We start from the raw sequence: 72,089 nt of genomic DNA on the forward strand, positions 1-72,089 counted from the left end.
ACTAAATCAAAGAGAATAGAACAGTCTTAACCATTTGTTTATGTAAATCTAAATTCTCCAAAGTTCTTTAGCCTACCATTTTAATAATTCAATGTTTAATTTAGGCCTATCCAAATACCTAAAAATAGGCCCTCACCTTGTAGGAATTGCAATTTAGGCTTTCATTTTGGGTACTGGTGTCTTGCCGAATACTTTTACAACTCTATTTGTGTTTTATAGCTGTTGTGAACGGATCTGCTTGTCCGAAGCACCCTAACACAGGCGGGAGGCATAAAATGAATTGACCAGAGGCAGTGGTTGTGGTTCCTTTTCTTTTGTATCGTTTACTACATGGGTCTTCTTTCACCCGACAAAATAACTCCAGTACAGGGAACATCCAATGCTGACAACACCAGTGTAATGAAACAAATAAAAATGAACTAAGCCGTTGACCAAAATGCCAGTGGCCAAAAAGGGAACGCAACAAACGGCTACTCCTGTCTTAGGCTATCGCCTACACATAAGTTGCAGGGGGAACGCTTCTCTCTACCTAAAGCCTGCCTAGGTTAACGGAGAGACAGGGTGGCCAGTCACAGAAGCGTCCTCTGAGGTAGGCAAAATAACTAAATAAACGACATCCCCACCTATATAGAGGAAGACACAAAGCAATTAGTGGGCCCAGCTGTGTACTAATTGGCTTTCCAAAAAATACCTATCCCCCGAGGAGGGTGCTGTCATTTCATCTTCCTCTGCCTGGTCACTGAACTCTCACACTGTTTTTACTATAGGGATCCCCTTAAAAAGAGACCCTAGCTTATAGGCCTCTAAATATAGCTTCTAAATACATTTGAAACAAAATAGTTGATGATGCACGTGCAGTGGCTGATAGGGAAAACATATCTTGCAATAAGAATAGGCTATCTGGCAGAGTTACTCCACATCTAGAATTCCATTTGGCGAAAGGCTCGGCATGTGCATACTCAGCCTCACTGGCTCTCGTTCAGGCAAATTAGAAATAAGTGCACTCAGGCTATGCGGAAGGCTAAAGTGAGTTACTTTAAGACCTGGAGAATAAACCCTCCTCCTCACAGCTGCCACATGTCCCTTAATGTTGATGATGTGGTTGTTACTGACAAGGAGCGCATGGCTGAGCTCTTTAATCACCACTTAATTAAGTCAGGATTCATATTTGAGTCAACCATGCCTCCTTGCCCATCCAACATTTCCTCATCTCCCATCCTTTATTTAAAGGAGCAGATCAAGCTGATCCTAAATGTTAGAAGCTAATTTTATATTTTGCCCTGTTTACCGAAAGTGTTGGAAAAACTTGTCAATGCTCAACTGATTGGCTTTCTTGATGTCTGTAGTATTCTCTCCGGTATGCAATCTGGTTTCCGCTCAGGTTATGGATGTGTCACTGAAACCTTAAAGGTCCTAAATGATGTCACCATTGCCCTTGAATCTAAGCAATGTTGTGCTGCTATTTTTATTGACTTGGCTGCCAGGTTGTGTTGCTACTGTGTTGTTGTCATGTGTTGCTACCATGCTGTATTGTCATGTCTTGCTGCCATGCTATGTTGTTGTCTTAGGTCTCTCTTTATGTAGTGTTGTGGGGTCTCTTGTCATGATGTGTTTTGTCCTATATTTAAAAAATGTATCCCAGCCCCTGTCCCCGCAGGAGGCCTTTTGCCTTTTGCTAAGAATTTGTAATTAACTGACTTGCCTAGTTAAATAAAGGTTTAACAAATTGAAATAAAGTCTTCATCCTTCTCACACAAGTAATTTGCAGAAGGCCCAAGACTATACTCCGCCATCTACTGGTATATCATCGCTATTGAATGCAGTTCTAAAACAAGCTCTAGACTTTTATTTTGGAAATTAAACCGGAAGCTGCAGAGAAACTCTAAGTCTGGGCTAGAGTTGCTTGATTTACGAACTAACTTTGACTAGCTACGTTCGGTTCATGTCCTTTGCAGATTTTTTATTTATTTATTTATCTATTTTATTTCACCTTTATTTTACCAGGTAGGTAAGTTGAGAACAAGTTCTCATTTACTATTGCGACCTGGCCAAGATAAAGCAAAGCAGTTCGACACATACAACAACACAGAGTTACACATGGGGTAAAACAAACATACAGTCAATAATACAGTAGAAAAATAAGTATATATACAATGTGAGCAAGTGAGGTGAGATAAGGGAGGTAAAGGCAAAAAAAGGCCATGGTGGTGAAGTAAATACAATATCGCAAGTATGGTTGATTTGCAGTGGAAGAATGTGCAAAGATAGAAATAATGGGGTGCAAAGGAGCAAAATAAATAAATAAATAAATACAGGGAAAGAGGTAGTTGTTTGGGTTAAATTATAGATGGGCTATGTACAGGTGCAGTAATCTGTGAGCTGCTCTGACAGCTGGTGCTTAAAGCTAGTGAGGGAGATAAGTGTTTACAGTTTCAGAGATTTTTGTAGTTTGTTCCAGTCATTGGCAGCAGAGAACTGGAAGGAGAGGCGGCCAAAGGAAGAATTTGGTTTTGGGGGTGACCAGAGATATACCTGCTGGAGCGCGTGCTACAGGTGGGTGCTACTATGGTGCCCAGCGAGCTGAGATAAGGGGGGACTTTAACCAGCAGGGTTTTGTAGATGACCTGGAGCCAGTGGGTTTGGCTACGCGTATGAAGCGAGGGTCAGCCAACGAGAGCGTACAGGTCGCAGTGGTGGGTAGTGTATGGGGCTTTGGTGACAAAACGGATGGCACTGTGATAGACTGCATCCAAATTATTGATTAGGGTATTGGAGGCTATTTTGTAAATGACATCGCCGAAGTCGAGGATTGGTAGGATGGTCAGTTTTACAACGGTATGTTTGGCAGCATGAGTGAAAGATGCTTTGTTGCGAAATAGGAAGCCAATTCTAGATTTAATTTAGGATTGGAGATGTTTGATGTGAGTCTGGAAGAAGAGTTTACAGTCTATCCAGACACCTAGGTATTTGTAGTTGTCCACATATTCTAAGTCAGAGCCGTCCAGAGTAGTGATGTTGGACAGGCGGGCAGGTGCAGGCAGTGATCGGTTGAAGAGCATGCATTTAGTTTTACTTGTATTTAAGAGCAATTGGAGGCCACGGAAGGAGAGTTGTATGGCATTGAAGCTCGCTGATGCCACATTACTGACGAAAGTTTGTACATATAAAAAAAGATCTGTAACCGAGTAAAGGGAGACGTAAAATAATAATTTAAAGTGTTATTAAAATGTTAATTCATAGTCGTAACCTATGTTTACAGATCTAATTTAAAGTTGACCTTTCATGTTTCAAGCATGGCTTTTCTTACCATCCTAACCATTTACGTATGGATTGTCTTACGATCCTAATGATACCTCAACCTTTTGGCAGCTATCTCCTTCCATACTCATAGTTCCCAGTGGGAAATTACACTTGAATGACCCTCCAAATAGGTATTACAAGCAGTGGTGGAAAAAGTACCCAATTGTCATACATGAGTACAAGAGCAGCTCCCTTAATAGAAAATGACTGAAGTAAAGGTGAAAGTCACCCAGTAAAACGCTACTTGAGTAAAAGTCTGAAAGTATTTGGTTTTAAACATACTTAAGTATCAAAAGTAAATATAATTGCTAAAAAATACTTAAGGGAGTTATTCATAATAAAGGTTATATGGAGAAAATCGGACCTCTCTGAAATGAAAATGGGTGGCCCTCCCTTATTTACCTAAACCCTCTCTGAACGCTTAAAAAAACAAACAAGTGACCCTCCCCTATACCCAAAATAATCATTAAAACATGTGACCCCCCTATACCCAAAATAATCATTAAAACATGTGACCCCCCCTTTACCAAAATAATAATTAAAACATGTGGATAGGAGAGAACATGTCTACCATTTACCATAACTTCTTGGACAGACCAGAGCCTTGGATATGCAGTTTTAGAAACTGTTCTTTGTCCTGTAAGCATTACATGGGAATTTTGATAGCGCACAGGACTCCGGGCCAAACGGTTGTATATCTGCAGACCACTATGGACGAGAGTAGGGGTGGAAAGATCTCCTATAGTCAAAGCAAAAATAGCCTTTTATAAACATTTCATGCAAATCTACGCAATTTGACATATTAACAGATAATTTTTTTAATACCACACAAGTTACTGAATCTACAGGCTAAGAATGGACAGAGAGATAGGCATGTGTTCCTCTTATCATATGTCTCCAATGACATATCAATGTGTCTTGTTTGCAACGAACCTGTTTGCAAATAATAAAATATGAGACATTATTAGGAATCTGAGCACGGTACTGTACTTTCAAATATAAGGCCTACCTTTCCACCACAGACAGAGTAGGCCTACCAACGCAGAAAAATGTAAGCTTTAACTGCTGGCTACTCTTCTTCTATGGCTTAATCCAATGAGAGAAGGTCACTGTCACGAATATTACCGAAGGTGGCCCCCCTTCTTGTTCGGGTGGCGCTCGGCGGTCGTCGTCGCCGGTCTACTAGCTGCCACCGATCCTTTGTTCTGTGTTCGTTTAGTCTTGTCTAATTGGTAGCACCTGTTTCTTGTTTGGTTGTTTGGGTGGGGTTATTTAAGTTCGTTCAGCCCGCTTCTGTTTGTGCGGGCTTGTTCGTCTGTAGGTGTTAGAGTGATTATGTTTGTATTTCGGGTTTCTCGCTGTCCTTTATTTTCTTATTTTGTTACCAGTTTTGTTCTTGCTATTTTTCCTTGGACATTAAAGCGTGTTTTTCCCGCATCCTTTTTGCTCTCTGCGCCTGACTCCACACCCATTCACTCATTGTACGTTACAGAAGCCCGCACCATATTATGGAGTCAGCAGGAGCAGCGACCACCCCTCTTCCCACGATGGAGGAGAGAGTCCTTCATCACACGTCCATCCTCCATCGCCTCGGATCGGCGATGGATCAAATGATGGAGAGGATGGATCGTTGGGAGAGGAATGGCCTTCCTACTACCCCACCTACCCTCCCACCAGCAACTCTACCATCTCCCCCAGCGGGATCTGGTTCCAGCGCTCTGTGCATTACGCCTCCGAGGGAGTACGATGGAGCAGCGACGGGGTGCCAGGGATTCCTGCTTCAACTGGACCTCTACCTGGCCACCGTTCGGCCGGCTCCCTCAGACGAAGAGAGAGTGAATGTCCTCATCACTTGCCTTACGGGTAGAGCCCTAGAGTGGGCCAATGCTGTCTGGAACGGGCCCGACTCAGCGAAGGGCAACTACCCGGAGTTCACCCGCCGTTTCCGGGCCGTGTTCGATCACCCTCCGGAGGGTCGAGCGGCGGGTGAGAGGTTGTTCCATCTCAGGCAGGGGATGAGGAGCGCGCAGGACTTCGCGCTGGATTTCCGGACCTTGGCCGCTGGAGCAGGGTGGAACGACAGGGCCCTGATAGACCATTACCGGTGTAGCCTGAGAGAGGACATCTGCAGGGAGCTGGCTTGTCGGGACACTACACTTAGCCTGGATGAACTGATAGACCTGTCGATCCGGTTGGACCATCTGCTAGCTGCTCGCGGACGTTCTGAAAGGGTCCTGTCAGTTCTACCTCCTGACCCTTCCGCTCCTATTCCGATGGAGCTAGGAGGGGCCGCGTCTAGGGAGATCGGAAGAGGAGGCTCCTCCTGTACCAGCTGTGGCCGGAGAGGGCACACTTCAGGTCGGTGCTGAAGGAATTCATCTGGGAGTCGAGAGGGCAGGCAGAACACTCCTCGGTCACCCCAGGTGAGTAAGCACCACACTCTCCCAGAGTTTCCTGTTGGTCACATATTTTTATTAATTTGTTTCCTTAAATATTTTCCCTCTCTCAAGCATAAGGCACTAGTAGATTCAGGCGCAGCTGGGAACTTTACAGATCGCGGACTCGCTCAGAGGTTGGGGATTCCGTTAGTAAAAGTAGACCCCCCTTTTTCCGTGCACTCTCTAGATAGTCGACCATTAGGGTCAGGGCTGGTTAGGAAAGCCACAATTCCTTTGGAGATGATTACGCAGGGGAATCACAAGGAGCAAATTAGTCTGTTCCTTATCGATACACCTGCGCTTCCGGTGGTGCTGAGGATTCCCTGGCTGGCTATTCACAATCCTACGATTTCGTGGAAACAGGGAACTCTCCAGGGGTGGTCTGATGAGTGTTCAGGCAGGTGTGTAGGGGTTTCCATCGGTGCGACAACGGTGGAGAGTCCAGACCAGGTTTCCACCGTGCGCATTCCCGCTGAGTATGCCGATTTGGCTATCGCTTTCAGTAAATAGAAGGCGACCCAATTACCACCCCATCGACAGGGGGATTGCGTGATAAACCTCCAGGTAAACGCTGCACTCCCTAGGAGTCATGTGTATCCTTTATCCCAGGAGGAGACGTTGGCTATGGAAACATATATCACCGAAGCTCTGGGACAGGGGTACATTCGGCCCTCCATGTCACCCGTCTCCTCAAGTTTCTTTTTTGTGAAGAATATGGATGGTGGTCTGCGTCCTTGTATTGATTATCGAGGTCTAAATTCCATCACGGTGGGTTTTAGTTACCCACTACCTCTCATTGCTACGGCAGTGGAATCATTTCTCATTTCACGGAGCGCCGTTCTTCACGAAACTGGATCTCAGGAGTGCGTATAATCTGGTGCGTATTCGGGAGGGAGATGAGTGGAAAACTGCATTTAGCACTACATCTGGCCATTATGAGTACCTAGTCATGCCATACGGGTTAAAGAATGCTCCAGCTATATTTCAATCCTTCGTGGATGAAATTCTCAGAGACCTGCATGGGCAGGGTGTGGTGGTGTATATTGACGATATTTTGATCTACTCCACTACACGCACTGCGCATGTGTCTCTGGTGCGCAAGGTTCTTAGACGACTGCTGGAGAATGACCTGTGCGTGAAGGTGGAGAAATGTGAGTTTTCCAAACGATCCGTTTCCTTCCTGGGTTATCGCATTTCCAGCTCGGGGTTGGTAATGGAGGGTGACCGCGTCAAGGCCGTGCATAATTGGCCGACTCCAACCACGGTAAAGGAGGTGCAGCGGTTCTTGGGGTTTGCCAATTACTACCGGAGGTTTATTTGGGGTTTTGGTCAGGTAGCAGCTCCCATTACCTCCCTGCTGAAGGGGGGGCCGGTGCGTTTGCAGTGGTCAGCAGAGGTGGACGGAGCTTTTCGTAGGTTAAAGGCGCAGTTCACTGAGGCACCAGTGTTGGCGCATCCGGACCCTTCTTTGGCGTTCATAGTAGAGGTGGACGCATCCGAGGCTGGGGTTGGAGCGGTGCTTTCACAGCGCTCGGGTGTGCCACCGAAGCTCCGCCCCTGTGCCTTTTTTTCGAAGAAGCTCGGGCCAGCAGAGCGGAATTATGATGTGGGGGACAGGGAGTTGTTGGCTATGGTTGAGGCCCTGAAGGTGTGGAGACACTGGCTTGAGGGGGCTAAGCACCCTTTCCTTATCTGGACTGACCACCGTAACCTGGAGTATATCCGATCAGCTAGGAGACTGAATCCTCGTCAGACAAGGTGGGCCATGTTTTTCACCGGATTTCGTTTTACTATCTTGTATCGACCAGGTTCCCTCAACACTAAGGCCGACGCGCTGTCCCGACTCTATGACACTGAGGAACGGTCCATCGATCCTTCTCCCATCATTCCGGCAGCTAAGCTGGTGGCACCAGTAGTATGGGAGGTGGACGCGGACATCGAGCGGGCGCTAAGGGAGGAACCTGCGCCTCCACAGTGTCCGGAGGGTCATAGGTACGTGCCGCTCGCTGTTCGTGATCAATTGATTCGATGGGCTCATAGTCTACCCTCGTCGGGTCACCCAGGTATTTCTAGGACAGTGCGAGGTCTTAGGAGGAAGTACTGGTGGCCCACTTTGGAGAGGGATGTGCGATTCTATGTCTCCTCCTGTTCGGTGTGCGCCCAGAGTAAGGCTCCTAGGCACCTGCCACGAGGTAAATTACAACCCCTCCCCGTTCCACAACGGCCGTGGACCCATCTATCGGTGGATTTTCTTACTGACCTTCCCCCCTCTCAGGGTAACACTACGATCCTTGTCGTTGTGGATCAGTCCTGCCGTCTTATCCCATTACCCGGTCTCCCTATGGCCCTACGGACTGCGGAAGCTCTTTTCACCCATGTCTTCCGGCACTACGGGGTGCCCGAGGATATAGTTTCTGATCGGGGCCCCCAGTTTACCTCCCGTGTATGGAGGGCATTTATGGAACGTCTGGGGGTCTCGGTCAGCCTGACCTCAGGGTATCACCCGGAGAGTAATGGTCAGGTGGAGAGAGTGAACCAGGAGGTGGGTAGGTTTCTGCGGTCGTATTGCCAGGACCGGCCAGGGGAGTGGGCGAGATACATTCCCTGGGCAGAAATGGCCCAGAACTCACTAAGCCACTCCTCTACTAACATGTCACCATTTGAGTGCGTGTTGGGGTACCAGCCGGTCCTGGCACCATGGCATCAGAGCCAGACTGAGGCTCCTGCGGTGGAGGAGTGGGTGCAGCGCTCTAAGGATGCCAAGCGAGTGGACGGCAGAAGAAAAGCGCTGACCGTCACCGCAGTGAGGCCCCCGTGTTTGCACCAGGGGACAGGGTCTGGCTCTCGACCCGAAACCTGCCCCTCCGCTTGCCTTGCCGGAAGCTGGGTCCGCAGTGTATAGGGCCATTTAAAGTCCTGAGGAGAATAAACCGATTATTACTTCCTTCGAAACCTGCCTGGCCGGTGGTAATGGTCCCCCTCCGCCCCCTCTGGACATCGAGGGGTCCCCGGCGTACAAGATACGAGCTATTCTGGACTCTAGACGCCGGGTGAGGGGCTTGCAGTACCTCGTTGACTGGGAGGGGTACGGTCTGGAGGAGAGGTGCTGGGTCCCGGTGAGGGATATTCTGGATCCACCTATGTTGAGAGAGTTCAATCGCCTCCATCCGGATCGCCCGGCGCCTCGCCCCCGGGTCGTCCCCGAGGCCGGCGTCGGCGCGCTGCGGGAGCTGCGCGTCAGGGGGGGGTACTGTCACGAATATTACCGAAGGTGGCCCCCCTTCTTGTTCGGGTGGTGCTCAGCGGTCATCGTAGCCGGTCTACTAGCTGCCACCGATCCTTTGTTCTGTGTTCATTTAGTCTTGTCTAATTGGTATCACCTGTTTCTTGTTTGGTTGTTTGGGTGGGGTTATTTAAGTTCGTTCAGCCAGCTTCTGTTTGTGCGGGCTTGTTTGTCTGTAGGTGTTAGAGTGATTTATGTTTGTATTTCGGGTTTCTCGCTGTCCTTTATTTTCTTATTTTGTTACCAGTTTTGTTCTTGTTATTTTTCCTTGGACATTAAAGCGTGTTTTTCCCGCATCCTTTTTGCGCTCTGCGCCTGACTCCACACCCATTCACTCATTGTACGTTACAGTCACAAGTGTTTCCCTAAAAGCTGTCTGGGTTTAAACATCTATTGTACGGAAAGTGAATAGCTTAATCAAGTGATAGTGACAGAATTTGATTATTTCCCAAGCAGAGTACATTTCTTGTCTCCTTGGGTATAGAAGGTTGTAGCTCAGCCTCTGAATAACAACGATATCCCCATATGCATTGGAGTCATGTCTTTTACAGCTTGTTCCTAGCATAAAGCATCGCTGACCAAAGCGCTGCTATAGATCACTTTATATAATCGGTCTCAGGATGGAATATCCATTGCAGCGTGTAATGCAGCCTAGTTTTATTTAAACCATCTCAGCAGCCATCTTAGAAAAATAACTTTGCTCTGTGCTTCTCCGAGCATGCACTTCGTAGCTTATAGGCTATGGATAATTTGATTGAGACCACACTAAATAGCCTATAGGGACACTTGATATTGCGCGCCAAGCAGACAATCAGAGATGAGGGGCGGCATCGGGCACACACCAATCTATAGCCTTATAAGCAACTCATTCTAAAACAGTGAGAAATATAGACATTTAGTCAATTACAAATTACATGACCCTCCCCTGGACTAGATTTAAAAAACTAAATAAACCCCTTGACTGAAATTGATCAAGCATGACCCTCCACCATTTTCATTCAGCTTTGTGTCAATTATGTCAATTCCGATCCATCCCTCATTATCAAAAGTAAAAGTTTAAATCATTTCTAATTCCTTATTTTAAGCAAAACAGCCAGCACCATTTTCTTGTTATTTTTTATTTAAAGAAAGCCAGAAGCACAGTTCAACCCTCAGACATAATTAACAAATGTGTTTAGTGAGTCTGCAAGATCAGAGGCAGTAGGGATGACCATGGATGTTCTCTTAATAAGTGCTTGAATTAGATTATTTTCTGTCCTGCTAAGCATTATAAATATTAAAGTCAAGTACAGATAGACCAAAAAAAATAAACACCAGTCTCAACGTCAAAAGTGAAGAGGCGACTCCGGGATACTGGCCTTCTAGGCAGAGTTGCAAAGAAAAGCCATATCTCAGACTGGCCAATAAAAATAAAAGATTAAGATGGGCAAAAGAACACAGACACTGGACAGAGGAACTCTGCCTAGAAGGCCAGCATCCCGGAATCTTCTCTTCACTGTTGACATTGAGACCGGTGTTTTGCGGGTACTATTTAATGAAGCTGCCAGTTGAGAACTTGTGAAGCATCTGTTTCGCAAACTATACATTCTAATGTACTTGTCCTCTTGCTCAGTTGTGCACCGAGGCCTCCCACTCCTTTTTCTATTCGGGTTAGAGCCAGTTTGCGCTGTTCTTTGAAGAGAGTAGTACACAGCGCTGTACGAGATCTTCAGTTTCTCGCATGGGATAGCCTTCATTTCTCAGAACAAGACTGACGAGTTTCAGAAGAAAGTTCTTTGTTTTCAGCTGTGCTAACATAATTGCAAAAGGGTTTTCTAATGATCAATTAGCCTTTTAAAATTATAAACTTGGATTAGCTAACACAACGTGCCATTGGAACACAGGAGTGATGGTTGCTGATAATGGGCCTCTGTACGCCTATGTAGATATTCCATAAAAAAATTAGCTGTTTCCAGCTACAATAGTCATTTACAACATTAACAATGTCTACACTGTATGCTGATCAATTTTATGTTATTTTAAAGGACAAAAAAATAGCTTTTCTTTCAAAAACAAGGACATTTCTAAGTGACCCCAAACTTTTGAACAGTAGTATAGCTAGTTTGACCATGTGTCAATGTTAAGCAAGCTAGCTAACTTTATTATTAGCAATGTTAGCTAGATTATCAAGCTAGCTAACATCTCATTGGTTGAATAATTGTTCAGACTTCAAAGACACATGAACGCATTCATATTGTATTTACGACTTCCCAATTTCCCATGAGCACATGAAACCACCCTCTCCCTTAGGGTCCAGCATTATGCCGCGTACACGCGCTAGTCAGAACTAGGAAACTCGGAAATGCCCAACTTGCTGAATGGTTGAACGCAGCTTGGCTCGTGTATAACTACAAGCTATTGGCAAGTTGGACATTTCTGAATTTCCTAGTTCTGACTAGCACATGAACCCAGCATTAGTCCTCTGGATAACAGTGTAGTTTTATCTGGTTCTCCATGGGTGATGCTTGAGTAGAAATGAGGAGCAGGAATGAAATTGAAATCTCAGTTTATTAATCTCAAAGGCACCCTGTACCTTGAAAACAGTTTACAAATATAATCTGTCAAATTATACAATAATAAAGCACACAATGTCCAGCATTTTCCTCACTTATATCATCATTATTATTTTGACTGATATCACTTTTTTTGTATTAAAAAGAAAAAGAAAACATATATATAGATGTGATTATCAATTCATACAATGTAAAAAATAAGGTTTTCAACAACATTTTATCAGCCTTTTTTACCCAGCAGAGGGCAATATTGTAAAGTGATATAAATTTTTCTGGCAGGGAGGCAAGTGTAGGGAAGGAAATGGTTGCTGCCTCTGAAGTGAAGTATCAGAAAGTCTAGTCTACAATCAACAATTGTTGTTAATCATCATGAATTTGTGTGTGTGTTTACATGAGTATGTGTGGGGGAGTGGAGGGGTGAGATGTGTCTGACCACAGTTGAAGCACAGTACATAGAGGACGTTTCTGTTCAAGCACAGGAGAGTAGTAATGATTTGAGGACATCCTTTGGCTCATTATTTATCCTCGTCGTGGTGGTAGCCACACACCACCCCCACATCCTCATCGTGTGCACAATTGTGCTTGCCCAACTTTGCCCGTTTGCAGTCCAGTAACGTCCTCTCTGTGCCCTCACACTCCACATCATCTAGCAGGATACTGCCACTGCCACCCCCCAGCTCTGCCCGTTTAGCCACACGCAGGGCTACAGGGAAGCCTAGTTGCTGGCAGACCACCGTAGCCGCTTTACTATTAAACAAGTCATCACATACTGTGCCCCACTCCCCCCGTATGTAAATCTCCACCCGCCCACGATCCGACAGCTGCTCTGCACTGATCAGCCGCACCGACCCAGCCCGATGCTTCCGGCGCCGCTGCTTCCCAGGTTTGGAACCCCGGTTCTTCTTGTTGACCCGGTTCCCTGTGGAATGTTCTGTCTTGTCACTCTGCCCTTTCAGGAACTTGTCCTGGGCCTTTGAGAGAGTGAAGTTAGGCCTCTGGGTGGTGTGCTTTGTTGCAGCTGTCCAGTACGTAGGCCTTGGTGTTGTCTGGGGCCGATTGGTCGTAACTCCTAGTGGAAAGGGTCTGACTGTGGCGTGTGGTTGCGGTCGGGTCAAGGGTCGTACTGTTGGTGGAGAGGGCCTTCTGGCTCCAGTTGTCAATAGTGGTCGGGGCTTCGGGGTAACAGTGGGCCTGGTGTAGGACAACGACGGTCTCTGCCGGGAAGGAGTGGTGGCATGACCTGGCCTGGCCGTCATTACCTGCCTCCATGAGATGGTCAGTGCAGGTGTAGCGGTACCAGTAATCCTCTGCTGCATTGAGGTGGGATTGGAAGGTGTTGTTACAGGTTTAACAGTAGCTTGTGTTGTTAGAGGTTCAACTGTAGCCCTTATCGTTGCAGGTTTAGCAGTAGCCTTCAGGGTTGCAGTTGGAGGTGTGTAGGTAGGTCTCGTCATCATGGAGCGCAGGGTGGTCGGAGGAGTACGGAGCGTGGTGGTAGCTGTTGTTCTCGCAGTAATAGTGGGCGCAGCGGTGGTCGTCGGCTTCTTGTCAATGACAAACTCTGTAGAGAGGAAGTCAAGCGAAAGAAACAGCCCTTTAGAGCACTCCAACTGACTGAGATGTGTTGCGCTGTGACTCATGATGGCCTGCAAAGGAAAGCGTGTTTGTTTGTGGTGTCACTTACCCTCCTTCGGGTGGAAGTGAATCAGCTTGCCTTTAATCTTGACAAGAGTTGGCTTGAAGCTGCACTTGCCTGGAGGTGCTCTCCTAGATCGTGAGAGAAATCCATCAAACAATCCATTGATTTTAATGCTGCCCATGACAGCTCTATCTCCTACTAATACAGTATAGAGTAATTTGAATCATAGATTATAATAACCACATGGAGAACAGTTCTATCATTGATAAGCACATTATATTCAGTAAATTGCCGTTATGGTAAAAGATTTAGCAGATATTCCCTTAGCGTGACACAGAGTGATTACATTAGCTGATTACATAGTTAAAGTAAGAGATATACTAAACAAACACAGGGGGATTGAAGACCACATCAATAATTGGATGGACAATAAACATTAGTATATCTGGCAAAGGTATGTCTGTTTTGGGAATCTGCCATTAATCTGAGATAGGGATGAATTCCCAGAGCCCCCTGGCTGTTGGGACACTGTGACCCTTGTTTAATACCTGGATGGATCCACTATCTTATAGATCACCCCCGCTCTGGCAGACGCACTGGGAGCTCCCGTTGCCAGGAAGTACAGCTCCCCTAGAAACAAGAGGAAAAAAGGATCTAAGACCCAGCACAAAGATATGCAACACTTTCAAAGTGAAATCAAGACAGCCCGTTTCTTTTGAACCCCTTCCCACACTACTCAAATCAGCTTTGAAGTCAAGTATTCTGAAAAAGTTTGCTTGTTGAGACTTATCTGAATCTAAAGAGCATGCACTAAGTGGCACACCACTGGGTTTGAACTGGGTGTGTTCTTTCTTTATTTCTGTTCGAAAGCAGCAGAGGCTCATCATGAAATAACTCAGAGAAGCAGACAATTTTCCATGGTTGTCTTGGGTGACTGAATTCACAAGCAGCATGCATCCCCTAATGGCCTTTTCATGTACGGATCAGTACAAACAAAACACAAAAAAGACAGAAAAACATGCAAAGCTAGTTGTCAAGGTTACCTGCCTCATCTTCAGCAAAGGAAATTATGTATTTGTAATAGCTGTTGATAAGTTTGGGGAATCGGCACGTCTGGTCTTTTCCCATACAGATCTCCTTGTACTCCCACTTCCCAGTGCTTTGGTTCTCCTTCAGTGACATCAGGCGCCTAGGCACACAAGGAGTCACTCAGATTGTGCATGTGTCAAGTGAGTTTTAGGGCATTTGAAACATTTGTCAATGATCTTTCAATATTAAGAACATTTGTGTATCAACTTTTTTTCGAGGCATGACTCTATGAAACATTTTGTGCATTTTAATCAGTATAACGTTGTATAAACACACACCCACTCATGAAATCCCCGAATATGTAGAGGCCATTGAGATTAGGCATCTGGCAGCCGCGGTATATGTAGCCTCCAGTGACCGACTTCCCCAGTTTGTGGGGGTAAGCAAAAATAGGCAGGATGTCATCTGAGGAGAAAATATTTTTACACTGCTTAAGGGATTTAATACATATCTGAATCTCTTCACCAAATAATGAATTGATTCTTCATAGAGAAGCAGTCTGCCACCTCTACCAAGTTCTGTTGGAGAAATAGCCTACTCACCAAGAGAGGAGTTGTGACACAGCCTGTTGTCATAGCAAGAGAAGCCCTCCTTGGCTCTCCAGCCATAGTTGCCACCCTTGACGATGAGGTCCACCTCTTCAAACTTATTCTGTCCCACGTCCCCGCAGAACAGTCGGCCACGGCCCTGCCCCGTGATGAGGTCGCCCCGGTCGATGGAGCAGCGCCACATGTTACGCACCCCGTAGGCGTAGATCTCAGGCAGCGAGCTCTTCTCCCCCAGGAAAGGATTGTCCGATGGGATGCTGTAGGGTTCCACGTCATCGTTGTTGTCCACATCGAGACGCAGCACCTTGCCCAACAGAGTGGACCTACACACACATGGGTTTAACTGAGTTGTACTCATAGGAAAATGTCTGAGTATTTTAGTGTGGGCTTCTGTCATTGTTTTTCATTTGTGTATGTGTATCCAACCTGGTCTCAGAACGTTTTGTATTATTCTGTACGTAAATCTGAGACACTCCTTTTAGTATGATATGTTCCAAATTACAATTGGTATTATATGTTACGACTTTGCAAAATGTACAATATGTTAGGAATTTGCTAAATATACGACATACAAATTCTAGCTAGGTGGCAAGGTGGTTAACGTTATATAGGCTATGGGGTTAGGGTTAAGTTTAGGAGTTAGGTTAACAGGTTAACGTTAGGGTTAGCTAACGTGCTAAGTAGTTGCAAAACAGTGAAGTAGTAAGTCGTTGAAAAGTTTCTAATTAGCCAAAATGTTAAAGTTATCCGTGATGAGATTCGAACTTGCAACGTATGGGTTGCTAAACATTAGTCATAACAACTGTAACGTGTCATGCTAATTTAAGTGTCCTTGATTTACTTTTACTATGGTACGAGACCAGGCTGGTGTGTCACAACAGTCATCAAAGACATTTACGATTAATGAAAGTTATAGATGCACAAAGATCATGCCCCCAAAAGCATTTTTTAGGAGGAATGATATTTATGCCTCTGTGACTTTCTCTCACTCATCATTATTCACGATTCATTCTGATTATCTGTAATCATGGTAACATCCACATTAATGTAGAACTGTTCAGAAGCATATTCTATTCCTATTTACAATAAAACGGACTCTAATGACATAATACATTATTTACCATTAATTTCTACTAGGCACAGCATAATCCGAAACATAACCAATGCAAACTGCAAATGCATCCAACAAGTTTGATACAGTAATTGCGTGCTAAGAATATGGGACCAAATACTCAATTTTTGACTAAATTTAATACACTATAAGTGAATTTGTCCAAATAATTATGACACCTTCAAATGGGGGGATTAGATACACAAAATGCTTTCACTTCTAAACGATAAAACAGATATCTATGAAAATACCCTCAAATAAAAAGGTGACATTCTGTACTGTCTCCTCATATAAAACATTTGATCTCAAATCCAAAATGCTGAAATATAGAGCCAAATGAATTGTTTTAGCATCACTGTCCAAATAAATACATAGGGGATTCTCTCTGTCTCTCTCTCTCTCTCTCTCTCTCTCTCTCTCTCTCTCTCTCTCTCTCTCTCTCATACTATTATACGGCCCACAGCGTCTTGTGTAAATATTAGCCTTGGCAGGTCCCAAAACCCTCATATCCCTGGCCTTCCACTCATTGGCTGTCAAGAAACCTTCTGCTCATCTTTCTTCTCCTGGGATGAGCTGAAAGGGATGTTTTCACCAAATGCAACTCAGTACAACGCCTTTACCGTAAGTACCGCCCCCGAGATAAAGCTGTGATGTATAGAACCCCCTATTTCGGCATGCATAAATTCTGCATAAATTCTGCATAAATTCCAGTAGAGCTACCCAACTATGAACTAGACATAACCCTCTTCTGCGAATAATGCATAACAAGGTTGATTTAGAGCACCTGCTCTTACTCATGCCACTGTTGAAATTAGGAGGATGCGGTCATTGTTGTGGCTGGAATAGAATGAATGGAACGGAGTCAGTCACGTGTTTTCCATATTTTTGGGATTCGTTTGATACCGTTCCATTTATTTCATTCCAGCCATTACAATGAGCCCGTCTTCCTATAGCTCCTCCCACCAGCCTCCTTTTACATCTACATCGTAATATTCTGAACAGAATAGCAGATATTCTACCTCCATTCGGGTCTTTAAAAGGAGTGGCAAACGTCCCTTCAAGCTCAACTATGCAAGACTGTAGTGATTATCACATGGTAAGAAAATGCTGGACATCGCCCGACAACATTCTCCATAAATATTTAGCCTGACACAGCAGGTCCAGACTCTGGCCACTGACCAAAGCGCTGTGGGCGTGGCACTCACAACCTGACTGGTACTGCTATGCCCTGTCCTTGCCCATGGTTCAAAATAAAGTGCATTCTAAGACACAGACTGTCCAGAGCTCAGTGATGTTTTTCCTCAAAGAAGGGTTTAGAGTTTTTCATAATATCACTGTGTGTACAATTCTGTCACGGTGTTATAACTATAGAGGCAGGTCACTTTCAGCAAAATGTTTTGGGCTGCCTTTGAGTCCTTTCTGAATGGCCCTGTGACACTATGTAGATTCTGGGCACTGCCAACCCCTGCCCTGGCCCCTGCCAGGAGAAAGCTAAACATACCGTGCCAAGGCTAATATTGTGAACAACTGTACTGTCTGTCTACATGAATGTACATATAGCCTTGAGCTGAGTGTTTGTCATGTCAAATGCTCAGGGGTTGAGGTCATAGATGGCGATTTCTCTCCCAATGTTACCAAAGCATTGGCGCCATTGACAAGTAAGGTCATAAAATCGCACTTTAATGAATAGCTGCTGAGTGGCATTGCTGAAGGTTCTGTATAAAGTTAATTGCGCTTCAATCCATACATTTGTCACTCTCTCAATGTTGAGAGCTTGTCAATTTCTAGTCAAATTTTTTATTAAAAGATTCTTCTACCCTCCGGTGTCAATTCATCTTCTGGAATATTAAACTTGTTTATGACAAGTTGACAACAACTCAGACACGAATTTAATCTAAACGTGTATTAGTCAACCATGAATATAATAATTACTAGACATTTACCTGGGCAACAGGATTTTCCATTCTTTAAAAATAGAATCATGTATCACTATGTTACCATATGAGAACATCACATAATTTGGCAATTGAGTAATACAGTTTACAAACACACTAATAGACTAATTGTGCCCTGTGGTCCCCTTTACTGTAGCTTATATTTACATCAACAAAGATGTCACGCTATAGGTAAAACTTTTTGAACTCCTATTTTCCAGATTTAAAAAAAAGTTAAATGACTGCAAATAAGTATACTATGAAGAGCCAGATGTATCACATTAAGCGTTTCACTCCACTATTAACTATAATTGTCACTTCTACTCCCTCTCCGGCGCTCAAGGTCGGCAGTCTGCTGATTATTTTGCACACCTGTCACCATCATTAAGCGCACCAGCGCCTCATCAGACTCACCTGGACTCCATCACCTTCCTGATTACCTTCCCAATATCTGTCACTCCCTTTGGTTCTCTCCCTAGGTGCTATTGTTTCTGTTCCAGTGTTCATTTTGTACGCTACCTGTGTTTCTTGGTTTGTTCTATGTTCATTTAGTTATTAAATACACTCCCTGAAATTGCTTCCTGAATCCCAGCATACACATTGCAATAATACTCCGACACCACTGTTTAGGTGTCCTTTGTTGAACTATATCTTCAACTTTAAAAATGTAGGTCTCTGAAACAAACATATCATTCTGACCTTCAAAAAACATCAACATGGGGTGAAGGCTAGATATACACTAAATAACTAAATGTCACCCCTTAATTTGTTTCCCCTGAATGAGTTTTGAAATGTATAAAGCACGGGGACTCACTTATTCTGGGAGTTCCCAAACTTGCCAAAGGGATCCCCTGCTCTTCCCCCATCGCCGATGAAGATATAGAGGTAGCCATCGTGTCCGAAGAGAAGCTGGCCCCCGTTGTGGTTCGAGGCAGGTTCCACCACTTCCAAAATAGTTCTACAAAGAAAACCATGCATGACTAAACATCACTAAATTCTAAATCTGAAAGGATGATTGTAGTTGCAGGTCTTTATTTCAAATCTGCTGATTTGTTTTGTTTCAAAATGTCAAATACATGCATGTGAATGGAGCCCATGTCACCACAGGTTCTGATTCAGTCCATGTCATTTGGTGAAACTTCTCTTACCTCTCTGAGGAGTGATCTAGTTGGTTCATATCGTCAGCGGACAGTGTGAACTCACTAATGCGGATCCTCTCCTCCTTCTTCACAGACACAGAGTAGTAGACATAGGCCTTCTGCACCAGTGTGAAGCGCGGGTGGAGGGCCATGCAGAGGAAGCCTCTCTCATCCCCTGCCCAGGGAGAGGTGAGCACTGCCTTAGTTAGGTTGAGGAAGGGCCGGTCAATACGGGAGCCGTTGGGCAGGTACGTCCACACGTAGCCCAGCTGCTCTGCCACAAAGAAGCGGTGGGTCCCGTCGTCGGCGTAGACCATGGCCACCGGGTTCCTCAGACCGTTGGCAACCTCCTGCAGGCACAGTTGGAGACAGCCCTCGGGGTCCGCCCGAACATCTCCCAGGTTGGCATTGAGCTTGTCGTCGGCGAGCACGTTAGGGTAACAGTACTCCCTGTCTTTGAGCTCCAGGAAGTTACAGAACGTATTGCGGTCCTCCTCTATGCCCACCGTGGCGTTGTTGTCGGTGAGCAGGCTAATGGTGTAGCGGCACTGGTGCCAGAACTCAGAGCAGTAGTCTCCGCACAGGCCTGGCAGCTCCCTCATGGGCGTGTTGGCATCCTCAGCATCGTACAGGTGGGCAGAGTAGGGAGAGCACTCCTGTGAGGATGAGGAAAGCTTGTTTGAAAAGTGGCAGAGGTATTGGTGCTCGGACTACACACGCTTATGAGCAAAACTCAGTGGATCTACCTTGTCGGCTGATAACTTTCATAATGAGCTACCACTTAACTGTAGGCTATAGCCACTTTGTGTAATCACAAATTGAAACTTCAAAAGCATAGTTTACATGTTAATGCTATGTCATGTTTGTTCATGATACTGTGCAGCTATTTTCATGATGAACTCTCCCTAGGCTTGTAAACGTTTGAAATTCAGCATGTCCTCTTTTCCTCCCAGTACTCACCAGTCCAGCTGGTAATGACTATTCTGGGTATAAATAAGGCCTGTTTAAATGCATCTTGGAACATCCAATCCCCTATTAAGTCAAAGCCACACAATTACACCCATTTTAACACTGGTAATCTGTTGGGACAATGATGCAAAACATATAAACCACTGTAACAGCTGGTACTGAAAGAAACAATTAAGTTACAAAAACGGATGAATAATATAATGATTCCAAGTCTTAAGCAAAAAGGGCATAATGTGTTCTGGAGTTCTTGGAGTAATTTTTCATTTCTTTCCATTTAAATCTGGGATATGCTCTCCCAAAAGGTGCCATCAAATAAACGGTGCCATCCAAAACTCTACATCAATGTGTTTAACATCAACAACACTTGGCCAATTTAGGGTTTAAATCTGTTGCTGGCCGTAGATTGCAGGGTGGATTATGCAAATCACATGATTCCCAGGCAGTGACGTAAAAAGGGGACAATCTGGAGGTGATATGTGTTACACACAGCTACATGTCTGAGTTGGGGGTACAGTATAAAACTAGTAGGTAAGAACTGGCAAATGTGGCCATATAGCTGCTAAAAGGAACATAAATAAAAGCATGTATGAAATGCCTTAATTTTAAACAAAATGTAAGATATGTCAGGTCATGGCACATTGTGAGGCCCATTTCTTAAGGTACTGTATCTGTGACCAACAGATGCATATCTGTAGTCCAAGTCATGTGAAATGCATAGATTAGGCCTCCCGGGTGGCGCAGTGGTTAAGGGTGCTGTACTGCAGTGCTAGCTGTACCACCAGAGACCCTGGGTTCATGCCCAGGCTCTGGCGTAACCAGCCGCAACCAGGAGGTCCGTGGGGCAACGCACAATTGGCCTAGCATTGGGGGGTACAATTTTTTTTGAAATAACAAAATGCATAGATTAGGGTCTAATGAATTTATTTAAATTGACCTCATATGAACTGTAATTGTAAAATATTAGATATTCTTGCATGGGAGAGGTGAGCAAAGGGTTATCTATCTGGATTTCACCTATTGGACAGGATTAGATGCATAAAAATAGAATGAATAGAATGGGTTTCCCCATTCAAGTCAATAATTTGACGGTTCTATTAATTATATTTCTATGCATTTAATCCTAAACCAGATAACTTTTGAAAAACTGGGCCCTGGTCATTGTTTTTTGTCATATGGGTGTTGACTCCTCTGGCCTCTACTGCAGGCAGCCCTGATAATGCAGTCTCTTAGCCAACTATAACGTTCTGTTTAAATTCTTTGTAAATACTGTGTTGGATGGGATGGGGAGCCCTGACAACAGCAATCCGTCAAACTTAACTCCACATGCCTTTTGTTCACAGAGATGGCAACCAGATATTACAGTACCTTGCAAAAGTATCAAATCAAATCAAATTTATTTATATAGCCCTTCGTACATCAGCTGATATCTCAAAGTGCTGTACAGAAACCCAGCCTAAAACCCCAAACAGCAAGCAATGCAGGTGTAGAAGCACGGTGGCTAGGAAAAACTCCCTAGAAAGGCCAAAACCTAGGAAGAAACCTAGAGAGGAACCAGGCTATGTGGGGTGGCCAGTCCTCTTCTGGCTGTGCCGGGTGGAGATTATAACAGAACATGGCCAAGATGTTCAAATGTTCATAAATGACCAGCATGTTCGAATAATAAGAAGGCAGAACAGTTGAAACTGGAGCAGCAGCACAGCCAGGTGGACTGGGGACAGTAAGGAGTCATCATGTCAGGTAATCCTGGGGCATGGTCCTAGGGCTCAGGTCCTCAGAGAGAGAGAAAGAAAGAGAGAATTAGAGAATGCACACTTAGATTCACACAGGACACCGAATAGGACAGGAGAAGTACTCCAGATATAACAAACTGACCCTAGCCCCCCGACACATAAACTACTGCAGCATAAATACTGGAGGCTGAGACAGGAGAGATGAGTCTTCAGTAAAGACTTAAAGGTTGAGACTGAGTTTGCGTCTCTGACATGGGTAGGCAGACCGTTCCATAAAAATGGAGCTCTATAGGAGAAAGCCCTGCCTCCAGCTGTTTGCTTAGAAATTCTAGGGACAATTAGGAGGCCTGCGTCTTGTGACCGTAGCGTACGTGTAGGTATGTACGGCAGGACCAAATCAGAGAGATAGGTAGGAGCAAGCCCATGTAATGCTTTGTAGGTTAGCAGTAAAACCTTGAAATCAGCCCTTGCTTTGACAGGAAGCCAGTGTAGAGAGGCTAGCACTGGAGTAATATGATCAAATTTTTTGGTTCTAGTCAGGATCCTAGCAGCCGTATTTAGCACCAACTGAAGTTTATTTAGTGCTTTATCCGGGTAGCCGGAAAGTAGAGCATTGCAGTAGTCTAACCTAGAAGTGACAAAAGCATGGATTAATTTTTCTGCATCATTTTTGGACAGAAAGTTTCTGATTTTTGCAATGTTACGTAGATGGAAAAAAGCTGTCCTTGAAATGGTCTTGATATGTTCTTCAAAAGAGAGATCAGGGTCCAGAGTAACGCCGAGGTCCTTCACAGTTTTATTTGAGACGACTGTACAACCATTAAGATTAATTGTCAGATTCAACAGAAGATCTCTTTGTTTTTTGGGACCTAGAACAAGCATCTCTGTTTTGTCCGAGTTTAAAAGTAGAAAGTTTGCAGCCATCCACTTCCTTATGTCTGAAACACATGCTTCTAGCAAGGGCAATTTTGGGGCTTCACCATGTTTCATTGAAATGTACAGCTGTGTGTCATCCGCATAGCAGTGAAAGTTAACATTATGTTTTCGAATAACATCCCCAAGAGGTAAAATATATAGTGAAAACATAGTATAGTATACAAAAATATAGTGGTCCTAAAACAGAACCTTGAGGAACACCGAAATTTACAGTTGATTTGTCAGAGGACAAACCATTCACAGAGACAAACTGATATCTTTCCGACAGATAAGATCTAAACCAGGCCAGAACTTGTCCGTGTAGACCAATTTGGGTTTCCAATCTCTCCAAAAGAATGTGGTGATCGATGGTATCAAAAGCAGCACTAAGGTCTAGGAGCACGAGGACAGATGCAGAGCCTCGGTCCGATGCCATTAAAATGTCATTTACCACCTTCACAAGTGCCGTCTCAGTGCTATGATGTGGTCTAAAACCAGACTGAAGCATTTCGTATACATTGTTTGTCTTCAGGAAGGCAGTAAGTTGCTGCGCAACAGCCTTTTCTAAAATTTTTGAGAGGAATGGAAGATTCGATATAGGCCGATAGTTTTTTATATTTTCTGGATCAAGGTTTGGCTTTTTCAAGAGAGGCTTTATTACTGCCACTTTTAGTGAGTTTGGTACACATCCGGTGGATAGAGAGACGTTTATTATGTTCAACATAGGAGGGCCAAGCACAGGAAGCAGCTCTTTCAGTAGTTTAGTTGGAATAGGGTCTAGTATGCAGCTTGAAGGTTTAGAGGCCATGATTATTTTCATCATTGTGTCAAGAGATATATTACTAAAACACTTGAGCGTCTCTCTTGATCCTAGGTCCTGGGAGAGTTGTGCAGACTCAGGACAACTGAGCTTTGAAGGAATACGCAGATTTAAAGAGGAGTCCGTAATTTGCTTTCTAATAATCATAATCTTTTCCTCAAAGATGTTCATGAATTTATCACTGCTAAAGTGAAAGTCATCCTCTCTTGGGGAATGCTGCTTTTTAGTTAGCTTTGCGACAGTATCAAAAAGGAATTTTGGATTGTTCTTATTTTCCTCAATTAAGTTAGAAAAATAGGATGATCGAGCAGCAGTAAGGGCTCTTCGGTACTGCACGGTACTGTCTTTCCAAGCTAGTCGGAAGACTTCCAGTTTGGTGTGGCGCCATTTCCTTTCCAATTTTCTGGAAGCTTGCTTCAGAGCTCGGGTATTTTCTGTGTACCAGGGAGCTAGTTTCTTATGAGAAATGTTTTTAGTTTTTAGGGGTGCAACTGCATCTAGGGTATTGCGCAAGGTTAAATTGAGTTCCTCAGTTAGGTGGTTAACTGATTTTTGTCCTCTGGCGTCCTTGGGTAGACAGAGGGAATCTGGAAGGACATCAAGGAATCTTTGTGTAGTCTGTGAATTTATAGCACGACTTTTGATGTTCCTTGGTTGGGGTCTGAGCAGATTATTTGTTGCAATTGCAAACGTAATAAAATGGTGGTCCGATAGTCCAGGATTATGAGGAAAAACATTAAGATCCACAACATTTATTCCATGGGACAAAACTAGGTCCAGCGTATGACTGTGACAGTGAGTGGGTCCAGAGACATGTTGGACAAAACCCACTGAGTCGATGATGGCTCCGAAAGCCTTTTGGAGTGGGTCTGTGGACTTTTCCATGTGAATATTAAAGTCACCAAAGATTAGTATGCATCCCCCTTGGCGTTTTTCCTATTTTGTTGCATTACAACCTGTAATTTAAATGGATTTTTATTTGGATTTCATGTCATGGACATACACATTTTTTTTCAAAATTGGTGAAGTGAAATGAAAAAAAAAAGAATATAAAGAAAAGAATGGAAAAGTGGTGCGTGCATATGTATTCATCTCCTTTGCTATTAAGTCGCTAAATAAGATCTGGTGCAACCAATTACCTTCAGAAGTCACATAATTAGTTAAATAAAGTTCACCTTTGTGCAATCTAAGTGTCACATGATCTGTCAAATGATCTCAGTATATACAGTATACACCTGTTCTGAAAGGCCTGAGTCTGCAACACCACTAAGCAAGCAGCACCACGAAGACCAAGGAGCGCTTCAAACAGGTCAGGGACAAAGTTGTGGATAAGTATAGATCAGGTTTGGGTTATAAAAAAATATCTGAAACTTTGAACATCCCACGGAGCACCATTAAATCAATTATTAAAACATTTAAAGAATATGGCACCACAACAAACATGCCAAGAGAAGGCCGCCCACCAAAACTCAGGGACCAGGCAAGGAGGGCATTAATCAAAGAGGCAACAAAGAGACCAGAGAAAACACTGAAGGAGCTGCAAAGCTCCACAGTGGAAATTGGAGTATCTGTCCATAGGACCACTAAGCCGAACACTCCACAGAGCTGGGCTTTACAGAAGAGTGTCCATAAAAAAGCCATTGCTTAATTAAAGAAACCAAAAATATTGAAGAAGGTACTCGGATCAGATGAGAATAAAACAAGATTTTTGGCCATCAAGGAAAATGCTATGTCTGGCGCAAACCCAACACCTCCCATCACCCCAAGAATACCATCCCCACAGTGAAGCATGGTGGTGGCAGCATCATGCTGTGGGTATGTCTTTCATCGGCAGGGACTGGGAAACTGGTCAGAATTGAAGGAATGATGGCTGGCGCTAAATATTGAGAGAATCTTGAGGGAAATCTGTTTCCGTCTTCCAGAGATTTGAGATTGGGACAGAAGTTCACCTTCCAGCAGGACAATGATCCTAAGCATACTGCTAAAGCAACACTTGAGTGGTTTAAGTGGAAACATTTAAATGTCTTGGAATGGCCTAGTCAAAGCCCAGAACTAAATCCAATTGAGAATCTGTGGCGTGACTTAAAGAATGCTGTACACCAGCGAAACCCATCCAACTTGAAGGAGCTGGAGCAGTTTTGCCTTGAAGAATGGGCATAAATCCCAGTGGCTAGATGTGTCAAGCTTATAGAGACATACCTCAAGATACTTGCAGCTGGAATTGCTGAAAAACGTGGCTCTACAAAGTATTGACTTTGGTGGGGGGTGAATAGTTATGCACGCTTTCTGTTTGTTTTTTTGTCTTATTTCTTGTTTGTTTCGCTTTTTTTTTTTTTTTAGCATTTTCAAAGTGGTAGGCATGTTGTGTAAATTAAATGACACAAAACCCCCAAAAATCCATTTTAATTCCAGGTTGTAAGGCAACAAAATAGAAAAAATGCCATGGGGGATGAATACTTTTGCAAGCCACTGTATGTTACAAATTGTACATTTTATCGTAGAAACAACCCTAGACTAGCACTAGCACACGCACACCCACAAACACTGTGAGAGTAAAGAAGGACAGTAGTAAAACGGTTAAGTACACGATGCAGGGTGAGCTGGTAGGGTTAAAGCTGTGTGTGTTGGTTTCCTTTCCTCCATGAGTCACCAAAGTCAACATAAATACACTCAAAGAAACCTCTAAAACGGCCCTCCTTCCAAAAGGGGTGGGCAGTAATGAGAGAGTGCACATGTGCCACATCGTATAGGACAACCCTTCAACGTTCCACGTTGCCACGATCACTGTAAATGTGAGACTTCTCAGCTTCCAAAGTTGGGAAGGAGGTATCGGATAGGCTGTATTTATTTAAATGGTTGACGTCAATGTTACTAATTGTTTTGTAACCCAATAGTCAGCCTTAATCCTACCACAAGTAGACGGTATAGTTCCTTCAACTACTTCAGCTGGATTCAACTCCTCACCTCCCTCTCCCTCCTGCCCTCCCTCCCTATCCCAGTGGAAATATGATACTGTATATCCTGTTCAGTGACCAGAGAGGAAATCGATGTTTGGCTGGTGGTCAGTGGGCCTCTTGACAGATCACAAGCATCCCCCTGTATCTATGATAACTGTCTGGACAATGAGCATGATTGAGCAGAGTTTACCCTGGCTAAGTGGCCTTGGGCATTGGGTCTCCAGCCACTGACCACACTGCCTGTACCTTAGCATGGCTGATATGAGAGCTGAGCACAATAGCTAATTTCCACTAGATCCAAAACCAAACAAAGCTGAGGACACGTTCACGTGGTCTGCAATTCTCTTCATTTGAGAGGAGAACAAATATATTCCATCCAGTAGTGATGTTGTGGTACTGTGGTTCAGGCCCCAAAATCCATCATTGGTAACAGTACTGTCGTATCTCATGGTTGAACAGACACGTCAACGCCTTACATAATCCCTCCAACTGTAATTTGTTCCAATCTTACAGCGTGCACATTTGGAAAGGCCTGGGGTATGTAATTATCATGATGTTCACATACATTTCAATAATGAAGGGGGTGTCAATGTGTAAAAATTGGAATGAAATATAGTTTCATGAAATATGATAGATTAATATGTATAAAATGTTTTATATCCTGTGATGAAATAGAATTTTATTACAAGTGAAAAAAATGAAAAAAAAACATGCGTGAAGATAATCCATTCTACAAATGCACTCTTAGAAAAAAAAGGTATTGTCTTTTTGTGGAAAGTTTTAGATAAGGAGGCATTAGCTAACATCCGACGACTGACAGACTTCAATTTACCTGACAGAGGATGGTGCGTATGTATTTCGCACAGGTCATGTAACCCGAGTAGTCAAAATAGTCCATGATCCTGTAGAAGTTTTGGGAGATCTTGTCATCTTTCTCCAGGTCACAGCAACCAAACTTGGCGTACTCCTTACAGAAGACCAGAGGCTCCCGTGGCTGGAAGGGGGGCTTGTAATCCAGGCACTGGGGATGGGTGTTCCCATGTCGGGGTGCGTGTAGGACCAGTAGGACCAACAGCCAACGGGACAGCAGCTCAACTCCCTTTACACTTACCCTGCTCATTGCAATAGTAGTTTACCCTGCCACCTGTAGAGCTAAGTAATGGAGAGACGCAAAATTCCAAAAGGTCTGTGTGTAGTGGTGATTCTGTCCCTTCCCCCGGTGCCTGACTTTTGGAGAGCCTTCCTATGTTTGCTCTGGACATGTGCTCTTTCGCGGGACAAAAACGAACGGTGGCGGAAAGCAACAGGCCCTTTCATTCAGCAGTCCGTCCTGGCCAGCCACGATGCTTCCACTCTCCACTCAGAACCTATTCCCTCCCTCCTTCTGCTCCCTCCTCCCCTTACTCTCCCTCTCTCCTCCTCTCCCTCGCTCTCTGTCTGTCCTCCACAGACACATGGCATTCTTTCCCATTGCGGCCTGTCTATATCACCCTGCTGTAGCTCTCCTCCCCCCTCTACATACTCAGCCTTTTCTCTACTTCACACACACCTCCCTACCCTGCCTCAGACAGATTCACTGAATGACTCAGGACATGTGCTGAAAGAAGAGAGCAATGGATCCTCCACACACCACAAACAATGGCATAGCCTATAAGAAACTGTATGTATATGAAGGATTATATATGGATAATGCTTGTGTGTTTAATACAGGCTACTGCTGTTATTCAACAAGCATTTGTAAACCACTTGGTGATATGAAATTGGTCTAAAACCAGTAGACATCAACTAAAAAAATCTGTTCTAAAGTGAATTGAGTCTAACGATAAAAGGCGAGACAGCCTTTGAATTGGCTTGCTACTGAATGTTGTGTCCTAGACCTACAGGGTATACAAATACCAAAGACATATGTCTTTCATTTGGACTCAGCCACCTCCCTCCCATGTACTTGGCATCAGGTCTGACATATTTGCACAGCACATCTTAATTTCTCTGGTAACATCATAGGAACTGTTTCTATTTCCTCTTGCAATTACATTTTTGCCTCCGAAAAAAATAAATACAGCCCGCTATTATTAGAGGAAAGGCTGGATAAAAAGCCCATTAATCAAATATTGGTTTTTCAAACCGGTATCTTTTCTAATTTCTTTTCCACTCAGACCTTTTCAGACCTTGCATGGCTGTCCGTGTTCTGTGCTTTATTGAGGTGAAACGTCTGTGAGTCAGAGTGAGTCATAGAGAGTTTATCTGCTTTCTGGGAATTGTACTGCCTCATATCAGTAAGCCAAGTCTCTTAAACACTTGAGATAGACAGAATTAAGACGTAGATTGGGTCATGACTTTTTTGGAAAGGCTATCGATTTTTTTTTTCTTCAGAAATATTATGATAGGTTAGTAGTCTGTATGGTGTAGTTTGTCTTACTGTACCATTTGGAAATACTGCCATTGGCAAGTGGTGCAGTATATTCCTGCATGTACAATGATAAAACTGAATTTCAGAAAAAGTGTTAAATAATACAGAATGCTATACTTTGGGGGAGGGAGAGAAAAAAAAGCAATGTCTCATCTGAAGGAAAGAAGCCTGGTGTTTGAAGGTCAGTAAATCAAATCAAGAGTGTGCAAAGCCTGTCATCAAGACAAAGGGTGGCTACTTTGAAGAATCTCAAATATACAAAAAAGTTTTTGATTTGTTTAACACTTTTTGTGTTACTACATGATTCCATATGTGTTATTTCATAGTTTTGATGTCTTCACTATTATTCTACAATAAATAAAAACCCTTGAATGAGTAGGTGTGTCCAAACATTTGACTGGAAAAAGTATGTGAACCCTTTAGAATGACCTGGATTTCTGCATAAAATGGTCATAAAAGTTGATCTGATCTTAATCTAAATCACAACAATAGACAAACACAGTCTATAAACATTCACAGTGTAGGGTGCAAAAGTATGTGAACCCTTGGATTTAATAACTGATTTGGCAGCAATAACCTCAACCAAACGTTTTTGGTAGTTGAGGATCAGACCTGCACAACGGTCAGGAGGAATTTTGGACCATTCCTCTTTCCATTCCTCACACCAGCAATATTCTGGTGTGAACCGCTCTCGAGGTCATGCCACAGCATCTCAATCGGGTTGAGGTCAGGACTCTGACTGGGCCACTCCAGAAGGCGTATTTTCTTCTATTGAAGACATTCTGTTGTTGATTTACTACTGTGTTTTGGGTGTTTGTACTGTTGCATCAACCAACTTCTGTTGAGTTTCAATTGGCGGACAGATAGCTTTACATTCTCCTGCAAAAGGTCTTCATCAACATGGGAATTCATATTTTCATCAATGACTAGATTAGATTCAACTGTATTGTCATTGAACAAGTACAAGTACAGGACAACGAACTCTAACCAGAAGTGCAAATAAGAGTACAACAAATTCATAAGTGAAACAATTAAGTACAATGTATATTATTAAGTGGGATGTACAAATGTGCAATGAAGGCAAACGGCAAGTACAGATGGCAAGTCTAAATGTGCAATGAAGGCAAATTGAAAGTGCAAGGAGGCATGCAACTGAAATACAGGGATAGCAGCAATGAAGTTACCGAGGTAGACATCTACGTGTACAACTGAATAATGTCTAATTAGACTTTGCAAAATAATATCAGAGTCCAGTAGTACCGTGAAGAGTGCAAAGTGAGTAATGCAACAAGAAGTCATTAGCCTTGGGGAAGAATAATAGTGAAGACATCAAAACTATGAAATAACACATATGGAATAATGTAGTAACCAAAAAAGTGTTAAATCAAAATATATTTCATATTTGAGATTCTTCAAATAGCCAACCTTTGCCTTGATGACAGCTTTGCACACTCTTAGCATTCTCTCAATCAGCTTCACCTGGAAGATTTTTCCAGCAGTCTTGAAGGAGTTCCCACATATGCTGAGCACTTGTTGGCTGCTTTTCCTTCACTCTGCGGTCCGACTCATCCTAAACCATCTGAATTTGGTTGAGGTCGGGGGATTGTGGAGGCCAGGTGATCTGATCACTCTCCTTCTTGGTAAAATAGCCCTTACACAGCCTGGTAGTGTGTTGGGTCATTGTCTTGTCCCACTAAGCCCAAAACAGATGGAATGGCGTATCGCTGCAGAATGTTGTGGTAGCCATGCTGGTTAAGTGTGCCTTGAATTCTAAATGACAGTGTCACCAGCAAAGCACTCCATAACACTTCCTCCTCCATTCTTTACGGTGGGAAATACACATGCAGAGATCATCAGTTCACCCACAACGCGTCTCACAAAGACATGGCGGTTGGAACAAAAAATCTCCAATTAGGACTCCAGAACAAAGGATAAATTCAAATCAAATCAAAGTTTATTTTTCACGTGCGCCGAATACAACAGGTGTAGGTAGACCTTACAGCGAAATGCTTTATTACAGGCTCTAACCAATTGTGGAAAAAAGGAATTAGATGAACAATAGGTAAGTAAAGAAATAAAAACAACAGTAAAATACAGTGAAAAATACCAGTAGCGAGGCTATAAGTAGTGAGGCTATAAGTAGTGAGGCTACATACAGACACCGGTTAGTCAGGCTGGTTGAGGTAGTATGTACATGTAGATATGATTAAAGTGACTATGTATATATGATGGACAGAGAGTAGCAGAAGCATAAAAGAGGTGTTGGGTGGCAGGACACAATGCAGATAGCCCGGTTAGCCAATGTGCGGGAGCACTAGTTGGTCGGGTAAATTGAGGTAGTATGTACATGAATGTATAGTTAAAGTGACTATGCATATGTGATAAACAGAGAGTAGCAGCAGTGTTAAAGAGGGGTTGGGGGGCACACAATGCAAATAGTTCGGGTAGCCATTTGATTACCTGTTCAGGAGTCTTATAGCTTGGGGGTAAAAACTGTTGAGAAGCCTTTTTGTCCTAGACTTGGCACTCCGGTACCACGTGCCATGCGATAGTAGAGGGAACAGTCTATGACTGGGGTGGCTGGGGTCTTTGACCATTTTTAGGGCCTTCCTCTGACACCACCTGGTGTAGAGGTCCTGGATGGCAGGCAACTTAGCCCCAGTGATGTACTGGGCCGTACGCTCTACCCTCTGTTGTGCCTTGCGGTCGGAGGCCAAGCAATTGCCGTACCAGGCAGTGATTACAACCAGTCAGTCATGCTCTCTATGTTGCAGCTGTAGAACCTTTTGAGGATCTCAGGACCCATGCCAAATCTTTTTCGTTTCCTGAGAGGGATAGGCTTTGTCGTGCCCTCTTCATGACCGTCTTGGTGTGTTTGGAACATTCTAGTTTGTTGTTGATGTGGACACCAAGGAACTTGAAGCTCTCAACCTGCTCCACTACAGCCCCGTCGATAAGAATGGGGGCGTACTCGGTCCTCCTTTTCCTGTAGTCCACAATCATCTCCTTAGTCTTGGTCACGTTGAGGGATAGGTTGTTATTCTGGCACCAGCCATGCCAGGTCTCTGACCTCCTCCTTATAGGCTGTCTCTTCATTGTCGGTGATCAGGCCTACCACTCTTGTGTCATCTGCAAACTTAATGATGGTGTTGGAGTCGTGCCTGGCCATGCAGTCGTAGGTAAACAGGGAGTACAGGAGGGGACTGAGCACGCACCCCTGGGGGGCTCCAGTGTTGAGGATCAAATCAAATCAAATCAAATTTTATTTGTCACATACACATGGTTAGCAGATGTTAATGCGAGTGTAGCGAAATGCTTGTGCTTCTAGTTCCGACAATGCAGTAATAACGAGCAAGTAATCTAACTAACAATTCCAAAAAAACTACTGTCTTATACACAGTGTAAGGGGATAAAGAATATGTACATAAGGATATATGAATGAGTGATGGTACAGAGCAGCATAGGCAAGATACAGTAGATGATATCGAGTACAGTATATACATATGAGATAAGTATGTAAACCAAGTGGCATAGTTAAAGTGGCTAGTGATACATGTATTACATAAGGATGCAGTCGATGATATAGAGTACAGTATCAACGTATGCATATGAGATGAACAATGTAGGGTAAGTAACATTATATAAGGTAGCATTGTTTAAGGTGGCTAGTGATATATTTACATCATTTCCCATCAATTCCCATGATTAAAGTGGCTGGAGTAGAGTCAGTGTCATTGACAGTGTGTTGGCAGTAGCCACTCAATGTTAGTGGTGGCTGTTTAACAGTCTGATGGCCTTGAGATAGAAGCTGTTTTTCAGTCTCTCGGTCCCAGCTTTGATGCACCTGTACTGACCTCGCCTTCTGGATGACAGCGGGGTGAACAGGCAGTGGCTCGGGTGGTTGATGTCCTTGATGATCTTTATGGCCTTCCTGTAGCATCGGGTGGTGTAGGTGTCCTGGAGGGCAGGTAGTTTGCCCCCGGTGATGCGTTGTGCAGACCTCACTACCCTCTGGAGAGCCTTACGGTTGAGGGCGGTGCAGTTGCCATACCAGGCGGTGATACAGCCCGCCAGGATGCTCTCGATTGTGCATCTGTAGAAGTTTGTGAGTGCTTTTGGTGACAAGCCGAATTTCTTCAGCCTCCTGAGGTTGAAGAGGCGCTGCTGCGCCTTCCTCACGATGCTGTCTGTGTGAGTGGACCAATTCAGTTTGTCTGTGATGTGTATGCCGAGGAACTTAAAACTTGCTACCCTCTCCACTACTGTTCCATCGATGTGGATGGGGGTGTTCCCTCTGCTGTTTCCTGAAGTCCACAATCATCTCCTTAGTTTTGTTGACGTTGAGTGTGAGGTTATTTTCCTGACACCACACTCCGAGGGCCCTCACCTCCTCCCTGTAGGCCGTCTCGTCGTTGTTGGTAATCAAGCCTACCACTGTTGTGTCGTCCGCAAACTTGATGATTGAGTTGGAGGCGTGCATGGCCACGCAGTCGTGGGTGAACAGGGAGTACAGGAGAGGGCTCAGAACGCACCCTTGTGGGGCCCCAGTGTTGAGGATCAGCGGGGAGGAGATGTTGTTGCCTACCCTCACCACCTGGGGGCGGCCCGTCAGGAAGTCCAGTACCCAGTTGCACAGGGCGGGGTCGAGACCCAGGGTCTCGAGCTTGATGACGAGCTTGGAGGGTACTATGGTGTTGAATGCCGAGCTGTAGTCGATGAACAGCATTCTCACATAGGTATTCCTCTTGTCCAGATGGGTTAGGGCAGTGTGCAGTGTGGTTGAGATTGCATCGTCTGTGGACCTATTTGGGCGGTAAGCAAATTGGAGTGGGTCAAGGGTGTCAGGTAGGGTGGAGGTGATATGGTCCTTGACTAGTCTCTCAAAGCACTTCATGATGACGGATGTGAGTGCTACGGGCGGTAGTCGTTTAGCTCAGTTACCTTAGCTTTCTTGGGAACAGGAACAATGGTGGCCCTCTTGAAGCATGTGGGAACAGCAGACTGGTATAGGGATTGATTGAATATGTCCGTAAACACACCGGCCAGCTGGTCTGCGCATGCTCTGAGGGCGCGGCTGGGGATGCCGTCTGGGCCTGCAGCCTTGCGAGGGTTAACACGTTTAAATGTCTTACTCACTTCGGCTGCAGTGAAGGAGAGACCGCATGTTTCCGTTGCAGGCCGTGTCAGTGGCACTGTATTGTCCTCAAAGCGGGCAAAAAGTTATTTAGTCTGCCTGGGAGCAAGACATCCTGGTCCGTGACTGGGCTGGGTTTCTTCCTGTAGTCCGTGATTGACTGTAGACCCTGCCACATGCCTCTTGTGTCTGAGCCGTTGAATTGAGATTCTACTTTGTCTCTGTACTGGCGCTTAGCTTGTTTGATAGCCTTGCGGAGGGAATAGCTGCACTGTTTGTATTCAGTCATGTTACCAGACACCTTGCCCTGATTAAAAGCAGTGGTTCGTGCCTTCAGTTTCACACGAATGCTGCCATCAATCCACGGTTTCTGGTTAGGGAATGTTTTAATCGTTGCTATGGGAACGACATCTTCAACGCACGTTCTAATGAACTCAAATCAAATCAAATCAAATTTTATTTGTCACATACACATGGTTAGCAGATGTTAATGCGAGTGTAGCGAAATGCTTGTGCTTCTAGTTCCGACAATGCAGTAATAACGAGCAAGTAATCTAACTAACAATTCCAAAAAAAAACTACTGTCATACACAGTGTAAGGGGATAAAGAATATGTACATAAGGATATATGAATGAGTGATGGTACAGAGCAGCATAGGCAAGATACAGTAGATGATATCGAGTACAGTATATACATATGAGATAAGTATGTAAACCAAGTGGCATAGTTAAAGTGGCTAGTGATACATGTATTACATAAGGATGCAGTCGATGATATAGAGTACAGTATCAACGTATGCATATGAGATGAACAATGTAGGGTAAGTAACATTATATAAGGTAGCATTGTTTAAAGTGGCTAGTGATATATTTACATCATTTCCCATCGATTCCCATGATTAAAGTGGCTGGAGTAGAGTCAGTGTCATTGACAGTGTGTTGGCAGTAGCCACTCAATGTTAGTGGTGGCTGTTTAACAGTCTGATGGCCTTGAGATAGAAGCTGTTTTTCAGTCTCTCGGTCCCAGCTTTGATGCACCTGTACTGACCTCGCCTTCTGGATGGCAGCGGGGTGAACAGGCAGTGGCTCGGGTGGTTGATGTCCTTGATGATCTTTATGGCCTTCCTGTAGCATCGGGTGGTGTAGGTGTCCTGGAGGGCAGGTAGTTTGCCCCCGGTGATGCGTTGTGCAGACCTCACTACCCTCTGGAGAGCCTTACGGTTGAGGGCGGTGCAGTTGCCATACCAGGCGGTGATACAGCCCGCCAGGATGCTCTCGATTGTGCATCTGTAGAAGTTTGTGAGTGCTTTTGGTGACAAGCCGAATTTCTTCAGCCTCCTGAGGTTGAAGAGGCGCTGCTGCGCCTTCCTCACGATGCTGTCTGTGTGAGTGGACCAATTCAGTTTGTCTGTGATTTAGTCTATTTAGTCTGCCTGGGAGCAAGACATCCTGGTCCGTGACTGGGCTGGGTTTCTTCCTGTAGTCCGTGATTGACTGTAGACCCTGCCACATACCTCTTGTGTCTGAGCCGTTGAATCGCACACCGAATCAGCGTATTCGTCAATGTTGTTGTCTGACGCAATACGAAACATCTCCCAGTCCACGTGATGGAAGCAGTCTTGGAGTGTGGAGTCAGCTTGGTCGGACCAGCGTTGGACAGACCTCAGCGTGGGAGCTTCTTGTTTTAGTTTCTGTCTGTAGGCAGGGATCAACAAAATGGAGTCGTGGTCAGCTTTTCCGAAAGGGGGCGGGGCAGGGCCTTATATGCGTCGCGGAAGTTAGAGTAACAATGATCCAGGGTCTTTCCACCCCTGGTTGCGCAATCGATATGCTGATAAAATTTAGGGAGTCTTGTTTTCAGATTAGCCTTGTTAAAATCCCCAGCTACAATGAATGCAGCCTCCGGATAAATCGTTTCCAGTTTGCAGAGAGTTAAATAAAGTTTGTTCAGAGCCATCGATGTGTCTGCTTGGGGGGATATATACGGCTGTGATTATAATCGAAGAGAATTCTCTTGGTAGATAATGCGGTCTACATTTGATTGTGAGGAATTCTAAATCAGGTGAACAGAAGGATTTGAGTTCCTGTATGTTTCTTTCATCACACCATGTCACGTTGGCCATAAGGCATACGCCCCCGCCCGTCTTCTTACCAGAAAGATGTTTGTTTCTGTCGGCGCGATGCGTGGAGAAACCCGCTGGCTGCACCGCTTCGGATTGCGTCTCTCCAGTTAGCCATGTTTCCGTGAAGCAGAGAACGTTACAGTCTCTGATGTCCCTCTGGAATGCTACCCTTGCTCGGATTTCATCAACCTTGTTGTCAAGAGACTGGACATTGGCAAGAAGAATGCTAGGGAGTGGTGCACGATGTGCCCGTCTCCGGAGTCTGACCAGAAGACCGCTTCGTTTCCCTCTTTTTCTGAGTCGTTTTTTTTTTGTTGTTTTTTTTTGGTCGCTGCATGTGATCCACTCGGTTACACTGGTTGTAAGGCAGAACACAGGATCCGCATCGCGAAAAACATATTCTTGGTCGTACTGATGGTGAGTTGACGCTGATCTTATATTCAGTAGTTCTTCTCGGCTGTATGTAATGAAACCTAAGATGACCTGGGGTACTAGTGTAAGAAATAACACGTAAAAAAACAAAAAACTGCATAGTTTCCTAGGAACGCGAAGCGAGGCGGCCATCTCTGTCGGCGCCGGAAGTACAAAATCAGGATCAGCGTGGCAGATGTGTTGCTACCTACCCTCACCACCTGGGTGCAGCCCATCAAGAAGTCCAGGATCCAGTTGCAGAGGGAAGTGTTTAGTCCCAGGATCCTTAGCTCAGTGATGAGCTTTGAGGGTACTATGGTGTTGAACGCTGAGCTGTAGTCAATGAATAGCATTCTCACATAAGTGGTCCTTTTGTCCAGGCAGGAAAGGGCAGTGTGGAGTGCAATAGAGATTGCATCATCTGTGGATCTGTTTGGACGGTATGCAAATTGGAGTGGGTCTAGGGTTTCTGGGATAATGGTGTTGATGTGAGCCAAGACCAGCCTGTCAAAGCACTTCATGGCTACAGATGTGAGTGCTATGGGTCGGTAGTCATTTAGGCAGGTTGCCTTTGTGTTCTTGGGCACAGGGACTATGGTGGTCTGCTTGAAACATTTTGGTATTACAAACTCAATCAGGGACATGTTGAAAATGTCAAATTCTTGAACGGTAGTGTGTGTATATACAGTGCCTTGCGAAAGTATTCGGCCCCCTTGAACTTTGTGACCTTTTGCCACATTTCAGGCTTCAAACATAAAGATAGAAAACTGTATTTTTTTGTGAAGAATCAACAAGTGGGACACAATCATGAAGTGGAACGACATTTATTGGATATTTCAAACTTTTTTAACAAATCAAAAACTGAAAAATTGGGCGTGCAAAAATTATTCAGCCCCTTTACTTTCAGTGCAGCAAACTCTCTCCAGAAGTTCAGTGAGGATCTCTGAATGATCCAATGTTGACCTAAATGACTAATGATGATAAATACAATCCACCTGTGTGTAATCAAGTCTCCGTATAAATGCACCTGCACTGTAATAGTCTCAGAAGTCCGTTAAAAGCGCAGAGAGCATCATGAAGAACAAGGAACACACCAGGCAGGTCCGAGATACTGTTGTGAAAAAGTTTAAAGCAGGATTTGGATACAAAAAGATTTCCCAAGCTTTAAACATCCCAAGGAGCACTGTGCAAGCGATAATATTGAAATGGAAGGAGTATCAGACCACTGCAAATCTACCAAGACCTGGCCGTCCCTCTAAACTTTCAGCTCATACAAGGAGAAGACTGATCAGAGATGCAGCCAAGAGGCCCATGATCACTCTGGATGAACTGCAGAGATCTACAGCTGAGGTGGGAGACTCTGTCCATAGGACAACAATCAGTCGTATATTGCACAAATCTGGCCTTTATGGAAGAGTGGCAAGTAGAAAGACATTTCTTAAAGATATCCATAAAAGTGTTGTTTAAAGTTTGCCACAAGCCACCTGGGAGACACACCAAACATGTGGAAGAAGATGCTCTGGTCAGATGAAACCAAAATTGAAGTTTTTGGCAACAATGCAAAACGTTATGTTTGGCGTAAAAGCAACACAGCTCATCACCCTGAACACAACATCCCCACTGTCAAACATGGTGGTGGCAGCATCATGGTTTGGGCCTGCTTTTCTTCAGCAGGGACAGGGAAGATGGTTAAAATTGATGGGAAGATGGATGGAGCCAAATACAGGACCATTCTGGAAGAAAACCTGATGGAGTCTGCAAAAGACCTGAGACTGGGACGGAGATTTGTCTTCCAACAAGACAATGATCCAAAACATAAAGCAAAATCTACAATGGAATGGTTCAAAAATAAACATATCCAGGTGTTAGAATGACCAAGTCAAAGTCCAGACCTGAATCCAATCGAGAATCTGTGGAAAGAACTGAAAACGGCTGTTCACAAATGCTCTCCATCCAACATCACTGAGCTCGAGCTGTTTTGCAAGGAGGAATGGGAAAAAATTTCAGTCTCTCGATGTGCAAAACTGATAGAGACATACCCCAAGCGACTTACAGCTGTAATCGCAGCAAAAGGTGGCGCTACAAAGTATTAACTTAAGGGGGCTGAATAATTTTGCACGCCCAATTTTTCAGTTTTTGATTTGTTAAAAAGGTTTGAAATATTCAATAAATGTCGTTCCACTTCATGATTGTGTCCCACTTGTTGTTGATTCTTCACAATCACAAAAAAATACAGTTTTATATCTTTATGTTTGAAGCCTGAAATGTGGCAAAAGATCGCAAAGTTCAAGGGGGCCGAATACTTTTCAAGGCACTGTATATATACAGGTTTTCATCAAGGATCTCTCTGTACTTTGCTCCGTTCATCTTTCCCTCGATCCTGATTAGTCTCCCAGTCCCTGATTCTGAAAAGCATCCCCACATCATGATGCTGCCACCACCATGCTTCACCATAGTGATGGTGCCAGGTTTCCTCCAACGTGACGCTTGGCTTTCAGGCCAAAGAGTTCAATCTTGGTTTCATGAGACCAGATAATCCTGTTTCTCATGGTCTGAGAGTCCTTTAGGTGCCTTTTGACAAACTCCAAGCAGGCTGTCATGTGCCTTTTACTGAGGAGTGGCTTCTGTCTGGCTACTCTACCATAAAGGCCTGTTTGGTGAAGTGCTGCAGAGATGGTTGTCCTTCTGGAAGGTTCTCCCATCTCCACAGAAAAGCTCTGGCGCTCTGTCAGCGTCACCATCGGGTTCTTGGTCACCTCCCTGACCAAGGCCCTTCTCCCCTGATTGCTCAGTTTGCAGCTCTGGAAAGAGTCTTGGTGGTTCCAAACTCCTTTCATTTAAGTTTTATGGAGGCCACTGTGTTCTTAGGGACCTTCAATACTGCATAATTTTTTGGGTACCCTTCCACAGATCGGTGCCTCGACATATTCCTTTCTCGGAGCTCTACAGACAATGTGGCAAAGCAATTTACTTTTTGTCCTGAATACAAAAGCATTATGTTTGGGCCAAATCCAATACAACATATTATTGAGTACCACTCTCCATATTTTCAATCATAGTGGTGGCTGCATCATGTTATGGGTGTGCTTGTAATCGTTAAGGACTGGGGAGTTTTTCAGGCACAGGCAAAATCCAATAGGAAAACCTGGTTCAGTTTGCTTTCCACCAGACACTGGGAGATTCATTCACCTTTTAGCAGGACAGTAACCTAAAACGCAAGACCAAATCTAGACTGGAGTTGCTTACCAAGTAGACAGTGATTGTTCCTGGGTGGCAGAGTTACAGTTTTGACTTAAATCTGCTTGAAAATATGGCAAGACCTGAAAATCGTTGTCTAGCAATTATCAACAACCAATTTAACAGAGCTTGAATAATTTTTCTACAAATAAGGGGCAAATATTTTTTATCAAATAAGGGGAAAATGTTGCACCATCTAGGTGTGGATAGCTCTTAGAGACTTACCCAGAAAGACTCACAGCTGTAATCGCTGCCAATAAATTCACTAATATTTCTGAAAACATGTTTTCACTTTGTCATTATGAGGTATGTGTGTGTAGATGGATGAGGAAATCAATCTACGGAATCAACTTGGAATTTTCTGAAGGCAGCAGTCTCTAAGGTACAGGGTAGAAGAAACGGGTGATAGCCAGCTAATAGGTCCTTGATGATCTTCTTGGCCTTCCTGTGACACCGGGTGCTGTAGATGTCCTGGAGGGCAGATACAACTACAGCCAATGTATGTTATGTGATAACCTGTGAGTCCAATCTAAGGTTGATAACTTATAAACACATCTTGGATCTAAGTTTACCCCGTAGTAATTCAACATTGCTTGCTATACTTGCTATACTTCTTCTTGCTATACTTCTTTCTCTGGAAACTGTGGTATTTTGTAAGTGTTTTGTGTAGTGTAAGTGTTTTGTACTGAGTGTACAAAACATTAAAAACTGCTGCTCTTTCCATGACATAGACCAGGTGAATGCTATGATCCATTTTTGATGTCACTTGTTAAATCCATTTCAATCGGTGTAGATTGAAGGGGAGGAGACAGTTTAAAGAAGAATTGTTAAGCCTTTATATAGGTGGGACATGGATTGTGTGTGTGCCATTGAGGGTGAATGGGCAAGACAAAATATTTAAGTGCCTTTGAACGGGATATGGTAGTAGATGCCAGGCGACAGGTTTGTGTCAAGAACTGCAACACTGCTGGGTTTTTCACGCTCAACAGTTTACTGTGTGTATCAAGAATGGTCCACCAACCAAAGGACATCCAGACAACTTGACACAACTGTGGGAACCATTGGAGGCAACATGGGCCAGCATCCCTGTGGAACGCTTTTGACACCTTGTAGAGTCCATGCCCTGACGAACTGAGGCTGTTCTGAGGACAAAAGGCGGTACAACTCAATATTAGGAAGGTGCTCCTAATGTTTTGTACACTCAGTGTATATCTTGCTAATGCCAGTTCCCACTCGCCCTCTTTCTCTCCTTGCCTGCCTGCCTCAGATTACCATCTCAGGGTTGAGTATCCATTAACTCCGGAGACAACGCTGGAGTAGTGCATTTCATGCTCTGACGCTTCCCTCTATCTCCAACCTAAGAGCCAGACAGGGTGAGTCAAGGAGTGGGAGAGGGTGCATTCGGATCGCCCAGGAAAGTGATGAGCGTCTGGGGTCGTTCAGGGGTAACCAGTATACCATGCTGCACTTTCAGAATGATACACAGCCAAATCCACCCTTTAGTTTAGCATCACTAAGCATAATTTCTTATGTGATATGTTGGTTTTATAAACAGTGACTGCTTGATTGTTATGCAATTCCATCATTTGAACAAAAGTGCTGAAAAAGGGTATGAGATGACTGTATTATGCTTTAGAGTCCCCACACTTTTCTAAACCAAGTCCCTCTCGTGAACACGCCTCTCCGATGGCCTCCCAGGCACCATCCCACTTTTGACATCAATGTAGCGAATTCAGCGGTACCGCCGACAGGGGTTCAAACCTGGCTCTAGCGATTGTACACTTTAGCCACATGTGGTTTTACTGTGTTTATGTAGCATTACAGATAATCTGACCTGAAAATCAAGGCATCTTTCAGTGTTAAAATCAATAAAGAATTGATATTTCATTGTGGACCAGTGGAGACTGTATTGAGGAAGTGGAGTATAGCACCCTACTCTCAGTAAATTGCTGTGACATCATTGGGATGGCAGCAAATTAACATGTTTTGTTAAGCTTTAGAATGCCCAGTGGGCTAACAGAGAGGGGTACTCCTAATGTGTGTGTATTCTCTCCCCAAAGACACATATGTGGCATGGCTACAGATGGCTTATCATGGATTGCCTGGAGCCCAAACATCCTGAACTGTACAAAACACACCCAGTGTGTCTTACGTATACACATCAACTGCTTGCCGTACTATAAAACGATCCAAGCATGCATTTAAAATGTAATATACACTCTGTACTTTCTTACTACCTATCAAAACTTTAACAAATAATTGCAGCCTTTATCCTAAAGATTTTACTGGTTTTCCACAGCGGACTGACAGTCAGGCTGACACCAATACGTTTGGTATTAATATTCCTAATTCCTATGTAAGCCAATTTCCTGACATATTATGTAACACATCAGCCAAGTAAAGTTAGTTCCCACAATCCAAGGTTGTTCCAGCTCTAAAACGTCAGGTGGATTAGTGCTTTTACCTCGTGGTTCACCCCAGTTGCTCTCAGATAAAAAAAAAAAATTAAATGCTTAAATGTCCCTCAAAAAGCCCAGGACATAAGCTTCAGTCAAATTGCTACTGACTCTAATTGATTCTCATTTTAATTGTAAATATGAGAGATAGAAGAGCCACATACAGCTGAAGTCAGAAGTTTACATACACTTAGGTTGGAGTCATTAAAACTAACTACTTTTCAACCACTCCACTAATTTCTTGTTAATAAACTACAGTTTTGGCAAGTTGGTTAGGACATCTTCTTTGTGCATGACACAAGTAATTTTTCCAACAATTGTTTACAGACAGATTATTTCACTTATAATTCACTGTATCACAATTCCAGTGGGTCAGAAGTTTACATACACTAAGTGGACGTAGCCTTTAAACAGCTTGGAAAATTCCAGAAGATTATGAAATTCCAGAAAATTATGTCATGGCTTTAGAAGCTTCTGATAGGCTAATTGACATCATTTGAGTCAATTGGAGGTATACCTGTGGATTTATTTCAAGGCCTACCTTCAAACTCAGTGGCTCTTTGCTTGACATCATGGGAAAAGCAAAAGATATCAGCCAAGACCTCAGAAAGAAAACGGTAGAACTCCACAAGTCTGGTTCATCCTTGGGAGCAATTTCCAAACGCCTAAAAGGTACCACGTTCATCTGTACAAGCAATAGTACCCAAGTATAAACACCATGGGACCACGCAGCCGTCATACCGCTCAGGAAGGAGACGCCTTTTGTCTCCTAGAGATGAACGTACTTTGGTGCGAAAAGTGCAAATCCATCCCAGAACAACAGCAAAGGACCTTGTGAAGATGCTGGAGGAAACAGGTACAAAAGTATCTATATCCACAGTAAAACGAGTCCTATATCGACATAACCTGAAAGGCCGCTCAGCAAGGAAGAAGCCACTGCTCCAGAACTGCCATAAAAAAGGCCAGACTACGGTTTGCAACTGCACATGGGGACAAAGATCGGACTTTTTGGACAAATGTCCTCTGGTCTGATGAAACAAAAATATAATTGTTTGGCCATAATGACCATCGTTATGTTTGGAGGAAAAAGGGGGATGCTTGCAAGCTGAGCACCATCCCAACCGTGAAGCACAGGGGTGGCAGCATCATGTTGTGGGGGTGCATTGCTGCAGAAGGGACTGGTGCACTTAACAAAATAGATGGCATCACGAGGTAGGAAAATTTTGTGGATATATTGAAGCAACATCTCAAGACATCAGACAGGAAGTTAAAGCTTGGTCGCAAATGGGTCTTCCAAATGGACAATGGCCCCAAGCATACTTCCAAAGTTGTGGCAAAATGGCTTAAGGACAACAAAGTCAAGGTATTGGAGTAGCCATCAAAAAGCCCTGACCTCAATCCCATAGAAAATGTGTAGGCAGAACTGAAAAAGCGTGTTCGAACAAGGAGGCCTACAAACCTGACTCAGTTACACCAGCTCTGTCAGGAGGAATGGGCCAAAATTCACCGAACTTATTGTGGGAAGCTTGTGGAAGGCTACCGAAACGTTTGACCCAAGTTAAACAATTTAAAGGCAATGCTACCAAATACTAATTGAGTGTATGTAAACTTCTGACCCACTGGGAATGTGATGAAACAAATAAAAGCTGAAATAAATCACTCTCTCTACTATTATTCTGACGTTTCACATAATTAAAATAAAGTGGTGATCTTCTTAACTGACCTAAGTCAAGGAATTTTTACTGGGATTAAATGTCAGGAATGGTGAAAAACGGAGTTTAAATGTATTTGGCGAAGGTGTATGTAAACTTCAGACTTCAACTGTAAATGTTGTATTACAATTACATATTGTATTACAGTATAATAGTCCAATCTCCTTGCAAGGGGCATTATCTCTAGAAGGCCACATGAGTGTGGCTGTGCCAGAACGAATAAGCTGATTTCAGCTTTGAACTGGAGTTGCCATTTCAGAGCCAAATGCTAATTCTGAAAGAACGAGCGAAAGATCTCTTTAAATTCTGATAAGTGACCCATCACTTTGAATTGGGGGGGAAACATTTGTTCAAAGGATGAAATTAGTCCACTGCGGATTCAACCCCATATGAGCAGGACACTGACAGATTTGTGATAGCACAATATTATTCATTCACATGCAAATGAAGAATAACCTGACAGGACGACCCATCATTTTCACATTCTTATCACTTTAATTGAATGAAACAGGATGGAAAAACATGAGGTTTACAGACGACATAGATTTGATTATGTAGGTAAAAACATGTTTACTTCTAAGCTTTTCTGTTCACTTGCAAGAGTGTGTAAAAAAAAACACATCAAGACTTTGGCAGCGATGTTTCTGCACTGACAATTGCTAAAACATTGGAAATATGTACATGATCAATAAAAAGTTGACAAAAAAAATATTCCACATTAGTTCTACATATTTCTCCATGTACCAAGTAATGAATCCTCCAATCAATATTCCATAATGTCATGATTATTACATGATTTATTCCTTACGGGAACGCAGCTTGCAGAGTTGTCGACTAACAATATGTCGGGACGGAAGTAAACCCAATACATGCAAGCAAGCTCAGTAAGCTCATACTAAATGAAAATATCACAATAGAAATTCGAAAAGACAAGAAAATGATCCTGGTTCGAACTGTCATGTGGTCTCGCACCAGCTGCGTCTAAGTGTTTTCCATATTAAGACGTCTTTGCAATGAGCATGCACACGCGGCTTGGATGTTGGGACTACTGGTAGTGAGGAGCAAATGAACAACAGAGCTGGTCTAATTTACTGACGTGTACACATCCATTATCCTTATACAGTACACGTATTGATTCCTGGCTCCTGTAATGCAAGCCACGTTTCACAATGCGTGTGTGCGCATGTTTTGGTTAATCTAGCATGGGAACAAAATAATAATGAGCCTCAAATATCATGTTAAAAATATAAATGGTGTCAATAAACCCCCTAGTGTTTATACTGTACACTGCAACCATGCTTATACATATACTGAAATTAAAAGAAAACCCCCACATGTTAGATTTCCTGTTTTTTTAAAGATATCTTTTCAAAGTAGGTCATACATTTATGGAAAGTCAAGACAGTAAGTGTTCCCCTCCCCTCTAGAAATGTAATTGTAAAACAATTGCAGTGACACGACTCTGTGCAGTATTTTGTATGAAGTAATTGTTATAGGACGCTTTTGTGAATTAACATTGTGAATTAATTGAACTAAAACAGCCTTTCTGTCAATCAGTATTTCATAGCAGTAACCCTGACACCTACAGGGAGGTATCAGAACGTACAACACTGCAACTGGATGCACAGAAATGTAGAATCCAAGTCTTCAGAGTCAAGGAAGTCGATGAATATCCATCCATTCATTGCAATGAGTATGTGAATCGCTGTCAGAAATCCATTTCAAAACAAAGACATACAGGGCTCCAGGAGGATGGACATAGTGTGGTTTCACTTTCTAGGTCCTTTGAGTGTCATGGGTCACAGCACATTCCAAATCAAGTTAACTACAAGTAACCTTGAATAAGATATGGTATCATTTGTTGAAGTTATAAATATGATGTCTGTGACTGTCACCTCTCAAGTCCCACCTATACACAATATTCCTCCCAGCCTCCATGTAGTCTTTATGGGTTTCCTCTGGGTGCTTTTATAAAGTCACAGTCCCTAGTCAACCATACTGTCTCTGCTGTACTCAGGATATAGGAAGTCAGCTTTAATTAGCATATATATTCCTGGAGGCCGAGGAAGGATGGAAAATTCCTGGGAGTCTGCAGAGACAAACACAAACGAGCCATCGGGTTAGGGGAGCCGCTGTGAATCAGCAGGGAAGGGACATGATGTCTGGCAGCATTAAAGTCAAGAAGCGTTCTCATATCTCCGACTTAACAAACATGCAGCAAAGCCTCATTGGGTAATGCAACACTCTGCAGAGGAAGAGAGCCCGGATGCTTAGCGTCTGACGAGGACCCAGAGCCAGAGAACACCACAAAAAGTGAGGTGATCTATGGATGGGTGTTCCCGTGGCAACAAGATATAGAAACACCCACTGAAGTCTGACTATATTTTCATTACCCCGCTAGGTCATTGGTCAATTTATACATGGGTATATCGTGATATGTGAAATGTTGGCTTCAAAAGCGTTTAAATATTTACAGATTGTTAGGATTCTTATGAATTATAGAGCTCCCAAGTTAGTTTGGGGGAGCATATTTACACAAAAGTCTAGGACTATACCTCAGCATGTTTGAGTGTGAGTGAATAACTACAGTATGACATTCAGCAATACAGTGCTTATTAATTCAAGCTAAATTATAACTAGTATAATTGGATCGAATATTAGCCTCAGGGCTCTATTCAATCTTTATTGCAGAAGTGCAGAGTTACATCGGGATTGACATGTAAAGGCAATGTTCCCACGTTAGTGGAGACTGCATTCTTGGTAAACTCTACATTATGTCAGCTCAATTACCTTTACATTTCTATCACACAATCTGTAATGTTTCACCGATACAGACTGAATAGATGAAGCGATAGACTGAACAGAATCCAAAATTGAAGCTTGCCTAATCTAGCTCAACATTAAATGGCCCCTATAAATGTTATCATTTGCTAACTATAACTATGATGAGAAAATGTTGTAAAACATTTACAATGTATTTAAAGATAAGAACAAAATACAAACCCTGAGAGCACATAATGACATCATAGCATTGTCATCACAACCAGGTTATAGAAAGGTACATTTACATTGTGTGTGTGTGTGTGTTCGCTTATATACCCAGCTGCTCCTTGCTCTTACAGTTCTCCTCTCGTAGGAGTGACTTGTCCATTTCACCCAGCAACGACCGGACTATTTCTTGTTGCCTGGGAAGGAAGAGGCATGTGGGCATGAGGTGCCCTGCCTCGGGTCAGAGGCCAGTGCCAATGCAGAAAGCACGGTCTGGTGCTCTGCATGGATGGAAGGAGAGAGAACATAGGGGAAAGGAGAAGGAGGATGGAATGCTCTATGGGGTGTGATTAAGCAGACTTCAGTCCCCTCTGGGCCTAGGGAGGGAGGAAGTCAAACGTGGTGAAATGCATCTGTTGGTGGAGGGAGCACTCCATGGCCACGTCTCCCCCATTAAACAGCTGTAACTGGCAGGGTCTCCATGAGTATTGCCATAGTAGTACTTCTATATAAATGCGACATTTATCATACCATACGGTAGTTAACACAGTGAAGAGACTCGTCCATTAGAACAAATAAGGAAATGACATGCTTAAATGGAATGTTTCAACTCAATATGTAGTGTAGACTTAGTAAGACTGAAGTAATGTTGACTTATAGAAATAAAGAAATACGGTACATCAAACAAATATGATTATGAATGAAGCATCACTCCAAGTTACCCAATACTAAAAAATAACTATTCCCTTTAACAGGCAGATGCATAATGTATAGCGCAACAATTCACTTTTTTACATGGAGGCGGTAATTAAAAACAAATCTTAAACATTAAGGGGTAGTTTCTCGGACACAGATTAAGCCTAGTCCTGGAATAAAACAGTACGCTCAATAGAGAATCTCCATATAATTGATTTATTTTTGTCCAGGATTAGCCTTATTAACCTGTGTCGGGTGAACCGCGCGCCTAAGTGACATTGCAAACTGGTTCACACGGTACCTGGACTTGAGGCTGTGATGACCTTTTGTGGTGTGTAGGAGGACCATCATCCATGGTGGTCAAGGGGCATCCATGGTCAATAAGCAGTTGACGGGTAGGAGTTGTGTTAGTCAGTTCAGGCACATAATTCGAGCCGTAGACAGTGGGCACCTGAGCCTTAACCAGTCCCATGTCAAAGCACACAGCCGATACAAGGGTAGAAGAAATTCCTATTATAGCTAACTGGGATTCCTCACCTAGTCCATATGAATTTGGCTTCAGAATAGTTACAGTATTAAAGTAACTACATATAGTGGGGATGTATAATTCTAACTTGTTAGCTTCATCTTGAGTTATTGCCAGCAGTTACTTATGAAGACCCCATTCAGTGCGATTGTTGTTGTTTATTTTAACAGACAACAGATTAATGTTCCTGCATGTTTCTGGCTAAGGTCTCTAAGGACCCTGAAAAGGACCGCTCAGAGATGCCATGATGAATCGGTCTCTTGTTTTCATTAACTCTACTGTACAGTGAGATCAGGGCAATTAGCTGTGTGAAGTGATGGCTCAGCCAGGCCTTTGATCCTAAAGCTCTCCATTTTCAAACTTTTTATTCCACTTCGTTGGTTTCAATAAAAATAATGGAATTCTCCATTCAACTTCAAAAAAAGTTTTGTATTTCAGAGATGACATGGAAGTTGGCTGTTAAAAATCAATTCCCATGCAGCCACTCCTCTCGTCCGCTCCTCTCTCCTTCCCCTTTCTCTCTGTCAACAAGTGCTGATTAAATGAGGAAGTCACACTCTAAAAATGCACTTGAAGCACTATCTTTGTTCAGAGCAGCTGAGTGCAGCAGGGATCAGCTCTGTTCTGATCACCACAGCGCAACGGGAGGTCAGTGTTCGCTTTAGGAAAGAGAGAGAGAGAGAGGCATTACATCTCATTAAAGCCCTGCTGTTTGACAAGTCTGTGGCCCGACTCCACTGGGTGCATGGGAGACAGCACAGCACAGAACTACTGGGGCTGCTGCCACCTACACACACTAGTCTACTGAGAGACATTCTGAGGCGAATGTGAGATTCTGACTGCCTGGCACAGCAACTAAAAAATGAGCGTTAACAGCAATGGGGTTTCTTATGACGAGAGAACTCATTTGACTGCTAGCTCTACAGCTTGAGGCTGTTGTAGCAGTGGTCTGGTAATGGTGGGCGGCTCAATGATTTAGTGTGATGTAATTGGTGGTTCCGTAACTTCAGATAATGTCAGCAGGGGTGGTATAACATCTGATTTGTGCTGACAACTTAATTCACTCATTTGGCTTGTGGGTGATACTGTGTTTCTATACATTTGTCTCACTCATAAACATGAGCCACTGCCATCCCACTGACGGCAATTCGACATCTATTCCATGTTGGTTCAACGTCGTTTCATTGAAATGACGTGGAAACAACATTGATTCAACCAGTGTGTGCCCAATAGGATGCCTTCACTGCATAGTTAAACTGGCACAGGTCTACAGCCACTGCAGAACAATGCAGTTAAAATGGAAGAAAACTCCCCACTTTATTGCGCTTTATAAAGTGCTTGGGGAGATTTCTATCACTGACAGGCTGATGAGGACAGGACAGAGCAGTAATGGTAGTGCAGCGGTGTAGCAGTCACAGGAAAGAACACCAGGTACTGGGGGCACTGCCAAGCCTGCCCTGGGCCCCTCCGCTGTCCCCTCTGCCCCACTACCAGCCACCATCTGTCACATATCTCTCCACTGGTCTCCGAGACGATGGCCAGCCACAACGAGAACTGCAGATTATTTATTTCACCCTTATTTAACTAGGTTAGTCTCGTGGAGATTAAAAAATTTAAAAAAAAATTTCAAGAGAGAACTGGACCAAGACAGCAGCATCAACACATCCATTCCAGACAAACAGTCACATGACATCAACAAGACAAAGATATATGGTGTGGTGTTCTGTTCAGGTTCACAGGCAGAGGGGATCTCACAGCTGTACACTTCCATAATCCTTTAGGCTGACCTCTGGTGGTAAGCAGAAGGGAGGCTCACTCAGCTGCTTTATATATTGCCCACTTCCTGAACTAATTGACCATGTTCATTATAAAAAGGCACAGCCCACATCTGCTCACTTCACCGTTTCTCATGATTTTTTGTTTGTTTACAGTGTGAGACACTGGCTTAAGGTAAGATACAGTATGGTAACTACGGAGGATGGTTTCTCTCATTCCTAGTCCTAGAGAACATCAGTTAAACCAGTCCCTATATTTACACTATCATATTCCGTTGATCCTCAGAACGGGGCCTTGGCTTTAATATTATGGATGGACACTTACAAAAGTAAAATGAATACAGGGGATAGGTTCAAGTGGAGGAAAGACGGGGCAAGGGGGATGTTTCGGCTGTGTGCTTGCAACTAACGGGTCTTAGAAGGCACAGGCGCAAACCACTGCTACCACTACTATGTTGCCGATGGTTGCAATGACGGCCACCCAAAGCCAGATGGCGTCGCTGGAGTACTTGCCCTCCTCTTCCGCCTCGGTCGGCCGGGAGAAGTTGGCGTTGAGGTTGGAGGTGGAGGTCTGGAGGGACGTGTTGCCATTGTACGGGGAATCCATGAAGGCCCCACTCACAGCCGGAAAATGCTGAGGGACAAAAGAAAAGAGGAGAGATGAAAAGATGACTTGGATCAAGGCCAGCATAATAGCATATCAGAGAGAGCCCATATGTACAGCAGCTCTGTAACTCTGTGTCCAAAAAAAGCATCTGGAGGGTAACAGGTATCATAAGGTTGATAAAATGGTCCAGTACTCAGTTATTGAAGTACTGAACACTAAATGTGTTTTACAGGGTATAATAGTGAGACACATCAGTGTGACATGTAGACAATTGGGAACATCCCACGTATAATGTGAACTGTATGATGTGAACAGAAATACCCTCAGTGCTGTGAACAAGAACAATCAAGAGCATCTGGTTAGTCACTCTTGGGGTTTCTACCCTGTGTCCTATTGTAACGATCACAGCTGCATGACCTATATTATCCAACAGTCAGTCATTGTCTCCCTCTCCCCTATGGGACTCACCAGTGTTTGTATATAAGCTTTACTCAAATAATTTACTGAGTCAAACTATACTACGCAAAATTAAAACCCATTAACAGTTTAAATGTGTGGTGCAGTTTCATGGCCATAAATAATAAAGTAAGAATATTTTTGCTATGGCTTGTTGATGTGATTCTTGCAAATGTGCAGCTTAGAACTAGCTAAATAACTTACCTGACAAGAGTGTTTCTGTTGTTACACTACATGACCAAAAGTATGTGGACACCTGCTCGTCGAACATCTCATTCCAAAATCATGGGCATTAATATGGAGTTGGTCCCCCCTTCGCTGCTATAACAGCCTCCACTGTTCTAGGAAGGCTTTCCACTAGCTGTTGGAACATTGCTGGACCTGATTCCATTCAGCCACAAGAGCATTAGTGATGTCAGGTACTGATGTTGGGCGGTTCGGTGTTCCAATTCATCCCAAAGGTGTTTGATGGGGTTGAGGTCAGGGCTCTGTGCAGGCCAGTCAAATTCTTCCACACCAATCTCGACAAATCATGTCTTTATGGATCTCGCTTTGTGCACAGGGGAATTGCCATGCTGAAACAGGAAAGTGCCTTCCCCAAAATGTTACCACAAAGTTGGAAGCACAGAATCATCTAGAATGTAATTGTATGCTGTAGCATTAAGATTTCCCTTCACTGGAACAAGCCCGAACCATGAATAACAGCCCCAGACCATTATTCCTCCTACACCAAACTTTACAGTTGGCACTATGCATTAGGGCATGTAGCGTTTTCCTGGCATCCACCAAACCCAGATATGTCCATCGGACTGCCAGATGGTGAAGCGTGGTTCAACACTCCAGAGAACGCATTTCCACTGCTCCAGAGCCAATGGCAGAGAACTTTAGACCACCCCAGCCGCCGCTTGACATTGTGCATGGTGACCTTAGCCTTGTGTGCGGCTACTCGGTCATGGAAACCCATTTCACGATGCTCCTGACGGACAGTTCTTGTGCTGACGTTGCTTCCAGAGGCAGTTTGGAACTTGGTAGTGAGTGTTGCAACTGAGGACAGACGATGTTTGTGCGCTACACGCTTCAGCAATCGTTGGTCTCGTTCTGTGAGCTTGTGTGGCTTACAACTTCGCGGCTGAGCCATTCTTGCTCCTAGACATTTTCACTTCACAATAACAGCATTTACAGTTGACCGGGCCAGCTCTAGCAGGGCAGAAATTTGACGAACTGACTTGTTGGAAAGGTGGCATCCTATGACGATGCAAGTCGCTGAGCTCTTCAGTAAGGCCATTATTCTGCCAGTGTTAAGCTATGGAGATTGCATGGCTGTGTTCTCGAGTTTATACACCTGTCAGCAACGAGTGAAATAGCCAAATCCACTCATTTGAAGGGGTGTCCACATACTTTTGCATATATAGTGCATTTGGAGGATTGTTTGGAGGACACGGCCAGGTTTGTTTTCACTCCACGTACTTATTGGTGTTTTCTGTCTTCTTCACCCCTCTTCACCTTGCCTGGCTTAAAACGCACATCCATTTATCAGCTAAGTCTGAGTTGGCCCACCCTGCTCTAACATATGGCAGGACCAGCCAGACGGGACAACTGCACCCTGTGATGGCCCAATCATTTAGCTGTTCCCTGTCCCCGCGCCTCATTGCACCGCCGGTCTAGATGGAGACATACTCGATCCATCAGGAAGGGACAGGTTCATCATTCTCTTCCTCCCATCTGCTACTGATAAGAAGTGAGAGGAACCAGGAGGAACCACTGTCTAGCTCCACTACACCTCCTATCAGGAAGAGTGATCAGGGAGAACTTGGGTGTCAAACAAAGTTTCAATTGATCAGCAATTAAAGTTGTGTAGTGTTGTCAAACTGTCAGAAACCATATCAGGGAAGCTCATCTGTGTGCTGGTCGTCGTCACCAGGGTCTTGACCTGACTGCAGTTTGGTAACCAACTTCAGTGGGCAAATGCTCACCTTGGATGGCCACTGGTACACTGCAGAAGTGTGATCTTCACAGATGAATGTCAGTTTCAACTGTACCACTGTACCGGGCAGATGGCAGAGAGGATGTGTGGCGTCGCGTCGTGTGGGCGAGTGGTTTGCTGATGCTAATGTTGTGAACAAAGTGGCCCATGGTGGCGGTGGGGTTATGGTACGGGCAGACATAAGCTACGGACAATGAACACAACTGCATTTTATCGATGGCAATTTGAATGCACAGAGATACCGTGACGAGATCCTGAGGCCCATTGTCGTGCCATTCATCCGCCGCCATCACCTCATCTTTCAGCATGATAACGCACGGCCCCGTGTCGCAAGGACCTGTACACAATTCCTGGAAGTTGAAAATGACCCCGATCTTCCATGGCCTGAATACTCACCAGACATGTCACCCATTGAGCAAGTTTGGGAAATTGTTGCCTTGTTACATTCATATTTTTGTTCAGTGTATCATATTTTTGTTCAGTGTTATCATGTCGATTTATAACAGCTGGACATCGTGATTCAAGTGTTTCCATGACCTATTTAGGCAAATTGCCCGTTAATACATTTGCGACTGCCAGTATGCCGTCCCACCTATATGTTTAATGTCTCAGGTATCCCGCATGGATAGAATGCAATAACTGACACATATTCTAATAATTCTCATGTGCCAACGCATCGCCACATCATATCGCCTAGGTTAGTCCGTGCCATGGTGAAACTTTCACGCCGGTAGATCTGAAATAATTGGATGGTGAAACTTGCCAGCCAACCAGAAAATCAAGGCGAAGAAATTCAGGCATTATTGAACAGACAGGACAATCCTTGTATTGCAAAGAAACATTTTTTTTTATAGTTAAACTTTTTGTTTTGCAAGCAGTAGGCATTTAGAATTAAATGTCAAGTGGAGCTTATACAGTAATTACTTGATGACGTGCCCCATGTGCCTTCTAAAGTATTCGTCAATCGTAATTCATTTCCATCATCATTTGTCGAAATAAAGACAGTTAGGCAAAACAAATACGCCCATGTCAAACGGATAAAAATGTTGTCGATCTATAGAAAGGGTATCCTATATCCGACCGTGTCCAATACACGTCGCAATGATTGCTTTTGTCGAATAAACCTGGGTTAATGGAAAACTGCCCAATGTGTCTCAATATTGAGGATGTGTCTGAGGCCCTGAGCTACTATGAAATACCTCAGAGACACGGGCCCTGTGAGGGAATGAGACAAATTACTTTGATTGGCTCACAATGAGCTCCGTCTTGAGGCCAATGAGAAACCCATTGAAACAGACAGAAGGAAGCAGCAAATTAAGACTTGAGGTTCATCAATAGCGACCGCTGTTAGGAGTTGTAATTAATACTCTCTAACAAGGCAATGGGAAAAGAGCCAAGCATTCACTGGCAGGCAGGGGAGCCTAACTGACAGGCTTCTGTTTCCTGTCACCGCACGAGAGGAGAACCCAGCAAAATAACAACCATGTCTTTGATTATGTCATCACAGTTTTATTTCAGTGTGCTATTAAACCCCGGGAGGACCACGCCGGGTGTAAAAGCCACCAGAGAAGTGTGGTGTCATGACAGGGATGATAAATGTTGAAGTAAATAGCATACAGGCCCCGTGGCTGTGTTGTTTAGCATGACGATCACACACACATCAACTGGCCAGCTGCCTCCAGCTTTGAGTTATTGTTTTTTCCTTTATCCAAATACTGTTCACCGGACAAATGATTACAGTTGGTGGTGTCAGGTGTTTAACTGTGCTGAAATGTGTGCCAAAAGCGTGTTCCACTGAGGTGATTTAAAAAAATTAAAAAATGAACTTTCCACTGAAACGTATATCACAGTCAACAAACATCTGGGTCCCAAATAAAGCTCTGGTTGTACTCCACAACATGCAGACCCCCTATATAGAATAGGACACTGGATATTCATAGCAACTCATTTCAGCAAAGTTAATAACCAGTTTCGGTACCAGGGAGAGTTCTGAAGGTGTCAATCCAACCATGCATGTGCTATATGTGGATTTACCAATCACCATGCATACCACGAAGATCCTAAAGACCTTACACTTTCCCCACTCCTCAATTTAGTTTAAAAGCAACCAGAGGTGATGTGCTCTGCCGCGTTTGGATGGAAGAGTTGTCTGCGGACGTTGTCACTGAAGTGGGGTCAGGATGCGAGTTCACCGGTCAATTCTTCTTTTAAAGATCAGTCTGTCTGATAACGTCTCCCTCACCTCACCAATTTTCAGTGACGATGACAAAACCTAATCTAAGGCTCAGGTACAGCCCATGGTGTCAAAGCGAGAGTTCTAAACATGGACTTTTCTTACAGTGGAAGATGATTTGTATTATGGAAGATAATATCCAAAATTCAATATCCGGATGGTTTAGATATCAATCTTCTGACAGAGAATTGAAAACATCAACTCACACGGTCACACAGAGGAGGCCTGCGTGAAGGATGACGGAACATATCTATAAAACATCACAAACGTCATAGGTATTCACGTATGCATAGCAGCACTTAAGTGATCTCTTACCACAGAGGTTCATCATCTGTCTCCATTCAAGTGTTGTGCTCCAGACAGGGATGACAGGGAAGAAGAAGAACTAAAAATGCAATGTAGACTAAGAACAATAATGTATGAAGGATAAGGGAGACGTTTGCTTTTTTACAACCAAATGTATGTTTTATCACGAGCGATACCTCTCCGTCCAGTCTACAGGTAACTGCCAAAATAAAAGGAAACAATTGAGTAAATGAGGTGTCCAGACACTTTTTTGTTGTTGTTGCTTTCACTTGTTTGTGAGGAACTAACAAGAGATTAATTTCCTAATGTACGAAAAAATTCAAATCTGGGATTAAAAAAAAATATATATATATATCCATAAACCCCCATAAAGAAAGGCCGTTTAAGAGATCTGAGTGGTTGTAGTTCCCTTTTTGTTTTCGTAGTAAAGACTGAGCCCGAAATAAGTATACGTGGTTGTAGTTGAACTATCGATATATCCTCATTATTACGTATTGTATCGCAACATCAATGAGTAAACCAGCTAGCAGTTGTGACCTATTGGTCTTGTTTGTTTACATTTTGTATGCAAAGTCGTGCTTCTAATTCCAAACATTTTAAGACATAACGATGTGTCAGAATAATTCAGAGAATAATATGTCAAGGTCAACACACAATCCCTGGTCTAATGATTCATTTACCACGTATTCACTCTCACAGGAGAGAAACGACTGACATAAATGGGAACGTTGTCAACCCAGCGAAAATTGAAAGTGATAGTTATATCAGCCTACATGTTAATACCACCATGTAAAGTCCGTCATGAGAGTCCGGTCATTAGTATACCAGTTTAGAAGGCTAAAAGCCTAGGTCATTTAACCATGCACCATTAACTTGCCAAATGCATTTAACAATTCACAATTTACATGCACCAATCGTACTTTGTTTAGCATGTCCCAAACATGCTCTGCCCACGTGTTCTTTCTTCAACGTGCATTACAATCACAAGGCAGAGTGATCAGAAGTGCAAGAACCGCTTCATGTGAAACTACACTGTGAACCACGTACACCACACTGTCAGCAAAACAAGCAAAGTACAAAGTTGAGTTGTGTAGAGGATGCAGGGACAGCGAAAGACAAAGTCTAGGGTCGACCCAGGGGAACGGGTGATGGGGACGACACAATATTTGAGGAGGGGAGGAGAGTGGGAAAAAGAAGAGTGCAGGAGTACCTACTGTAGGCTGTTTCAGCAGACTTCTCTACCACTTGCTGTATCACCGGAGGGTTGCGCTGCGAGTGCTGATTCACCACAGAGAGGGGGATTTAAAAAGAGAGCGCTGGACTCAGACAGCACTGAGCAGTGATTGGACCAGTGCAGAGAGACTCATGACTCTCTGTGTGTGTGTGTGTGTGTGTACGTGTCTGCGGGCATATGAGGGAGGGGCAAAGGGAGCAGAGGAACAGAGGTGAGTCTATAATTTAGCAGTGGGATTTCAGTAAACAGATTAAGGGCAGTCTACAATGATGATTTACGTTTAGAGCTAACTCTTTGGGAATCTAAAGCCCAAACAGACAAAAAGTCCACATGGTCCCTGTCAGAATCCTGGATCTGCCGTGTGTACAGCCACACTACGTCACCATTTCCCCCAGCCGCCCCCCTTTGCAAATAATATCATTATTCCACTAATGTATAAAGCCTTGCAAAGACAGTTGACACGATAGACTCCTGACATGCACAAAGGACATCCTGACATGCAAATTGCTGTGGGCTTTGGCTCTGATGGACAAATAAGGTGAAACTCTGTTCCATTCAGAGAAGGGTGATCTTATGCAATATTACTTAGTTGAGAGGAGATGGAGTCACATGAAAAGAGCCTGTGGTGATCTTTCATCAACCTGAGCCCTCAGAGCCAATATCAGAGAAATGACTGTGAATCGGGGATAAAGGGAGATCATCTTGGAGAAAGTGTGGGGTCATACTAATCAGAAATGGGCAGTATTTATGTTGTTGTATTTGAAGTACGAATTTAAATAACTTGAGTATTTTGTCAATTGTAATTTCACTGGCGTGAACTACAGTCCAGCGTATTTTGTAACAAGATACTCTAGAGAACTGTATTTTGTATTTTCAAAATACAAAATACTTTTCAACAGTCCTGATAGAAAATTATATAGGGCCTATTTCTAAAATAAGTTGATATTTTAAAAAAAAATGTTGGTGTTCACACATGTATTTGTTCAATTTACAACTGCACGGGATATTTTACTTAAATAGTCCATTCTTTTTTGGGGACTACTTTAAAATGTATTTTCTGTATTTTAAAAATGTATTTAGTCATTTATTTGCATACATTTTGATGTATCTTTTCCCATCTCCAGTCATTCAAACGTGGTCTTGTTTGGGGGTGGAGCTAATTAGAATAATAATACCATGTGGTCATTTTTAGATTTAGGTCATTTTGCATCCAGTGCACCTTAGTCAGTGCATTCAACTAGTAGATAAACAACCACATCACAGTCATAACAAGTCACACATTTTTTGTTACCATTGCTGTTGTTCAGGTTAAGGGGGGAAATTACTCATGTATTTTGAAAATACAAGATACCGTACTTATCTTTCATTTAAATACAATACTTTGCAAAAGTATTTTGTATTTTATTTTTGATACATTAGGCTGTGTTGTAATTGTATTTTGTAAATATCTGACACTCATATTTAGTCAGCGTCGTGTTTAAAAGAGGGAGAGAGAAAAAAAAACAATTAAAAGATGAGAGAAAGGAAAATAAGGAATTGGTATATGTAAAACAAGAAGGGTGTTGCGCCTGCATTAACATGAATTATGAATGCCGTCACAAAAGAAGCTAAAATATTCAAGGTACCAATTATGTAATGACATTCTCCGCTGGGAAATAACAGACCAACTCTCTCCCTACTGTCACATGTTAACAGCGTCATCACAGCTCCTTCTACCTCTGACATACATGTATGAGAGGGGCAGGTGTTAAAAATACATTGACATCCACAAAAACAAGCCCACTTTGCCACAGTACAGAGAAAGCACTTTTACACAGAGCCGACATTTGACAGTGCAATTAGCCATCTCTAAAGTGCTGTTGTGTAGATGAAATTGCACTCTCTGTTGGCTTGTCTCCACAGCCCCCTCTGAGAAGAGAGAGGGGGGGGGGGAGGCTGCAAAGCAAGCAGATGTTTCTCCCCTCTGTAACATCTGTCTGAGCGATAGGTAATCAGTTGCAGAACTTTACTGTTTGTCCCATTTTAGTAGTACACCTCAAAACAAGGTGGTGGAATCATTTAAGATGTAAGAGCATCGGTAAGAGAAAAGGCATCACAGTCTACAATGGAGTCTTGGGCATACTTATTGTTAAAAAATGAGGAATATAAATATTGTATGTTTCATGCAGCTTCAGCTAAAAAGAGATGAGCCCTGGGGCGAATTGTGTGGTGTTCCGTAGTCTTACCTGTCAACGTGACAGAAAGCATAGACAAAACAAACAACGAAAAGCGCTGACCCAGTTTCCTACAGATATATTACCCCAAATGAAAAGTGTAAAGTACTGACACTGATGAATTTCTAACACGGATCTAAACAGATTTTTGGGGGGGGATTATAACCGTGCATCTAAACGTCCTTGAGGGTGAAAGGTCGTCTTCATGAGGTGACAGACACAACAATGGACTTTTCTAAATCACACCAGTCTTTCCCTCCACTTAAAGTCCAATCTCACTGATTTCGCATGTCAATGTCTCGCTGTGTATCCTACTCTTGTACTGAGCCATATTATCCTCAATATGTTCTCAGAACATTGACAAAAAACGTACAGGAAATAAAATGGACGTGTGTCCTCTTTTATTGATGAGCCCCTAACCAGTTGAAGGGAAATGCACTCTGAACATGACAAGTGGCTGGATTTCGCCTGGAACGAGGGTAGAAAGGATGGGGAACACAGTGCTTACGGTCTGACTTGTTTTACCCCTCTTCTAAAAACTCACTGTGCTCTAGAGTGGACTTCAACTGCACACCCATACACACACACACGTGCGCACACGCACACACATGCACACACACTCACAGTCAGTGGTGTAATGTACTTAAGTAAAAATACTTTAAACTATTACTTAAATTGTTTTTCAGGGTATTTGGGGTACAGACTTTTGCTCAAGTAGTGGTTAACTTGGTTACTTTCACTTATACTGGAGTCATTTTCTATTAAGATGTCTTTACTTTTACTCAAGTACGACAACTGGGTACTTATTCAACCACTGCTCAAAGTACTCTCTCTTACACACACAAACACCGGTCTTTCCACTCATTTGATCATGCTTGCCCTGAAAATAGTCTATTCGGCTCAATTTGCTCTGTTGAACTGACATGTTAGCACTGTTAAGCTTTTCTACACATGCATGTTCATCATGCTTGAGAAAACTACTGAGCTGAGAACATTGCATGAAACATATTTAATTGGTGGGAGATAAGGCTGCTACACAAGCATTGTTTTGAGTTTAAATGTTTTTTTTTTACAGACCATTACAGTATTAAAACTAAGTCTCAAATATTCTGAACATGTAGTCAGAGCAAGACACATATTTTACTGCATTTTTCTTTCACAGCTTTAGCAAAAGCCAAATAAGCCAAACTAATATTACAGACAATCCATCAAAGGGCCCATGTTTGTATTTCTGGTCAGGTGGCATTATGTGTTCAAAAGGAGGATGTGATGATGTCCAATGTTTGTTCCATGTAATGGTGGATAACCATGGTGATTATCCTGTACGAAATTAGCTCTCCTTGATTATTGCTGTGTATTTAAACCTATGGTCTGTATTAAGCACTGGTGTAGAATGTCCACAGGCATTCTGAGGGCATCAGATTCCCCTAATTCAACCTCATCTTTTCAAGGCCTGAATAGCTCCCAAATCCTATCTCTTCCCAGTGAACGGCACAAAGCGCTGTGTCCATTACGCCACCGTTGTCAGATTATGTGATGTATGTGTGGATGGATGGATGATCCCTTTCTTCCGTCAGAGAATTATTAACACAAGGGTTTGTCATCTCCTCAAACAGGGCTCTGGGTTGTATAAGCAACATCATCTGCTCCTCATTGTTATCCCCTATTAATTGGACAGGTTTGTCATGCTATCGACCCTGATAACATGAGAGAGTGCATGCTCCAGTACTCGCAAAACCCCAGTCTCAACATCAACAGCAAAGAGGTGACTCCGGAATGCTGGCCTTCTAGGCAGAGTTCCTCTGTCCAGTGTCTGTGTTCTTTTGCCCATCTTAATCTTTTATTTTTATTGGTCAGTCTGTCCAGTGTCTGTGTTCTTTTGCCCATCTTAATCTTTTATTTTTATTGGTCAGTCTGAGATATGGCTTTTTCTTCGCAACTCTGCCTAGAAGGTCAGCATCCCGGAGTCGCCTCTTCACTGTTGACGTTGAGTCTGGTGTTTTGCGGGTACAATTTAATGACACTGCCAATTGAGGACTTGTGAGGCATCTGTTTCTCAAACTAGATACTAATGTACTTGTCCCATTGCTCAGTTGTGCACTGGGGTCTCCCACTCCTCTTTCTATTCTGGTTAGAGCCAGTTTGCGCTGTTCTGTGAAGGGAGTAGTACACAGTGTTGTACAAGATCTTCAGTTTCTTGCCAATTTCTCGCATGGAATAGAGTTCATTTCTCAGAAAAAGAATAGACTGACGAGTTTCTGGCTATTTTGAGCCTGTAATCAAACCCACAAATGCTGATGCTCCAGACACTCAACTAGTTTAAAGAAAGCCAGTTTTATTGCTTCTTTAATCAGAACAACAGTTTTCAGCTGTGCTAACATAATTGCAAAAGGGTTTTCCAATGATCAATTAGCCTTTTAAAATTATAAACTTGGCTTAGCTATTGGAACACAGGAGTGATGGTTGCTGATAATGGTCCTCTGTACGCCTATGTAGATATTCCATAAAAAGTCTGCCGTTTCCAGCTACAATAGTCATTTACAACATTAACAATGTCTACACTGTATTTCTGATCAATTTGGTGTTATTTTTAATGGATTAAAAAAAAGGACATTTCTAAGTGACCCCAAACTTTTGAACGGTAGTGTAGATGAAAAAAAGTAAATTGTGCACTACGCACTGTTTTTAACCGCAAGAAGTACATTGTGTGGGAAAAACAACACTGGTGGGGATATTTGCATATTCTCTTCATTCGATTTTTCGCATGAAAATCTGTTGCCAATTGGATGGGAATCTAGCTATTGACTCCTCAGATACAGCTGCAAATTGGTATTGGACTGAAAGAGCGGCATAAGTCGTCGGACACCCCGGACACTTGAAAGGAACGGGACATCAAAAAGTGAATGCAGCGTTGACAGAGACAGGTTAGTTTATAAATGTAAACCAATCCATACATTTTAAATGAAGTACTGAATTTGGGAAAGTTGACACTTGTTCCACTAGCTTTTAGTTTGTGTGTTTCTTTATTTTTTTTATTACTTTTGAGATTCCCAATGTTCAAGATCGTTTGTTTATTGGGCAGAATAACTTATTGTCTCCTATAATTTAACAGGCTCTGGCCAGTCGGTCAATTGAACTCTCTTGCTGAAGAGAAGCACCGATTTGCGGGGGCTACTGAAGACATGATGTCTGATGTGGAGACAGACCCGGAAGACCCAGAGGAAAATACTTTGTCAGAACGAAAACCGTCCACATCCTCTGCAGCCCTACCCAGAACATCTGATTGTGCAATAGACCACAGACAATCACCAGCAAAGTTCCTCGGCGTCCACATCATTAAGGAATTAACATGGTCCTCACACACCCAAACATTTATGAAGAGGGCACAACAGCATCTCCTCCTCAGGAGGCTGAAAAGATTTGGCATGGGCCCACAGATCTTCAAAGTTCTACAGCTACCCCAATGAGAGCATCTTGACTGGCTGCATCACATCTTGGTACGGCAACTGCACACGACCACAAGGTGCTACAGAGGGTGGTGAGTATAGCCTAGTACATCACTGGGGCCGAGCTCCCTGCCATCCAGGACCTCTATACCAGGCAGTGTCAGAGGAAGACCCCCCAAAATGTTCAGACTCCAGCCACCCAAGCCATAGACTGTTCTCTCTGCTACTGCACAGCAAGCGGTACCAGTGCACCAAGTCTGGAGCTAACAGCACCCTGAACAGCTTCTACCCCCAAGCCATAAGACCACTTGACAAGACGGCTGGACACATTGGCAGTCAGGATCTCTAGTCTCCACCAAGTGTTGCTAACAACCCATGGTTCCCCTTATCAAACTGTCCTAAGATCTTCCGACTGGCATGGAAGTGGGCAGTTAGAGTCTTCAGAGTTGTAGTCCCGTGTAGCTCAGTTGGTAGAGCAGTAATTGGTGGAGCGGTTCCCGAAAAGCAACCTGGCGACCTGGCTTTGGTCCTGTACGCTCTATGTGAGCCTCTGTTTGAACCATTGGAGATTGTGGACCTGCATGTTCTTTCCAAGAAGACTGCTCTGCTCATGGCCACGTTGACCAAGCGTGTTGGGGATCGCCACATGCCATCAGTGCAGCCTTCCTGTTTGGAGTTCACACCTGGCAACTCCAAAGTGATGTTATATCCTAATGCAGCTTTTGCTCCCAAGGTTATGCCTATGTTTTAAGGCGTCAGCATGCTTCAGTTCAGCTGTGGCCTAACCAAACTAGGCTAGGTGAAACGAACGAGTGGGCTCGCATACTCCCTTAAAAAGACTGTTTGTTTTTTTTAAACTAGAAAAGCACCAATAGTACGGTTTGTTCATTTTGAGACGCCATAGCCAGTATACACTTATCCTCAAAACAGTCAGAATTAATCTAAGATGATAAGAAATCTGTCATTCATTTTGAAGTTTTTGCCGAGGAGATCTAGGCAATTGTACATCTAAGATTTTTGCTGCAGTATTTCTTAATGAAAAAATGTGCTTATAAATGAGTTGTCTCTTGTTGAATGACAGACTTTATTGCAGAATTCCCTACTGTTTACCAATCACCGACGAAAGGGCGTAGACTTTGACTACCAACTTTAGCTTGTCTCAAGAAAACTTTGTGTGCCTGAATGGCCCAAAAAAACTTAACGAAGTCCAAAAGGAACAAAGACATCGCAAAATGTTGTCATAATATATGCATGAACTCTTCTGAACCGTTTCGGCTGGGAAGCATGCAGGCTCTTTTACAGGTCCCTGGCTTGAGTTGTTCCCTTTCTCACACCCTTCATTTGCTTCCAGTGAACAACAGAGGTTGCATGGCCTGTGTCCAGTGCGCCCTTTACACACGTATATGGATATCTGCGTTTGTGACCAGATTTTTGTCTCTTTGCTAATCCACCTCGGGATAGGGTGCTTTCTAAGCAGCATCTTTCTCATTGGCTTGATCACCCTAGAATATAACAGCAAAGGTCAAGGGTTGCTTAGTGGTGAGTGTGCTCACTCCACTAGAGGTGTGGCGACTTCTTGGGCATTGTTCAGAGGTATGATCATTTGGTGATATCTGTGCTGCAGCGAGTTGGGGTTCCCCGCACATACTTTTATGAGGTTTTATCGCTTGGATGTACCTGCTCCCAGTGTGGCTCAGTGTTCTTATGGCTGGGTCCGGGAGTGTGTGTTAGGCAGCGTTGCGATTGCATATTTATCTGGGTTACAACAGTTCCCTGTGGGTTTGTGCCTTGGGGTGTGCCAGGGCATCATGTGTGCATTATCAGGGCTACCACAGTTTCCTGTGGGTTTGAGCCTTGGGCTGCCATGGCAGAGCGTGAGTACACAGTTTCCAGGTTACTGCAGGTTTCCTGTGGGTTTGAGCCTCGGGCTGCCATGCACTTTACCAAGAGTTCTGTTATTTCAGGCTTGCAAGGTAAGTATTGTTATTGGAACTATGGGTTCTATCGGCAGCATGTCAGTGCACATAGCCATGTTGCAGCAGGTTCTGGTTCCCTATATGGGGATCTGATAGTTCAGGCTTCTTGGGTAATTATTAGGGAAAAAGGTGGCTTCTGTAATCACTTTTTTCGAGCTGGTGGAACCTGTGTGTACATGGGTTGCTGTGGGCCTCCTAGTTTGGTACTCTCTGAGCCGACATGACGCGGGATTGTATATCCCCATAGTATGTTATACCGAGTGACCAACTGAAAGGGCACATACAGTTATGAATATAACTACTGTTCCCTGAAGGGGGGAACAAGGTTTAACATATTTTGGCCCAGCACCGCCAAGGGGTTTGGCTAGAAAGACGGGACATCCGAGGACGGCCTTGGCATCCTTTTTTTTTTTTTTTTGGGAGGGAATATGATTGGTCGTTGTCTCCTCATAGAATGTTATACCCCGTTCCCTACTTCATAACTGTACATTTCCTTCAGATAGATTACCCGAGATTACAATGTAAAGCACAATACTTACTGATGAGTTTCCGACACTGATCTAAACTGATTTTGGGGGATTATAACTATCCACCTAATCGTCCCTGAGGGTGAAGGTTTGTCTTCGTGAGGTGACAGAGAGACACCAATGGGCTTTTCTACATCACACCAGTCTCGCTAACCACTTAAAGTCCAATCTCACTGATTTGGAATGTCAATCTATTTCCCGTGTCGTGTGTAGCCTACTCTTGTAGTGTGCAATGTCCTCAATAGTTTCCATTACATTCATTGACAAAAACTTACAGGAAATAAAATGGAGGGAAAAGGGAAATGCACTCCAAACTTGACTGGATTGAAGTCCACTGTGCTCTACAGTGAACTTCAACAGCACACCCATACACACACACTCCTCTCTAACACATGTCCCGAGTGGCACAGCGGTCTAAGGCACTGCATCTGGTGAGTCTGTGGATAATATACAAGTTTTAGACATTTTTCAATGTAATAAGTCATCTGACCATTTTATCCACTACAAATTCACTAGAGACATTAAAATCTCAGATAACAAACATTTCCCAAAAAGGTAGAATATAAAAATGTTGTGTGATTTGTTAGACAAATATTTTTTGGAGGAATAATCTTTTGATTGCTGTAAGCGGTTTACTTTTCGTTATCATTCAAATTGGAAACGGCCTTGGTTCAGCTCCCAAAAAACAAAAGACATGAAAGTAGAAATGCTCTCTCCCTAAATCTATTAGCATAGGAACATTTGAGTCATTTTGCATGAGATTAGCTTGAGGAAGCAGTTAAAGTGCAACCAATTATGTATTCTATGGAGACTGATGTCATTGTCAAAATGGACCATGAAGAATAACTTATTTTTTTAAAGTATGATATTACCACAAGTGGACATTTACACTGTTAATGTGGGCACTAAACATTTCTATGATCTTGTAAGCCACCCCCTGATGAATCTGTAATATGTGTTATGACTAACTCAAGAGTGCAGGTTACATGTCCCATTAGCATAACACTAGTTCAACCATTCTGTATCCCAATCCTTCTCAGCTGCAATGTGACTCATTTTGTTACATTATTAAAGCTTTGTCACCCTCTCCAACCCCAGTCCCCCACCCTCTCAATATGCCTCCCATCCAAAAGCCCATGGAACATAGAGGAATTACAGTCTGGACAGCGGATGTCTATGGTAAAAAAAACAGGGACGTCTGGTCCAATGCTTGTAAGCCACAATCATTTTACTCTCCATCTGCTGTGATGGCCTGAGGACTGAGAACTAAGGACAGGGACAGATGAAGCTGACTGGAAGTTCACATAAACCCGAGAGATAAGGCCACACTCAAACATACTTATCCTCACAGTTGCTTTCTTATTAACTCTACCTCATTCACATACATTGCATTTGGAAAGTATTCAGACCCCTTGACATTTTCCACATTTTGTTACGTTACAGCCGTATTCTAAAATGGTTTACATTGTTTTTCCCCGCTCATCGAGCTACACATAATACCCCATAATGACAAAGAAAAAACAGATTTAGACATTTTTGCTACTTTATAAAAAATGGAAAACTGACATATGACATTTACATAAGTATTCAGACTCTTTACTTAGTAAAGCACCTTTGGCAGCGATTACAGCCTTGAGTCCTCTTGGGTACATTCTACAAGCTTGGCACACCTGTATTTGGGTAGTTTCTCCCATTTCTCTCTGCAGATTCTCTCAAGCTCTGTCAGGTTGGATGGGGAGCGTCGCAGTACAGCTATTTTCATGTCTCTCCAGAGATGTTTGATTGGGTTCAAGTCTGGGCTCTGGCTGGGCCAGTCATGGACACTCAGAGACTTGTCCCCAAGCCACTCCTGTGCTGCCTTGAATATGTGCTAAAGGCCATTTTCCTGTTGGAAGGTGAACCTTCGCCCCAGTCTGAGGTCCTGAGCGCTCTGGAGCAGGTTTCTCTCTGTACTTTGCTCCATTCATCTTTTCCTCAATCCAGACTAGTCTCCCAGTCCCTGACACTGAAAACATCCCCACAGCATGATGCTGCCACCACCATGCTTCACCGTAGGGATGATGCCAGGTTTCCTCCTCAGGCCAAAGAAGTCAATCTTTGTTTCATCAAACCAGAGTCCTTTAGGTGCATTTTGGCAAACTGCAAGCGTGCTGTCATGTGCCTTACTGAGGAATGTCTTCCATCTGGCCACTCTACCATAAAGGCCTGATTGGTGGAGTGCTGCAGAGATGGTTGTCCTTCTGGAAGGTTCTCCACTCTCCAAAGAGCAACTCTGTCAGAGTAATCATTGGGTTCTTGGTTACTTTGCTGACCTTGGTGGTTCCAAAGAAAGAGTCCAGGTGGTTCCAAACTTCTTCCATTTAAGAATGATGGAGTTCACTGTGTTTTTGTGGACCTTCAATGCTGCAGACATATTTTGGTACCCTTCCCAGATCTGTGCCTCGACACAATTGTGTCTCTGAGCTTTATGGACAATTCCTTTGACCTCATGGCTTGGATTTTTCTCTGACATGCACCGTCAACTGTGGGACCTTTATATAGACAGGTGTGTGTGCATTTCCAAATCATGTCCAATCAATTTAATTTTCCACATGTGGACGCCAATCAAGTTGTAGAAACATCTCAAGGATGTTCAATGGAAACATGTTGCACCTGAGGACAATTTTGAGTATCATTGTAAATATGGTATTGTCTCAAAACCTGTTTTCGCTTTGTCATTATCGGGGTTCAGTTTTTTATTTGTAATACATTTCCAAACATTTCTAAAAACCTTCCCTTTGTCATTATGGGGTATTGTGTGTAGATTGATGAGTAAAATGTTTTATTTAATCCATTTTAGAATAAGGCTGTTATGTAATAAAATGTGTAAAAAGGGAAGGAGCCTGAATACTTTCCGAATGCACTGTATGCTCTTCACTCTCACTCACATGCACTTACTTGGTCAAATACATGTACATACACACACAAATGCAAGCACATCTATGCATGCATGCACATTCTGAAGGGGATTGTTGGCCTGTGACAGTGAATCTCTTGAGAGAGGATGACCTAGTACATTTCAAGTGCACTTCAGATGACCATGATTACAAGCTCAGTGGAGTCACTGTCAGCTACCAACGTCCTCCACTTGTATCCGTTGTGTGCCTTGTGCCATAGACATTATGGTAAAACCATTTTGCTCAACTAACTCAAAAATCATGGAAAAAACTAAAAATGGGGAGAAATATTTCCTCACTTCCAGTTCAAGAATGAGAACTATATACTAAATAAGTTTGAAATTGTGTCTATAGACATTTAATAAGCATAGCACTCAATGGCTTTTACTGTCAAACGTGTGTTTCTATAATTATAGCAGCTAGGCAATGGAGCAGATGCGCAGTACATGCAAGCCTGTGCTCTACTTAAGGCATCTCATTAACATTCTGCCACTTGATTAAAAACTGCCCAAAGAAAGAAGTTGTTTAAACTATTACCAGCTGCTTATGCCCTTCCATGAAGTTTACTCAGGTATAAAATAATCAAAACAATTGAGGAGATTGTTTTAGTTTGTATGCCTTAACTTTTGAAAATTCATTCTTGAAACTTTAACATGACGATTATCAGAGCAAGAAATTATTTTGAAAGAGGAAGAAAAGTACTTTAAGCATGTGTTCACTTTTCAGTCTCCTCTATTTCCACCAACTGAAGTTAACTGTAGGGATTTGTTTTTATAATAATAGTGTAAAATTAACAGCGGTACAGAAAGACTTGTGTGAGGGCCAAATTGCAGGGGAGGAACATCTTGATGCAATTAAAGCCTTTAGGCCAGGGGAAACTCTAGCGCTGGATGGGATAGCACTTGTGGTATATGAAGAAAATAAATCTACTCAAAGATCCACTATTAGCAAGTTTGAACCACTCCTATAAAAATGGTTAACTATCAGGTACACAGCGAGAAGGTTTGATTTCACTATTACTGAAACAGGACCCAGGTGGTAAGTATAAAGATTCAGTCTATCAAGAAAACTGGAGGCCCCTTACACTACAGTGTTGTGATGCAAAACTCCTAGCAAAATGCATAGCACATAGAATTTAAAAAGGTGTTGTCGGTTATTATTCATCCTGATCAGACAGGTTTTTTTTACATGGAAGATACATTGGAGATAATATCAGACAAGTTCTTGAAACAATAGAATACTATAACAAATCTAGGAAACCAGGTCTGGTATTCATAGCAGATTTTGAAAAGGCTTTTGATAAAGTACGACTAGAATTTATACATAACTGCCTGGACTATTTATATTTTGGAGAATCTCTTCCACAATTGGTTAAAGTTATGTATAGTAACCGCAAGTGTAAAACACAAAATAATGTCTACTTCTCAGAAAGTATTAAACTGTCAAGAGGAGTAAAACAAGGTTGTCCACTGTCAGCATATCTATTTATTATGGCCATCAAAATGTTAGCTATTAAAATCAGCTCCAACAACTATATACAGTAGAGGGGCTAGAAATCCAGGGATTAAAAACTATGGTGTAATTGTACACCGACGACTCAAATGCCTTAAATCCGCAATCTGGATCATCGAACAGCCTCAGAGGGTCTAGATCATTTTTCTAGCCTCTCTGGATTACATCCGAACTATGATAAGGGTAAGTATCATATTACGTATTGGAGCTCTAAATAAAAAATAAAACTTTTACATTACTGTGTAGTTTATCAATAAAATGGTCTGACGGGGAAGTGGACATAGTCTGTATTTGTATCCCTCAAGAGATAAAATAACTTAAAACGAATCTTAACAGAACGTTAGCAAAAATAGATAAGATCTTGCTACCATGCAAGGTAAATACCCCTGATTAATTGTTTACCTACTTACGTATGGCTCTGGCTATGCCGAACTACTTGTCTTCTTTTGCAAAAAATCACTTTATTTGGAATTGCAAGCCAGACAAAATAAAATGTGCTTATTTCTATAATGAATCTGAGTTCCGGTGGCTAACATTATTAAATATTAAAGCATTAAACCTCTCACTAAATGCATCCGTCATACAAATGTTATAATTAATAATTTAATGAGTAAATTAGTAAGTATTGCTCATCCCTTGTTCAAAAACAGCCCTTTTCCCTTTATCCAGACTACACCCTCTCACTTCCAGTTAATTGAAAATGGAACCATTTTTAAAAACATTGGCCTTTCTAAAATAAGCCAAACAAAGCTGGTTGCAATTCCAGTTTCATCCTCCAGAAAATACAACAAATATTACAAGAAATAATATGATTCAAATATACTTATTGACAAAAAATGTTCTTTATAAAAATACGATATTATGAATAGGAAAGGTGGAGTTGTCACGTGCTGTTAACAAACATGAAAATGTTTTCTCTATCCAAAATTACAACCAACTGATTGCACCATTACAGCAACAAAAATGAGGGATGGGGAGAAGGTAGGGATCTTGTTTGTTTGCCCTTTATTAAAGAACAAAATTGGCAAAAAAATAAATTATTATTTGTCATAAATTAAAATATACCAGTTTTACTTGATGACCAACATGTTGACCGCAGCGCCATACAGGTTGCAAAATAGTTGGGAAGAGAATTCTGATGTGCCGATTCCTTGTCAATTGGTTTATAAAGTGATAAAACAAAACAACACCTGATTCAAAGGCGAGTTGAGTTGATGCCAAAGAGCTCCATTTTGGTCTCATCTGACCACAACACTTTCACCCAGTTGTCCTCTGAATTATTCAGATGTTCATTGGCAAACTTCAGATGGGCTTGTATATGTGCTTTCTTGAGCAGGGGGACCTTGCGGGCGCTGCAGGATTTCAGTCCTTCACGGCGTAGTATGTTACCAATTGTTTTCTAGGTGACTATGGTCCCAGCTGCCTTGAGATCATTGATAAGATCCTCCCATGTAGTTCTGGGCTGATTCCTCACCGTTCTCATGATCATTGCAACTCCAGGTCTTTTGCAGACTCCATCAGGTTTTCTTCCAGAATGGTCCTGTATTTGGCTCCATCCATCTTCCCATCAATTTTAACCATCTTCCCTGTCCCTGCTGAAGAAAAGCAGGCCCAAACCATGATGCTGCCACCACCATGTTTGACAGTGGGGATGGTGTGTTCAGGGTGATGAGCTGTGTTGCTTTTACACCAAACATAACGTTTTGCATTGTTGCCAAAAAGTTCAATTTTGGTTTCATCTGACCAGAGCACCTTCTTCCACATGTTTGGTGTGTCTCCCAGGTGGCTTGTGGCAAACTTTAAACAACACTTTTTATGGATATCTTTAAGAAATGGCTTTCTTCTTGCCACTCTTCCATAAAGGCCAGATTTGTGCAATATACGACTGATTGTTGTCCTATGGACAGAGTCTCCCACCTCAGCTGTAGATCTCTGCAGTTCATCCATAGTGATCATGGGCCTCTTGGCTGCATCTCTGATCAGTCTTCTCCTTGTATGAGCTGAAAGTTTAGAGGGACGGCCAGGTCTTGGTAGATTTGCAGTGGTCTGATACTCCTTCCATTTCAATATTATCGCTTGCACAGTGCTCCTTGGGATGTTTAAAGCTTGGGAAATCTTTTTGTATCCAAATCCGGCTTTAAACTTCTTCACAACAGTATCTCGGACCTGCCTGGTGTGTTCCTTGTTCTTCATGATGCTCTCTGCGCTTTTAACGGACCTCTGAGACTATCACAGTGCAGGTGCATTTATACGGAGACTTGATTACACACAGGTGGATTGTATTTATCATCATTAGTCATTTAGGTCAACATTGGATCATTCAGAGATCCTCACTGAACTTCTGGAGAGAGTTTGCTGCACTGAAAGTAAAGGGGCTGAATAATTTTGCACGCCCAATTTTTCAGTTTTTGATTTGTTAAAAAAGTTTGAAATATCCAATAAATGTCGTTCCACTTCATGATTGTGTCCCACTTGTTGTTGATTCTTCACAAAAAAATACAGTTTTATATCTTTATGTTTGAAGCCTGAAATGTGGCAAAAGGTCGCAAAGTTCAAGGGGGCCGAATACCTTCGCAAGGCACTGTATGTCCCATTCCTCCTGACAGAGCTGGTGTAACTGAGTCAGGTTGTAGGCCTCCTTGCTCACACACACTTTTTTAGTTCTGCCTACAAATTGTCGATAGGATTGAGGTCAGGGCTTTGTGATGACCACTCCAATACCTTGACTTGGTTGTCCTTAAGCCATTTTGCCACATTTTGCAACCCA

At 43.2% G+C, this 72,089-nt stretch overlaps 1 protein-coding gene and 1 long non-coding RNA gene across 3 annotated transcripts; both read right to left on the reverse strand.

Annotated features, from left to right (window-relative positions):
* Positions 1–11,555: 11,555 nt before the first annotated feature.
* Positions 11,556–27,827, reverse strand: LOC112265112 (HHIP-like protein 1). The gene is made up of 9 exons (XM_024442160.2): positions 27,257–27,827; positions 19,043–19,689; positions 18,709–18,852; positions 14,844–15,172; positions 14,580–14,706; positions 14,256–14,401; positions 13,761–13,842; positions 13,258–13,340; positions 11,556–13,134 (listed from the first exon to the last, which is right to left on the reverse strand). Exons 1-9 carry the CDS (start codon positions 27,542–27,544, stop codon positions 12,089–12,091), a joined length of 2,892 nt encoding a protein of 963 aa, XP_024297928.1. The 5' UTR covers positions 27,545–27,827; the 3' UTR covers positions 11,556–12,088.
* A 16,552-nt stretch (positions 27,828–44,379) lies between these two features.
* LOC112265113 lies at positions 44,380–56,862 on the reverse strand. 2 transcript variants are annotated; one of them, XR_006078655.1, is made up of 4 exons: positions 56,693–56,862; positions 47,893–50,526; positions 47,007–47,176; positions 44,380–45,996 (listed from the first exon to the last, which is right to left on the reverse strand). It is a non-coding gene; the product is annotated as an uncharacterized LOC112265113 (long non-coding RNA). The 2 variants fall into 2 exon arrangements; XR_002955726.2 differs by lacking the exon at positions 47,007–47,176 and having other exon boundaries at positions 56,693–56,861.
* Between the last annotated feature and the right edge of the window lie 15,227 nt (positions 56,863–72,089).

The sequence above is a fragment of the Oncorhynchus tshawytscha genome, linkage group LG13, assembly GCF_018296145.1.
Source record: "Oncorhynchus tshawytscha isolate Ot180627B linkage group LG13, Otsh_v2.0, whole genome shotgun sequence".
Lineage (NCBI taxonomy): Eukaryota > Metazoa > Chordata > Actinopteri > Salmoniformes > Salmonidae > Oncorhynchus > Oncorhynchus tshawytscha.

Excerpts from the sequence above, each read along its gene's own strand:
- LOC112265112 (XM_024442160.2), bottom strand. The coding sequence starts at position 27,544 with ATGAGCAGGGTAAGTGTAAAGGGAGTTGAGCTGCTGTCCCGTTGGCTG. Across the intron at positions 14,707-14,843 it reads GTGTCACAACTCCTCTCTTG|ATGACATCCTGCCTATTTTT; the intron begins GTGAGTAGGCTA and ends TTTTCTCCTCAG. Across the intron at positions 13,135-13,257 it reads TCACTTCCACCCGAAGGAGG|AGTTTGTCATTGACAAGAAG; the intron begins GTAAGTGACACC and ends TCCTCTCTACAG.